The following is a 72,089-nucleotide window of genomic DNA, read 5'->3' on the forward strand; positions in this document are numbered from 1 at the left end:
GCAATAAAGTTACTGTGAAAATCCTCTAGTCACACTCCAGCGCCTGTTCGGGTACACTGTGGGAGAATTTAATATGGCCAATGCACCTAACCAGGACATCTTTCGGACTGTGGGAGGAAACCGGAGCACCCGGAAGAAACTCACGCAGACACGGGGAGAACGAGCAGACTCTGCATAGACAGTGACCCAAGCTGGGAATCGAACCCAGGTCCCTGGTGCTGTGAGGCAGCAGTGCTAACCACTGTGGAAAGTCTGTGTAGACATCGAGTCAAATGCACTCCTTCTGTCCTGTAACATTTCTGATTTGGTGCTATGAGGTTGAACAGATTTTGATGCCAGTAATGCAGCCGATCTGAAAAGTATACTTATTGCATTTCTGAATAAAATATAAATGTTAAAGTAATTATATACAAGCATCAGACAATTTTGAAACCTCATATAATATGATTATGTTGTTAGGTTACATAGGTACAGGGCATTGTTTAAGTTCTTGAGCATGTGTAAATGGGGGATAATTGGGGCACTGGATTGTGGGGAGAGAGCTGTAAGACTGAACAAAATCAATACTCTCTTAGTAAAGCTTTGTTTTGGTTTTGACCTCAACAACTGGCTCAGATCCTATTAATAATGATGGAAAGAGAACAAATGGAACCGATACCAAGAAAATTAGCAACTTTCTTACCTGTACCTCAGTGAGGAACAATGTGTCAGACTTCACCAAGAATGTTGTTACTGAACAAAGAACAAAGAACAATACAGCACAGGAACAGGCCCTTCGGCCCTCCAAGCCCGCGCCGCTCCCCGGTCCAGGATTGAATCCTGAATCCAGGATCCCCGCCCAATTTTCCAGCCTATCTACATACCAATATCCTATCCACCGAGCTGTCCCTCACAGCTACGATGCTTTGTTCATTACAAAATGTAATTTGCCACCTGCAGCTGCTACAGCTGCAGCCTCAGGGCAGTATGAGGATAGCACTGCCAATGGCTGTGAAGGTGCCTGCCTCCGTGAAATTGAGCACAGTGTCTTGTGAATAGGTGACATCTCTCTTCCTCTCGTACCAAGGCTTCCAGTGCAGCATCAGCCAATCCTGGAAGCCTGCTGTCTGCCAGTTGTGGCTTTCTTGTCTTTCTCACATAAAAAATCAGTTTTAGAAAGACTTCCAATACCTATTTCAGCCAAAAGCAGCTTCCTGTTAAAAGATGAAGGCTGGCTTTAAGTGGTGCAGGCTAGTCTGAACTCTTGCTAGCCGTTCATAATTTTGATAACCCTGTTCAAGCATGCAGCAACTGTGTGCCTAGTAGAGTGAAGCTACAGTTATATAAGTGAGCAGGAAGAACATTTGCGTGCCGTTGCATGAGATGCAGCAGTCGCAGGTTAATCAGTGATATGATGCCTGTTTTTGTTATCGAATTACCCAGCAAAAATATCTTGTCCCATTCAAATCTCTGCAAAGTATAATTTAGCCAATGTGTCTCTTGAATTGCCATTGCCATGAGCAATCTCTGCTTTCAACTGATTAAAATGTTGCTTTGCGAATATCATTCGGGGCCACCAAGTGTCAGAACTGAGCTTAATCATGGTCAGCCTACTCATCTGAAGACCATGCTAAATGCTCTTGGGTAGGAAGAAAACTATTATATTGCTTATTTACAACAAATTCTAATGACATAGAATCCTACAGTGCTATTCAGCCCATCGAGTCTGCACCGACCACAATCCCACCCAGGCCCTATCTCCATCACCCCATGCATTTACTCTGACACTAAAGGGGCAATTTAACATGGCCAATCCACCTAACCCACACATCTTTGGAATCTGGGAGGAAACCGGAGCACCCGGAGGAAACCCACGCAGACAAGAGGAGAATGTGCAAACTCCACACAGACAGTGACCCAAGCCAGGATTCAAACCTGGGACTATTTCAACTTATATACCAGTAAACTCTCAAATAGAAAGAAGCAAATATGCAGAACAAGTAGCTGACCAATACTTACAATTTCTATACCAAGAAAATAACTTGCTGTGCGCATTTTCCCATGTTAATAAATGAAAGAATGTGCAATATTTCCACTGGCAAGTACGGTTGATAATCAAAGGACAGATTTAAGGTAACTGATGAAAGAACTAGCAGATGAGTATTCCACCACTGTTGGCAGATTTGAAGTTTAAATATTTTCATCGAAGGCACACCATGTTCACAACCAACTTTGAATTTATAGCCATATAAAACAGAATTATATTTCTTTTCTGTTTTGCAATATGAATTAATTATATTTACAAGTACATCAAGTTCCTTGCTGTTACACAAGCTCCCAAAACTCATAGGGATCATGGGAGTGCAGGAGAGAGCAGGTAGAACCAAGTGAACTTGTACCAAATTATGAGCTGTCAAACAGTTTTGTGGTGGGCATCTAAACGTTTAAACTGAACCTTATTGAATGGTTCTGGAAAATTACAACTTGCACTCAATAATAGATTTTTAAAAAGACAGACATTTTAGGTCAGTGACCTTTAAACATTCGCTCTGTTTCACTCTGCAGATGCTTCCTAGCCTGCTGAGTGTCAGCACTTTTAATTTCAGATTTCCAGCACCCCCAGCATTTTGCTTTTGTATAGTTTAAAAATATTTAGTGGTAATTGCAAGCTTTTTCTGTATTTTATTGAAGGAGATCCCAAGCAGTTTGATGACTCTGCCTACCACCCCTCCCCAATCCATAAACCCTTGTTTTGTGTGCAAGATACTTTCAAACCTTTTGATTTAGTTGAGACAACCAATTAAAAGTTGAATGCAACTGTCACGTTTGCAGTGAGGTTTACCAGGCATTCAATGGCAAGGCGTAATTAGGAAGCAGTGATACAGAATAGTATTTCTCCAATTCACATTCGCAGACAAGAAATCCAGAATGGTATTAAATAACTTATTGATAATCTCTGAAAATACAAAGTGCACCATAATGAATAGATTCCTCAAGTGCATGCAAGTCAGTTCAACTGAAGTGGGTTTTTAAAAAAAAGCTTTAAAGTGAATGCAATGAGGGGAAAAAATGCAACAAAGCCTTTTAATTTATCAAAATGATGTAAAGTAAAATTAATAAAATGAGATAAATATTAACAATTGTACATTCAGTACACAATGCAGGAAACTTTGAAATGCTACATGTTTGATCTTCAGTTCATTTGAATTAGTTGTGAAAAACAATTACACTAATTTTCTGTAGTTACAGTTTACAGATCAATGTAATAAACTCAAGTACTGTTTAAAAAATGGACTCTGGAAAGAAGACATTTTCATTTTGGACAAAAACATGCACACCACAGTATGCAGTATATAATGGTAAAGAGTTTTATTTATAATTTCCACACAGATTATCAACTGCAGTATTATTTTATCAAACTTTATACAATGCTACTTGCCTCTTGTGACCGTATGAGCATGAAAATAGAATATGTGAACTTTTCCCTATATACACATACACACACACGTGCACACATGCACACGTGCACACACACAAACACACACACACATATACACCCACCCCACAACAGGATGAATACAGTAAAACCATAGCCAGAGCAGAAAGTTCTTTACATTTACAATTCAAACACATTGAAACTGACATATCTCACTTTCAATGTTGGCTATGTTTTAAAATACTAGCCTGCCATGGGGCCAAGCTGGTGAAAACCAGGTTTTCAAACCAAAAAATATCCAATTTACTGACAATCACACTATCAAAAATTCCATCTGAACCCTTTTGCTCAACAGGTTAGCATTATTTCCAAGTCATTAGACTATACAGTATGTACAAGTAGGTGACCACAACAGGGACACTGTAGGCTCAGCTTTATTAATGTCCTTGAAATAGTTTATGGCAGTGATGGGAATATGAGTTTAAGATCACCAAAATGTAGAGTGACAAAGTGCTGGGCTTTCCAAGAATGCAAAGTATATAAACACAATTTTAAAAATGCACATTTGAAGTACAGGACAAAGGAACTACTTCGGCATCTACTACTATAGATATGTTTAATTTCAACCATGCCCACGTAAACAAACTGGACAATTACTGTAGTATCATTGACTGTACCTACAATTTCGTTTTAAGTTTTGAATAGTGGTCAACATGTACAGTTGATTTAACCATTTACCCACTCTGGTAGAACAGAACCTTTTAGTAATGGAAAACAATTAAAAACATGATACCTTAATAAATGTAACAAGATAAGCAATGTTTCTTAAACATCCACTGTTGCTAATATTTTCCTGTTTAGGCATCTGTTTTGCTTATGTCTACAACGGCATTTCTTTATATGCAAATACTGTTTCTATTTAGATACAATGAAAATATTTCACAGCAAGGAAACGGTTTACCTTCCTTTCTTATGTTTGAACACTGTTCAGAAATTGATTAATGGGGATATTGGGCAAAAATTATCTTGTTCCCGAATGGCTGCATGCCTTAGCTAGAATTGGAAAACATGGTTAACTGTTTGGAAACAGTTACCTGTTGGAAAGCTGGACTGAAAGACTATTTCCTCGGGTGGATGGAGCTATTACAAGGGGGCATAACTATAGGGTTCGTGGTGGGAGATACTGGACGGATATCAGAGGTAGGTTCTTTACGCAGAGAGTGGTTGGGGTGTGGAATGGACTGCCTGCAGTGATAGTGGAGTCAGACACTTTAGAAACATTTAAGCGGTTATTGGATAGGCACATGGAGCACACCAGGATGATAGGGAGTGGGATAGCTTGATCTTGGTTTCAGATAAAGCTCGGCACAACATCGTGGGCCGAAGGGCCTGTTCTGTGCTGTACTGTTCTATGAGAAGTCAAATTAAACAGTGATATATTGAATTTTTTGTATTTTCAAATTAAGATAAAATTAAACTATTAGAGCTGCTATAATGCTAGTTACTCAGGTTTTACAATGGAAAAATCACTGCAGTGTGGCCATCCGCTAGAATTAACATGCATGTAGTTCAAAGCTGAATAACATAAGCTGAAGTTTTGATTCACGTGACAAATAGACCAAAAGTAAACCTAAGCAGCAAGATAGTGCTATTTGGAATTACTTAAACAATCTTCGGTTTTTATATTTAAGAATACCAGAGATGTTCATTAAAAACATCTCTGCAACTAATTAAGTTTTTTTTTGGGATGTTGAGCAGTTTGACAGTCATATAAACTACTACATTCCCAGAATGCAAGTCAACATGAAGAATGGGATACAGAATCCTTACCACCACATAACTAACCTGCCACAATTGGATAGTCCAAACATCTTGACACCAAAGGTGTTGAAACACCTAATTCTATGGGTGGATCAGTGTTACATTTATCCTCCTTGCATACAAAATTAACATGTTAAGAGGCTTTTCCACCTATGCTTCCAGCATAATTTCAACTTTAATTTCTTTACAAGGTTTTCTGGCTACCCAGACAAGAAATGGTCGGTATTGCTGGTAAGGTTAATATATAACTGGATATATTTATTTGAATAAAGCCCAAACCATCAATATTATCTGTGCTTTACTCTCAGGAGTGCTACTTCCTAAATATTTTGAATACCAAGACTACAGAAGTTACTAAAAATTAAAAAAAACATACATGCCTTAATCAATCACAGCATGCCTTCAGATTGTCAAAATATTACATGATCCTATGCACATATTAACAAATGAATCAACAATTGTAATTAATACCTTCAAAAAGGTGAACACTTCACAAAACAGCAAATTGTGTAGATTGTTTAAAAAAAATCTTTAACAGCTGTAGAAATCCAAGTCTGAACATTTAAGCTTAAAACCAGTTATCTGTTAGCACAAAAACTTCTGTTTTTAGAAAAGTTTGCAATAAACCACTGATTCAACAACAGCCAAGGCAAACAAGCTCCCTGAAAATACTCTTCACTAACGTGCCACCAACTGTGGTGTCAATGTTAACGCACATCCACAAGTACAAGAGACTAAAAAGTAGCTAAACACTTCTGAAGGGAATATGCATTCACCATTACTTCAGATTAATAGTAAAATATGCACTGGAAAAACATCTGAATATTTCCAGTTTTAAATCACGTAGCTGTAAAAAGGTCACACTTTGGTGGCACCAGGTCAGAGCCAAACATTTAATGGCTCCGAAACCAACTCCTAATGGAACCCTCAAGGCTCTTCACCCAGTTGGCCAGGAAACTAATCATACATTAGTTTTACACTCAACAGACATTAATTTATAACTGTGCTATGCTGAACGTAATCTTTTTTTTGTTCCGGAACTGGAAAAACAGCAACTGGAACACTGATCTCTTCAGCCAGGAATGTAATGATCAAATGGCTCTTCAAAAAGCCAGATTCCTGGCTGAAAGGTACTCATGGCTTTCAACAAATCTTCCCTTCCCCATCTCCCATCACTAAGTGGTACTTTAGACAAGTGACCAAAAACCATCTGATTGTACAGAAGAAAATATGGCACAATTTGGAGTGCACAAAAAGTAGCAGCTATTCAGGAATAGATATCCAGACTAGCATTTGTATTCACAATGCCAATTTAGAATTCTTATTGATAAAAAAGATTTGTATTATTGTACAAATGTATTTTTTTGCTGGAAAAGAAAATCCACTTTGATGGACATTTTGAAATTTCATACCCTGTGAACATCATTTCGTTGTACTAGAATATTCAACATAGCTGTCATAAAATTGTTTCAGGCAGATAATATTTATGTAATATTTAAACATTTGATATGTTTCCAGTGACTTGATGCAGATAAAATCAGAGATGAGTTTTTCTTGTCCACCAATGCAGCATTTCATACTTTGATCCTAATATGCATCCTTAGATGCTAATGAAAGGGAAAGTACTATTGGCAGCTTTACGAAGGCATAACGTAAAACATTTTTAGAAGGTACTATCCGCTGTATATTGTTCAAAAGCTGTACCATAGTTTCTTCCATCGTCTATGCCTGCTGTGTGAATTCAGAAATGTGTTGTTAAATGTGCTTGCAAGTAAGTGAAGGCCCGCTGACATGTCTGAAACCTTTGATGATTAAATAATGCAATCTTGACCTATTTTAAAATCATAGTTCGGAGTCTGGAAGAAAAGCTCCGAGAATCATCTGACCCAAGTCCAGGCACTTTCTCCAAAAGAATTGAAATTTAACTATCAGGGATAATTTAATTGTAAAGGATATGAGGTCCTTCCTCTGGAGAACCCCTCTTATGTAGATCTTCTCTTGCACCAAGGATTCCATTTACATCTGAACCATTTGTCTTCTGCTCCTCCATTATTTCGTCGTCCTTGTTCATAAGTCCAGCCAAGTGCCCAAGCGGAAATGCAGTGTCGCAGTTCTGTGTGGAGGACACTTGTGAAATAACTGGCATTTGCACTGCTGAATTGTTATCAAAACCATTGTCTCCGATATCATATTGACCAAGGGCCTCCTCTTGCTCCTGTTTCAGGTAGTCTGGCACGATGAAGTCACTGGAAAACAAGTAATAATAATATTTTATCCCAGATATTAAAGTAAAATTCAATCTTTATCACGAAATTTTACAAGTTTGTACATTCAGGTCAGAATTTATAAAACCACAGATTAAAAACAGCCAATACACAAATCATTATAAAACTATCTGTTGTTAATCCATGAGAACAGAAACGAACACCCTAAATGAATATGTATTAGACTTCTGAAATAAATTTAATAGCACTTTGTGTTTAATGCACAGCACCAACATCAGAATAACTTTACATCTCGATCACAAATTCTATAAAAGACTGAATGAATAGAAACTGGTGTGGCACATTGCTTGGTGCAACCTCTAGCTGAGCATCCCGAGACAATTTCCTGATAATGGTTTAATAAGACAGAAAAGTACAAAATCTGCTTTTAACTATTGATGATCTATGTCTTTGAAAATTCTATTTTACAGTACAGTTGACATTTCAATGACTCAAGTTGGAATCCCAAAATTTGATAAAATGCAACTATGATGTTCGGTCGTGGAGTGCTGTTGTTATTGGACTAATTATCCAGAGAATGAGAGTTAGCAGCTGGAAAGATTGAATTCGGTCAACAAATAAAAGAAACTGATAGCAGTGAAAGTGATAAGGCAACTACTGGATTGTCGTTAAAAGTCCATTTCATTCATTTTAGTGAAGGAAACCTACCACCCATACTGAGGCGAGCTAGTATGTGACTCCAGTCCCAAATCAACAGTGTCCCCTGAAGTGGTTTATCAAGCTACACAGTTATATCAAAATGGCAATCAGTGGTTCAAAAAGGTAGCCCACAGAGCAATCAGAGATGAGAATTAAGTGCAAGAAATGCCCATTTCACACAAATAAATAATTGTTAGAAGTATTGAATACAAATCTAAGTAGTGACAAGTCGGTACAAGGCATCAGCACAGCCATAACCTATGGCATGAAATGATAGTTTCCACAGTCCAGAAAAGCATACTCAGGCTTTGGAAGCAGTGCAAAAAAAAAAAATGCCTGGCTGAGACATCAGAGTGAAGTAGGGAAGTTGAAAAGACTGACGCTAAACAAAAGGAGGTTCAGAAATGTCACCCACGCCACCGTGAAACCCACTGGCGGGGGAGTTCACTGCTGGCAGGTCCGGAGAACCCAACTGCCGTAAACAGCTGGAGAATTCTGGCCAAGGTACCAGGATCTGAGAAACAGGCAGGTTTTCTCTCCAGATCTTATGGTATTTTGTCAAAAAGAAAACAGCCTGTTTCACTTCATCGTTTTGAAGAATGGGGTCCAGACGCGCTGGTGAAGCCCCGCTTCATTGAGATCAGGTCAGCACTTTTGAAGAGTTCCCCGATCAGACCAAGGGGCAAAGCGGCAATGCCCAAGGACCACTTTTTGGCACTGCCCACTGGGCATCGGGCAGTGCTATCGGGGTAGGACTTAATGGGGACGGGTCCTAATGGTGGTGGGGCCTCTGCAAGTTGGGGAGAGGGAGGGAAAGAGATCGGTAAGGGTGGGGCGGTCCTTCTGCCACTAAGCGCTCAGCAGTGACAGAGAGGGAGGCCAGCGGCTGGGGGGGGAATCAAGGTGGGTCCGGACATGTTCGGGGGGTCCAGCGATCAGGCCGTTTGGGGGGGCGGAAAGAGTCAGAGGATAAGGGTTAGCAGATTTAAAAACAGATGAGGAGAAACTACTTCTCTTGGAAAAGTTGTGAATCTGTGGAATTCACCACTCCAGAGTGCGGTGGGTACCAGGACATTGAGCAAATTTGTGGAGATAGACAGATTTTTAATTAGTAATGGGTTGAAGGGTTATGGAGAACAGGCCGGAAAGTGGAGGTGATGCCGGGATGAGATCAGCAATGATCGTATTGAAGCGAAGCAGGCTCAAGAGGCTGAATTGCCTACTAGTTCTACTGTCTCCACACCCACCTCCCTAAATTCTTCTCTTTCTCCCCAGCACACACGCCACCACCAATATTCACTGCTCCTCCAATCACAGACTGTTTCTCTTCCACATTTTCTGCTGATAAGTTCACTATTGAGCCTAACAACAGCAAACACAGGCCTGTGATTGGAGGACTAAGCTCCTTGCAGAATCTTCAAGTTCACTTACCCGTCTTTCCGGCATTTTAAACAGTGGCTCCGCGGGCCAGGATAGAGAGGCATGGTAGGCCGCATCTGGCCCGCGGGTTGGACAAGCCTGTTCTATAGACTTTCTGTGGAGTTTGTATTGGAACTTGCAGTGATTAGAAATCCATTTCATTACAGTGACCTGTGTGAACAGAGCAAGCAAGCAAGCAACAATGTAGCTCCACAACCACATTGAAGAGCCCCTAAAGTTTAAAGGTTATTTATTAGTGTCACAAATAGGCTTACATTAACTGTGCAATGAAGTTACTGTGAAAATCCGAGTAGCCACACAACGGTGCCTGTTCGGGTACACAAAGGGAGAATGTGTGCCCCACTTAAGGCATACAAAGTTTGAACTAGCAAGTGTAAATTAGGATATTTAATTCAATGCCAAATCATGCATAGAACCCAAAATAAGAGGGGGAAGGTTTAAAAGCTACCCTTTAATTCGCCAACAATAATTAAAATCAGAAGGAAGGCTGTTTCACACTTGAATATAATTTTGAATGCCAGAGGGTTTTTTTTACTTTAATCAAGTTTGCTCACACTGGAATGGACAAGTCAAACTTTTTTGGCAAGTTTAGTCGGTATTTATTACCCAGGTTCAGCAATCTCAAGCAATTTCAAGTGTTTAAATATTGAGTCCCTCAGCAAGAGACGGGTGCAGTGAAGTTTCTGAAGGAGCAAGGCAAATCAAACAACTTTGATTTCTGCATTTAACTGTGCATGTGTAGTTACAGGAGGCTGTTGCCCAATTTATTCTTCGATAATAGTGAGTGCTGATAGCCTCACTGTTATTTCTATTACAAAATCTGGGTGATTGTGTTTCAAAATATCACAAATCACCTGACTACAAACATGCACAGATAGTTTAGATTTTACACAGGAAGGCACTGGAAACCAATTGTATGGAAAAACAAAGAAAAATTGTTTCTGTGAAAGAATAGATGATTATGAATTTATTACACCAGCCAGATGAACCAGAGTCTGAAATTTGGGTACTTTCTAGTGTAACGTGCAGTGAATGCAAAACTTTTCACCATTTCAAACCCCTGTATTTTGGGGACAGAACAAACAACTGATGTCTTATGCTGTAACTTAGAGTTCAATGTGGCAAGTTCATTGTGCAGTTACAAAACTTAGCAAAGGGCCCTCTAAATTTTAAACTTATCTCCAACATAATTATGTTGCTGACAGTGATACTCAAAAGATTTGGTTCCTCTCAATAATCAATAAGTAACCCGTGCCACATTGTACACCATATTGTATCTGCGCAGACCATTAAGCTTTCTACAAATTAGCCTGCAATGAATATACATAAATCTATACGACTAACTACCATCATTATTTTAATTCAAACCCAACAATTCTTCTGCAAAATGGATCACATATATTTTTCTGCACATCATTTAATTCAATTCATGTTTCCTAGTTTGGGCTGTGTCTGTGCTTGAGAATACTTCAAGCTGATACTTGAACAGCCTCACCTATGCTCACCTTGCTCAAAGATTCTCAGCAAAGGGGCTGCTATGGAAAAGACACAATAGATTGCTAACAAGCCAGTGAAAAACCCAGTCAACAACATGAATGTTGAGTAGTGTTTCTTCGCGGCTGAGAGTAAATACTATACCAATATATGAATGTGTTTTAGTGCAAGCACTGCAGGTACAAAGAACAAAGAACAGTACAGCACAGGAAACAGGCCCTTCGGCCCTCCAAGCCTGTGCCGCTCCTTGGTCCAACTAGACCAATCGTTTGTATCCCTCCATTCCCAGGCTGCTCATGTGACTATCCAGGTAAGTCTTAAACGATGTCAGCGTGCCTGCCTCCACCACCCTACCTGGCAGCGCATTCCAGGCCCCCACCACCCTCCGTGTAAAAAACGTCCCCCTGGCATCTGAGTTATACTTCGCCCCTCTCAGCTTGAGCCCGTGACCCCTCGTGATCGTCACCTCCGGCCTGGGAAAAAGCTTCCCACTGTTCACCCTATCTATACCCTTCATAATCTTGTACACCTCTATTAGATCTCCCCTCATTCTCCGTCTTTCCAAGGAGAACAACCCCAGTCTACCCAATCTCTCCTCATAGCTAAGACCCTCCATACCAGGCAACATCCTGGTAAATCTTCTCTGCACTCTCTCTAACGCCTCCACGTCCTTCTGGTAGTGCGGCGACCAGAACTGGACGCAGTACTCCAAATGTGGCCTAACCAGCGTTCTATACAGCTGCATCATCAGACTCCAGCTTTTATACTCTATACCCCGTCCTATAAAGGCAAGCATACCATATGCCTTCTTCACCACCTTCTCCACCTGCGTTGCCACCTTCAAGGATTTGTGGACTTGCACACCAAGGTCCCTCTGTGTTTCTATACTCCCGATGACTCTGCCATTTATTGTATAACTCCTCCCTACATTATTTCTTCCAAAATGCATCACTTCGCATTTATCCGGATTAAACTCCATCTGCCACCTCTCCGCCCAATTTTCCAGCCTATCTATATCCTGCTGTATTGCCCGACAATGCTCTTCGCTATCCGCAAGTCCAGCCATCTTCGTGTCATCTGCAAACTCGCTGATTACACCAGTTACACCTTCTTCCAAATCATTTATATATATCACAAATAGCAGAGGCCCCAGTACAGAGCCCTGCGGAACACCACTGGTCACAGACCTCCAGCCGGAAAAAGACCCTTCGACCACTACCCTCTGTCTCCTATGGCCAAGCCAGTTCTCCACCCATCTAGCCACTTCTCCTTGTATCCCATGAGCCTTAACCTTCTTAACCAACCTGACATGTGGGACTTTGTCAAATGCCTTACTGAAATCCATATAGACGACATCCACGGCCCTTCCTTCATCAACCGTTTTTGTCACTTCCTCAAAAAACTCCACCAAATTTGTAAGGCACGACCTCCCTCTTACAAAACCATGCTGTCTGTCACTAATGAGATTGTTCCGTTCTAAATGCACATACATCCTGTCTCTAAGAATCCTCTCCAACAACTTTCCTACCACGGACGTCAAGCTCACCGGCCTATAATTTCCTGGGTTATCCCTGCTACCCTTCTGAAACAACGGGACCACATTCGCTATCCTCCAATCCTCAGGGACCTCACCCGTGTCCAAAGAAGCGACAAAGATTTCCGTCAGAGGCCCAGCAATTGCATCTCTCGTCTCCCTGAGCAGTCGAGGATAGATGCCATCAGGCCCTGGGGCTTTGTCAGTTTTAATGTTCCCTAAAAAACCTAACACTTCCTCTCTTGTAATGGAGATTTTCTCTAACGGGTCAACACCTCCCTCCGAGACACTCCCGGTTAACACGCCCCTCTCCTTCGTGAATACCGATGCAAAGTATTCATTTAGGATCTCCCCTATTCCCTTGGGTTCCAAGCATAATTCCCCTCCTTTGTCCCTGAGAGGTCCGATTTTCTCCATGACAACTCTTTTGTTCCTAAAGTATGAATAGAATGCCTTAGGATTCTCCTTAATCCTGCCTGCCAAGAACATCTCGTGACCTCTTTTTGCCCTTCTAACTCCCCGTTTGAGTTCTTTCCTACTCTCTCTGTATTCCTGCAGAGCTCCATCTGTTTTCAGTTGCCTGGACTTAACGTACGCCTCCCTTTTCATTTTAATCAGATCCTCAATTTCCCTGGTTATCCACGGCTAGTGCAAGCCGGCTAGTGCAAGAAAGAAATCCATTCAGGTTGACAATCATCAGGTTCCACAAATACAGCCATATCAACAGATAAAACAAAGCTTAACATTGCCACTGGAATTGAAAATTACACTCAACAGTTCAGACTGCAGAAGCCTGACTTGAAAGGAACGTAGTTTATTACAGAATGCAAAGTAAAACCACTACCATGGTGCATCTATACTAGTCCCTGTCTGGGACTTCAGCAGGCTCAGTCCTGGGCCTGCCTTATAAAAGGCTCAGGTTACGAGTTCCAGCTGGGCAGGCCACTCACTGCCTGTTACCAGGGGAACTTATACTCAACAAGCCCCACAGGGAGATCAATTAGTGATTCCCCATGGACCTCAAGGGAGTATCACACTGCCTTTAATAAAGCCATTTTTTCATTATATAATCAGTACTGCTAAAAGTTCTTTTTCAAAATGGAAACAATACCATTATAGTTTGACCATGGTTGGCATTCTGTTTTTGGCCGTTGAAAAACTTCCAACAAACTTTTACATCAGCAGCTAATGATAAGTGTGGTGTCAGTGAATACAGAGCACTGGATAAGAAATTGGTTAAAATGCAGTTAAATGGAAAATTTTCAGTCAAGAAAGAGATTATGTGGGGTACTACAATAGGTAATACTGATTTGAATATGCAATAATGACATGACCACGGGTGCAATCTCTACATTTAATAATGACACTCATTTTGTAAGAATTCTTACATGTAACCTTGAAGTTAAAACTTTTATTGCATCATATCTTGCTGCAAACATGAGTGGATAACCATGTAGCAATGGCAACAGGGAATTTGGGATCTCACTGAACAAAGCAACAATGTACCTCCTAGACAAATGAAATTTAACGATCAAGAGAAACAAATTTCAGAAGCTATTTAATAAGGTGTCACAAAGGAGTACTTTACAAAAGATTAGAGCCCACAAGATTGGGGCCAAATATGTTAGTATGGACAGAGGATCTGTTAAGAAAAAGAAAAGAGAGGGTAATAAGAAAGTTTTGAGACACGGATCTAGGTTTCGGCCTCAGCTATTTACAATTTATATCGATGACTTAGATGAGGGGACCAAGTGAAATATGTCAAAGCTTATTGACAATACACTGATAGGTGAGAAAGTAAACTGTGAGAAGAACACAAAGAGGGTTCCAAGGGACATAGATCAGCTAAGTGATTAGACAAGAAGGTTGCAGATGGAGTATAATTAAAGTATGAAATTATCCAGTTTGGTAGGAAGAATGGAAAGACAGATTTTCTTTTTAAAAAAGGAGATACTCATCAATGTTGGTATTTAGATGGGTTTTGGTTACATGAATCACAATGTGCCGATACAGCAAGCAATTAGAAAGGCATGTTAGTCTTTATTGCAAAGGGCTGGAGTATAAGAGTGAGGAAGTCTTGCTGCAATTACAGAGGGCTTTGAGGAGCATCGAGGGAGAGAACTGAAAAGATAAAAACAGGATGGCATAGAAGAGCCCAGAACATCCCTAGGGTGAGGACTCAAAACTGGATCAACCAACAAAAAAATCAAAGAGGGCTGTCACAGGGCAGCACGTTGGCAGGCGATTTGTTGCCGAGTATTAGAAATTTTGATTTTGTTCTTTAAGCAAAGAAGGTGTCACAACACAGAGCAAAGGATCTGTAACTTTATAAGATCAGTAAACTAGAAAACTTAATTCATTTACAGAAATTAAATAATCAATGGAAAAATTATTTTAACTAATTAACTAAGTTAAACAGTTTAGATAGACATGACAGGATAGATGGTGCACCATCGCTGCAGCGTGTGTGTTTCTGGACAGCTTTGTAATCCTGAAAAATCACATTTGCGATAAGGATCTACAGCTTGAGGAAATTTATTTCAGATCTGTTGAGTTGAAATTTGAGCTCCAGACATTCCAGGGCAGGGAATTGTTACATGGAAATTTTGTTCCAAAAAGCAATCACATCCCTTGAGTAAAGTAGGACCTTAGAGGCGATCGGGGCAAGGGAATATTACTATGGATCAGGCAAGTATGAGGATCCCGGATGTGCTGATAGTGGAGCCTTGGCTAGTCTTTGTTCAAAAAGCTCAAGATACATGTTGCCTGCGGGAATGAGAGAACGACTGTATACTGGATGGAGAAAACAATGACACCATGGTTCAGGAGGCCATTCAAATAGGACTAGGAAAAAGAAACATGCAATGATTGGGCATAACATAGTGAGGGGAACATCTACAGTTCACTGCAGCTGAGACAGGTTCCGATGGTTGCATTTCCTGTCAAGGTTTGGGACATCTCCTCACAGGGGAAGAATTTAAGAGTGGGAGGGAGAGGATCCCTACAATACAGGAGGCCATTTGATTCATCGAGTCTGTACTGGCAACAATCTCACCCAGGCCCTATTCCCGTGACCCCACGTATTTCACCTGCTAGTCTCCCTGACACTAAGGGGCAATTTAGCATGGCCAATCCACCTAACCCGCACATCTTTGAAATGTGGGAGGAAACTGGAAGACCCGAGGAAAGAAACCCTTGCAGAGACGGGGAGAACGTGCAAACTCCACACAGACAGTGACCCAAGACCAGAGTTGAATCTGGGTCCACGGTGCTGTGAGGCAACAGTGCTAACTGTGCCACCCAGTTATCGTGATCCATGTAGGAACAAACTACATGGGTAGATCTAAGATTGAGGTTCTGCAGAGGGGGTTTCAGGAACAGAGATTTAAATTAATACTGGATCTCGAAGCTAATAATTTCTGGATCACTACCTCAGCCATATGAAAATTAGCATGGGGTCCAGCAGATTAGAGAATTAAGCATGTTGCTCAGAATATGGGATGAGAAAGGGGGTTTGGATTCATGGAACACTGGCACCAGTACTGAGAAATTAGGGAGCATTTCCATGAGGATGGGCTCCACTTAAAACAGGCTGGGATCAGTGTCATGGTGAATTGTAAAATTTGTGGAGTAAATAGTACTTTAAATTAAAGGGGGGGGGGGTCAGGTGAAGAAAAATTTAGCAATGCAAGAGAAAGTCATGAAAAATCGAGTAGCATAGAGACTTAGGTAACGAAAAGCAGAGTGGAACAGGAAGGCACAGAGAATTTAACAGCCATAATGTATCAATGAATAAGGTATACTAAAGTAGAATACAAGCCCAATTACATCTTTTAAGATTTGACTACATTTTGCTGACAGTTATTCTTATAATCTTCAGGAAAAAAATATTTTTCTTTTCTTAAAAAATTTGATAAAGGCAGATGGTGAAGGAGTGATTTTTTGATGTTAAATGATATGAACCCAAAGATCTGTGACATTGTTCCATACATCATGCCAGTCTAAATTCTTGGGTGGAATTTTTTTTGACATCTTGAAAGTATCAAATGCGGCAAGGAACCTCTCTCTGTACTTTGGTTGACAGAATACATGTATGGAGCTTAACTAGCTAAAAATACATTTTTACAGTTCAGTTTCACCCAACATTCATTTATTTTTCCAAAGCAATATAAGGAGAGTTGATGGCACAGTGTATTTTCACTGGACTAGTAATCCAGAGACCCAGGGTAATGCTCTGGGCACCCAGGGTTCGAATTCCACCACAGCAGATAGTGTAATTTGAATTCAATAAAAAAAATAATCTGGAATTAAAAGTCTTGAAGATCATGAAACCATTGTTGGTTGTCATAAAAACTCAACTGGTTCATTATTGCCCTTTAGGGAAGGAAACCTGCCGTCCTTACCGGATTTGGCCTACATGTGACTCCAGACCCTAGCATTGTGATTTACTGAAATGGCTTGGCAAACCACTCAGTTCAAAGGCAGTTTTGGATGGACATTAAATGCTGGTCTTATCAGCAATACTAACACCCCATGAACAAATTTAAAAGCAGGAACCATGGGTGTGCCTGCATTTGATGTGGAATGAAACAAAATACATCTTTTGGCAGCATGAATACAGTATTTTGCAGGATTAACCTTTATTTCAGTTACACAATGGAGATTTGTATAGGATGCCCATAGTAGTCACGCGATTGAAAACATTAACGGGTATCGTATTTCAGGCCAAACTATAAAATTACTGTAAAATGTAAACTTATACAGAAAGAAAACCAAAACTGACAAAAAGCAGCATGGAAATTAAATTTCACTTTTGCTTTAAACCTTCTTCTGAAATCAAAGTAGAATTATTTCAGAACTCCTCAGATTTCTTTAGCTCAGACATGGCTGATTATGGCAAGGGTGTCTGGAGCCACAGAGCTCTGTCTCACTACTGCACTGAAGATGAAACTAGAAAACTAAAAATATGGCCAAAATCCCTGCTCTATTTATCCAAACGAGGGTCCCTTGGATACAGAACTGTTAAAGACACAATGATAGATGATGCTCGCATTCCTTATTAATAACTGCTGCTAGCTAACATCTGCATTATCCAGGAAATGCATCATCTGATGCAATACGCTCCTGGACAGCTTGATCCTCAACCCTGAGAGATTATGACATTGGCTACATGTCACATTTTTGAAGCCTTGGAAACACAATCACCATTCCCCTTCAAAGTTTCAGGATTTGGTTAGCTACAGTTCCAAAGTTATGGGGACATTCAAAGTTGGCACAGGTTGAAGAGCATTTCTCTTGCAAACGTCTCTGAACACAATTCTACAAGGAGAATGGGAAACAGCAGCTTTAACTTTAATTTTAAAATTCAAATTCCGTTAACTAGCTACAAATTTAATAAAAGAACAAATTCCATTTCAATTGGGCTAACTACACCTTTGAGATGTCCCAAAGCAAGTTAGTTCTTGTGTAGTCACAGCTGAATAGAAACAAGGCAGCCAATTTGCACACAAGACCCACAAACAGCAACATAAATGACCATATAATCCGTTTGAAGGTATGGGCGGGAGGGACAAATGTTGGGACAAAACTGTAGGAGAACTGCCTGGTGGTCTTCGAAGAATACCAAAAGATCGTTGACATCCATCTCATTACCCTACCACATCTGAAAGATAGCACCTCCAAGTGTAACTTTCGCTCAATACTACATAAAAGTGTCAAGCTGGATTATGCGCACCTTGGTGAGGCTTGAACCCATTACCTTCAGATCCTGTGAAATTTATGAAAGATGACACTTGAAAACATATGCAAGAACATTTTATGGCTGTGCAGGGTGGAGTGTGCGCTCAGAGATTGAGTTAAGCTATTCACCTGAATGTCAGAAAAGTTAATTCTTTGTAAATAACTGACATTTGTTTTTGTATTTAATTTTCCAAGGTATGTTTTAACTTTTCATAAATAGAAATCACCCTATTAGGGAACAGAAAAGACCACTGGAAGAATAATGTAATTGCACCAACCAAAGTCATCTTTCTTCATGTTGAACAGAAATCAACATCTGGGATGAAAAGTCATGCAAATCTTTACTTAATGTTAAAAGATGGGTGAAAATATATCTGCTACAAATGCAAATGAGATAGGACACATGACCTAGCAAATAGCTGTTCGAGAGCTTTTACATGATAGAAAGCTAAATCACATCTCTCTGAGATCCTTAATTTTTTTTGAAAGATGGAGAGAGAATCATTAAGCTCGTGTCAGTAGTGATTTTGCCACTAATCATACACAATGCTATTTTGCATTTGAAGAAATTGATTTTTCTTATTCTCCTGCCACAGAGCGAATAGATAAATGGTTTGCTCCACAAAGTAGAATATTGCTTTGCGTGGAATGGCATACATACTTATGTTCCTACTGGATTCAAATAATGCTAGTTGCTATTGTGACTGAATTATCCAAGTGTTTTCAGACATATTTAAAACAGAGCTAAAATAACAGGCTCCATTATAAAATCAATGCTGACAGACATTGTTTTGGCACCTCAATTAAAAAGATCAATTTGCACTTGGTCTTCATATGTGCAGTTTGCAAAAAACCCACAGATGTTTACGTCATTAAATCTATGTTAGAGTTCTCAGTCAGCTTTACTGAAGATTTTGGCTGAAGATACAATTAAAATATTTTTGTGTCTTTATCTTCAGTATTACTGCAAAGTTGCATCATCCCATAATTATATTCCAAGTTAATGAAAACAAAAACACGAAAAAAGATAACCTACATGTAAAGCAATCCAAAAATGCACACAATCTTTAAAATGCTGCAGCTTATATTGAGAATATAAAGACTGACAAATCCCCAGGGCCTGATGGAATCTATCCAAGGCTGCTCAGGGAGACGAGAGGTGAAATCGTTGGGCCTCTGATGCAAATCTTTGTCTTGTCACTGGACACAGGTGAGGTCCCAGAGGATTGGAGGATAGCCAATGTGGTCCCGTTATTTAAGAAGGGTAGGAAGGATAACCCGGGTAATTATAGGCCGGTGAGCTTGACGTCTGTGGTGGGGAAGTTGTTGGAGAAGATTCTTAAAGATAGGATGTATGCGCATTTAGAAAGGAATAAACTCATTAACGATAGTCAACATGGTTTTGTGAGAGGGAGGTCATGCCTCACTAACCTGGTGGTGTTTTTTGAAGAAGTGACCAAAATGGTTGACGAAGGAAGGGCCGTGGATGTTGTCTATATGGACTTTAGTAAAGCGTTTGACAAAGTCCCTCATGGTAGGCTAGTGAAAAAGGTTGGATCCCATGGGATAAAGGGGGAGGTGGCTAGATGGGTGGAGAACTGGCTTGGTCATAGAAGACAGAGGGTGGTAGTGGAAGGGTCTTTTTCCGGCTGGAGGCCTGTGACTAGTGGTGTACCGCAGGGCTCTGTATTGGGACCTCTGCTGTTTGTGATTTATATAAATGATCTGGAAGGAGGAGTAACTGGGGTGATCAGTAAGTTTGCGGACGACACAAAAATGGCAGGACTTGCAGATAGTGAGGAACATTGTTAGAGGCTACAGAAGGATATAGATAGGCTGGAAATTTGGGCAAGGAAATGGCAGATGGCGTTCAATCCTGATAAATGCGAGGTGATGCATTTTGGTGGGAATAATGTAGGGAGGAGCTACACGATAAATGGAAGAACCATAAAGGGTGTAGAGACGCAGAGGGACCTGGGTGTGCAAGTCCACAGATCTTTGAAGGTGACGTCACAGGTGGAGAAGGTGGTGAAGAAGGCATATGGCATGCTTGCCTTTATAGGACGGGGCAGAGAGTATAAAAGTTGGGGTCTGATGTTGCAGATGTATAGAACGTTGGTTCGGCCGCATTTGGAATACTGCGTCCAGTTCTGGTCGCCACACTACCAGAAGGACGTGGAGGCTTTGGAGAGAGTACAGAGGAGGTTTACCAGGATGTTGCCTGGTATGGAGGGGCTTGGTTATGAGGAGAGATTGGGGAAACTGGGGTTGTTCTCCTTGGAAAGACGGAGGATGAGGGGAGACTTAATAGAGGTGTATAAAATTATGGAAGGCATAGATAGGGTGAACGGTGGGAAGCTTTTCCCCGGGTCGGTGGTGACGTTCACGAGGGGTCATAGGTTCAAGGTGAAGGGGGGGAGGTTTAACACAGATATCAGAGGGACATATTTCACACAGAGGGTCGTGGGGGCCTGGAATGTGTTGCTGGGCAAGGTGGTGGAGGCGGACACACTGGGAACGTTTAAGACTTATCTAGACAGCTATATGAACGGAGTGGGAATGGAGGGATACAAAAGAGTGGTCTAGTTTGGACCAGGGAGCGGCGCGGGCTAATTGTTCCTTGTTTCTCGTTTCAAGGCTTCATTCTATGATCATCTTGCTGGTGCCAGTACAGAGCGAGACTGCGGATAGTTGGGAACCTGTCTCGGGGGCAGGGAATTCATATGGTGTTCGTGGAAGTGGAAATGACTAGGGTTGGGAAGCATTTTCCGATCAGGGCCATTGTGATCTCCTGGACTCGTTTCGATCGCCTCAGGGGGTCGGAGAGGAATTTCCCAGATTTTTTTTTCCCCATATTGGCCCTGGGGTTTTTCACTCTGGGTTTTCGCCTCTCCCTGGAGATCACATGGTCTGGAATGGGGGGGTGGGGGTGAGTTAATAGGTTGTAATGAACAAAGCATCGTAGCTGTGAGGGACAGCTCGGTGGATAGGATATTGGTATGTAGATAGGCTGGAAAATTGGGCGGGGATCCTGGATTCAGGATTCAATCCTGGACCGGGGAGCGGCGCGGGCTTGGAGGGCCGAAGGGCCTGTTCCTGTGCTGTATTGTTCTTTGTTCTTTGTTATGTGGTAACACTCTCAGAAATCACTGCAGAAATCCAAAATGAAACTTGTAACTAAGTTTTTCCAAACAAAATGGATCTTGATTCTACTCTCCTGATGCTGGACACAATAACACAGGGGTGAAGTGTGAACAGTGCAGAAAAATGGAACAAGACCACACCAAGAAGCTGTTGTAATTTTTAAACTGAAGTGAACTTGGTGAAGATAGAGTTACTTACTTTGTCCAGTGCAAGATCTACAGTTTTAAGTAGCCCTTATAAACCTGGACTTATAAACAATATGCCCTCTAATTTTTATTGTGTGTCGCTGATTGAAGTGCTGTGGACCTTTCAATGTTTTTGGCACCACCACACACATGTAGTAACTTAAAGGGTTGAATTGTATACAACCTGCACAAGGAACATCTAGGTTGCTGCAAAAAATATGCAGCTTAAAGAAACATTGTTTATGAAGTTTTTTCAAACCTACTGAAACATCTAACAGCAAATTACTTACACTATTACAGGAATGAAAACACGAGCTTTTGCAGTGGTGAGAATAGGTATAAATACAATCATAAAAACTAGAAGTGACACACAGAAATGATAGGATGCAGAACCTGAATCAGCAGGGCTCTAACACTCAGGAAATTTAACACCACCCAGCATAAAGCAGCCCCTATTTGATCAGCACCTCATCCACCAACTTAAACATTAACTGCCTCCACCACTAGTAGTGTATACAATATATAGGCACTGCAGCAACTAACCCGCAACCACTACCACTAGGATGACATAACCAGCTAATTTGGAACTATATCACCATTCCTTCACTGTTTTTGGGTCAAAATCCTGGAACTCGCTCCCTAACAGTGGGTGGAGCTGCACCAGATGGACTGCAGCAATTCAAAGCAGCAATTCACTACCACCTTCTCGAGGACAAGAATGGACAATAAATGCTGGCCTTGCTCGCGATGTGCACATTTCAATAAATTCTAAAGGCAGTTAAATGCAACAAACAATATGTTCAAAAGTTCAAACATATTGGAATCCATTGCATCGTGGGGAAAATGCTGTGCTTTAAAAAAAAAAGGCACATACTTTGTAACATGTCTTCAAACAAATTTTAGATAATACAGCAAAACGATGTGAGCACTCATTCCACTGTACTTGTACACTGTACTCTTTGGTAAATTAGTCCCACTCTCCCGCTCTTAACTTGTAGGCCTGAACTTTCCTTTTTCCTTCAAGTTTTTATCCAATTCCCGTTGAAAGTTTTTATTGACTCTTCTTCCACTATTCTTTCAGAAAGTGTATTCCAGGTCACACCTCAAAAATGTTTCTGTCTGTATGTTGCCTCTGGTTCTTCTGCCAATCACCTTACTGCTGTGCCTCTGGTTACCAACCCTTCTGCCACTAGAAATAGTTTCTTACTTAATCAAAAATGCTCATGATTTTAAACAAGTCAATTCAATCTTCTTTTAACCTTCTCTGTTCCAAGAATAACCCCAGCTTATTCAGTCTCTCCATATAACTGAAGACCTTCGTTCTTGATACTATTCTTATAAATGGCTTCACCACCATCTCTAAAGTCTTGACATCCTCCCTGAAATGTGGTGTGCAGAATTGGCCACAATACTCTAGCTGAGGCATAATCGATTAAGCGCAACTTCCCTGCTTTTATACACTATCTCTAATTAAAATGCCAGGAATGTCATAATGCTTTTTAATAGGCTTCTCAACTTGTCCTGTTGCAGTTAATAATAATTATATCCTTAACCTCCTTCAAAACTATTTTGGTTACTAGACAGATGCTACTCACTGTACCTCAATCTTTAGCTACATTTTCCTGCAACTTTCAACCTTAATGTTTTGCATAAAATGCATTAACCAAAAATAATGAATGAATGAATGCTGTGATGGGTTACGTTAGCAGAATTTTTGAGAAGCCCATCCTGCGGCTCAGTAAAAAAGGTAAGATGTCTTTCAAATTCCTAATGGGTTCAGGGCAACACTGCAAACTGCTAAATGTTGCACTACAATAAAACTTGAATCAAGGTTGTTCATCATGTGAAATATTACATTTAAGTTTAAGTTTATTTATTAGTGTCACAAGTAGGCTTACATTAAAACTGCACTGAAGTTACTGTGAAAATTCCCTAGTCGCCACACTCCGGCGCCTGTTCAGGTACACTGAGGGAACATTTAGCATGGCCAATGTACCTAACTGGTGCAGTGGAGGATAATCTTCTGGAGCTTTTGTTTGGGATGGAACAAAGTAAGAGGTGAAAGATAAATGGCGAGTAGAAAAAAGGATGTTTGAAATTCAAGTTACAGGAAAGCCATTAAGTAGAAAGAAAGAATTTAATTTAAAAGATAACAGAAATGTATTTATATATTGATCAGATTTTATCAACAATAGTACACAAATAATTTTGCAAACTTTCTGAACACTAATTACATTTCTTTTTCAATTTTGACGATCCAATGGGAGGAACAAAGTACATTATTTACCTCAAAATAAACTATGTTGTTTAATGTTTGAATGGTTTCCTAGTGTGCCCATACCTGAATTATGGCAGAGTGGGTGGGGATGGTTTTCATTTTAATACTGGAGCAGTAGTCATCAAAAATGTTAGCGCCAGCAGGATTAGCAGAGTAAATATGTGGGGTTACGGGAATAGGGCCTGGGTGGGTTGTTGTCAGTGTAGGCTCAATGGACTGAATGGCATCCTTCTGCATTGTAGAGATTCTATGATTCTAAATATTAATTAAACTTGTTTTTAATTACTTAGCTTAAGAGAATGGGAGTGCACACCTCTAGTGAAGAGAGCTGGACGACATATGCTAGACAGGTGAAAAGCCTGAATAGATGCCACTTTCCCCGTCTCAGACCTATCTACATTTCTTGACAGGACAAGGTCCTCAACTCAGAGATCCTGGTGTGTGCAAATTCCATCAGCATACACTCATTGCTTAGCCAACGATGATTGTGCTGGCTCAGCAACATTCATTGACACATGACGGCCATAAACCCTGTGATGATATTGTGCCTTTAAGAAATGTATTCATATGTTTCTTTTAAGGGGAATGTTTAAAATTCAACTCGGTTTTACATGGTGCTGAAACCAGGCAGCTCGCATACTGAAAATGCAAGCTAATGACCGATTATAGCTAGGGCCATGTTTGTTTAATCTGAGTTAATGCATTTTTGTTTATTTGGTTTTTCCCCTGGGGCTTCAGAGCAAGGCTTTGATTAGGCTGATTGACAAGAGACGGAGTCATGTGCTAATGGGAGGAACTAAGCTTACAGGGTAAAGCAAGAAGTTTTCTGCCTGGTCCTGAAAGAAGCAAAAGGTGTCTTTCTGTCTCTCTTTCTGGAGGTTGCTGTTTGGGGCTGTCAGAATATAGATGTCTCTCTCTCTCTCGCCAGAGGTGTTCAAAAGGCTCTAGGACTATTAACAAATACAAGCACGTAGGCCTATAATGTTTGCTAACTGACTTTGAAGAGGATTTTAAGTCTGTAAGAGGAATATTGCTCGAATTGGAACTCATAGGGATAGATTAGCAGTTAACTGTATCTTGTCATGTTTAAGTATTGCTCAATTGATAAATGTTAAGCCAATTCATTTGTTATCGTTAAACTGTATTGTTAAATAAAGTTTATTTAGATAAATGTTTCCTTCTGTGTCAATAGAATCACACCTGGAGTGAAACACCTTATCCTCACACTAACGCCAAAGTAGAAAAACCATTGGGGTCTAGTCCGGCTTCATAATATACTCTGGAGTGTCTGCTCTGGTACCCTAACAACGCAAAGATCTTCTGCATGGGTGAATGGACCACTGGGTCACAGCCCTCTGGGCATCCATACCTCCATTACAAGGACATCTGCAAGTGAGATATGAAGATGGCGAACACTGACAATGGGGAGACTGTCATAGCCAGCCATGAGCTCTGGACACTGACTGTTTACAAGGGCACTGGAAGAAGTGTACAAAACAAAAAGTTCAGCTCGCCGAGAAGAGGGCCCAAAGCAGAGGCCAGGGAATTTTGCATCTTCTCAGCCCACTGTATTACTCTGTGACAAATGTGGTGAGACTGGAAGGCTGCCAGGAAAAAATAGTTTATATACTCTTCAACCATTTAATAGATATAAAATTTGGCATAAGAATGAAATGCAACTAAGTGTTTTGTTCAAATTTATCACTAACTCGCTGAAATCTAATTCCTGATCTAAAAGAAGAAAAGTACAGCGCAGGAACAGGCCCTTTGGCCCACCAAGTCTGTGTCGACACAGATGCCTCTCTAATCTAATACTGTCTTGCCTCTACATGGCCATATCCCTCTCTTCCCTGCCTACTCATGTATCTATCCAAATGCCTCTTGAACGTTGTTTTAGAATCTGCTTCCACTACCTCCTCCAGCAGTACATTCCAGGCATTCACCACCCTCCGTGTAGAAAAACTTGCCCCTTACATCTCTCTTAAACTTTACCCCTCTCACAGTCAACCTATGCCCCCGAGTAATTGACCCTTCGACCCTGGGAAAAAGACTCTGACTATCCACTCTATCCAAGCCTGTCATAATCTTGTAAATCTCTATCAGGTCCCCCCTCATCCTCCGATGTTCCAATGAAAACAATCCAAGTTTGTTCAACCTTTCTTCATAGTCCATATCCTCCAAACCAGGCAACATCCTGGTAAATCTCTTCTGCACCCTTTCCAATGCATCAACATCCTTCCAGTAGTGTGGTGACCTGAATTGTACACAATACTCCAAATGCGGCCTAACCAAAGTCTTATACAGGTGCAACATGATTTTCCAATTCCTATACTCAATGCCCCAACCGATGAAGCCAGCATGCCATACACCTTCTTGACCACCTTGTTCACCCAAGTTCCATCTTCAGGGAACTATGGATCTGCACACCTAGATCCCTCTGTATGCTAATATTTCTAAGGGCTCTACCCTTTACTGTACCTCCATGATTATTTTTGTATTCATTGTCAAGAAAACTACAGAAAGCCCTGAGATACAATACACCGAGATCTCCAAGAGCTTTTGACAAAGTTCCACACAAAAAGCTAGTTCGTATTAATCAGCCTGAAAGTAGTAGGGTTTGAAGGCAAATCTTGGGAATGAATAAAAAATTGGTTGACTAGCAGGAAACAAATGGTTATGTCAAAGGACTGGAAAAGGCAGTTTGTGTAGGTGGGGGAGCTGGGGAGAGCCCCTATCATAGGGACAAATAATGCAACCACCACAAATTTAAATCTTGGATTCAGAACTCAATGCAAATTGGTCACATTTGCCATCGATACCAAACTAGAAGGGGCAGTAGCAGGGGACTCCAATTTAATGTGAAGTGTGAAATATGAAGATCTGGCATCAGAAGGAAAAAAATAATCAGCATACATGCGAATAAATGTCAAAATAGCTAAAGATGGAAATTGAAAGAAACCCATAGATTTGTAGAATTAACGTTGAAAATGTCCCATCAACATAGCCCAAGGGCCAGAGAATGTTAAACCATATTGTTAAAACAATAGTAAATTAGGTTGATGCTATGTTATAGTCGAACACCTTAAATACTGTGTCTAGTTCTCACCAAAAATACAAGGAGTGTGTGAAGGGCTGGAGACAATGATTTGAGACATTACATTGATCCTTAGTGTCAAAGATCCGATTTATGTGAAAAGATGGCAGATAATTGGGCTTTGCAGCCTTGAAGGAGATAGCCAAGAAGTATTCTTAGAGCTATACAAGGTAGCAAACTGTACAAGAAAGGCAAATGCAGAAAATTACTCGAAGCTAAACTTGGGGGTACATAAGGAGAGAAAATTCAAACCAGAAAACACATTTATATCAGTCGGTTTTTCATAAAAATGATCAAAATGTGGAATGCATTCCAGATAGAAAAGTGTTGATGAAAACACTAGAATCATTTCAGAAAAAAATAGGCAATTGTAGAAAAGAATTCAGTTCATTCACCTTCTACCATCCTGGTAATTGCATGATACAAAAATAGTATTGCTGACTCAGCATGATTTACAAGAAGTCCAGATATGACACAAGGAAAACACCAGTGGTGGAGTCATTTTTCCCACCAAAGCATGCTACTCTTACCTCATTAAACGTCTCAAAAGGCTATCTTATTTTCCCAAAAGGCTATCTTATTTTCTATAGATTAACCATTCATTGAATTAAGTATCGTTTCTGCTATAGGAAGGATGTCATTAAACTGGAAAGGGTGCAAAAAAATATTTACAAAGATGATACTGGGACTGAAAGGTTTGAATTATAAGGAGAGGCTGGGACATTTTTTCCTTGGAGCGAAGGAGGATGAGGGGTGACCTTATAGAGGTTTATAAAATCATGAGGGACACTGATAAGGCCTATAGCCAAAGTCCCTCCAAGGTAGGAGAATCCAAAACTGGAGGGCATAGGTTTAAGGTGAGAGAGGAAAGATATAAAAGGACCCGAGGGGTAACTTTTGCCAGAGGGTGGTGTGTATAGAACATAGAACAGTACAGCACAGAACAGGCCCTTCGGCCCACGATGTTGTGCCGAGCTTTATCTGAAACCAAGATCAAGCTATCCCACTCCCTATCATCTTGGTGTGCTCCATGGGCCTATCCAGTAACCGCTTAAATGTTCCTAAAGTGTCTGACTCCACTATCACTGCAGGCAGTCCATTCCACACCCCAACCACTCTCTGCGTAAAGAACCTACCTCTGATATCCTTCCTGTATCTCCCACCACGAACCCTATAGTTATGCCCCCTTGTAATAGCTCCATCCACCCGAGGAAATAGTCTTTGAACGTTCACTCTATCTATCCCCCTCATCATTTTATAAACCTCTATTAAGTCTCCCCTCAGCCTCCTCCGCTCCAGAGAGAACAGCCCTAGCTCCCTCAACCTTTCCTCATAAGACCTACCCTCCAAACCAGGCAGCATCCTGGTAAATCTCCTCTGCACTCTTTCCAGTGCTTCCACATCCTTCTTATAGTGAGGTGACCAGAACTATATGGAATGAGATGCCAGAGGTGGTGGTAGAGGCAGGTACAATTACAACATTTAAAAGACATTTGGACAGGTACATGGATGGGAAAGATTAAGGGGGATATGGGCCAAACGCAGGCAAATGGTACTAGTCCAGTTTAGGAAACCTGGTCGGCATGGACGAGTTGGGCCGAAGGGCCTGTTTCCGTGCTGTATATCTCTATGACTTGCTTTGAATTTATCCCTCTTCCATTGAAGTCTATGTTCTTTGTATCTAATATTCTGGATAAGAACTTGCATGGTTTTCTGTTATCCATACCGTTTGGAAACCTAACAGCAGTTAGAGCACTTTTCTTTTTCTATTCTAGTCAGAAAAAGCCCATTTTAGATAATCATCCTTTATAAACCAATCCTGCGATTATCCTGGTTGTACTCTTCTGTATTTTTTCAATAGTTGGATATCTTTTTTGCATTGTGCTGACCAGGACTGAGGGCAGTTATGCTCATTTCTAAAATTGTAGAATTACCTCAGCATTTTGGCCCAATATTTATCTTTTAATAGACCCCAACATCTGATTTGCTTTAATCACTGCAGGGGATTACTGTGATAGCTTCAGCTTGTCTCCAATCTTTCATTTTCCATGAATTTAAGTCATAATTAATCCCTTTGTTATATATTGAATTTCGTCTGCTCACATCTGCCTAATTTCCATGGATACGCAAATCATCCAGCAGCTTGTACTATTCAGCTTTAATGTCTACAACCTTTATTAGTTTTGTATTAGTGCAAATTAGGCCACTATGCTGGTGATTCCTGCTCCAGATTATTTCTGAAGGTAGCAAATATCCCCCACGAGCGACACAATTTAAGGTTGCTGACAACTGGTACTCAATTACTCTGTAGATTCTACTAGTCAACTGATACATACTTTTAAAAAATCCCTGATGATTAACATTTCACTTTCAGTACCTTTCTATACCAAAGGTTTCATTGTTCACAATGCCGTCTCCTCTACTTTGGGAGGACCAAACACAATTTGGATAATTGCTTTGTGGAACACCTTCATTCAGTCCATAAGCATGACCCCATGCTTGCAGTTTGTTGATTTAATTTGCCATTTTGCTCTAGTGCTCATATTCCTGTTGTCAGCATGTTGCAGTATTCTAGAGGAGCCCAACTCAAGCTTGAGGAACAGGAACTCATCATCTGATTAGGCACGTTACACCCTCTGGAATCAACAGTGAGTTCAACAATTTGAGACCATGAACTCTGTCCCCCATTTTGCTTCTTTTTTATGCCATGTGCAGGTCTGAATCTTCTTTTATCTTTTGGACAGAGCTGTTCATTATTCTGCCATTCACACTCAGTCTGGACAAACGTTTTGTTTCTTTACAACTATTGCCACTCATTTACTCTTGCCTTTTGTTTATCATCTTCCTTCTACCTTTCAATTGCATAAAACCCATCCTTCGGTTCTGAAGAGTCACATTCAACTTTAAACATTAACTCTCTTTCTGTCTCCACAGGTGTTGCCACACCTGCTGATTATTTCCAGTTTTCTACTTTTATTTCAGATTTCTAACATGTACACAATTTTGTTTTTATTTTACTGTATCAAAGGCTTAACTGAAATCTAAATATGTAACATGCACTAGCATACTCCAACCCAATTCCTTTGGCGCACCATCAAAGAAAAACAGGCACACCATCAAAGAAAAACAAAGAAAATTAGCCATGTGTGTGTTCTGGCTGGGCTGCAATGCCTCTCATGATTGAACAGGCTATCCACATGGTCCAGGTTGCACACATGGTTAGAACTATAAACTGAGCAGCATTTATTTGAGTCCAAAAAGTTTCACACGTTCAAGGAAACCCATGAAATTGATAATCTTCTAAATCAGTGCAAAACATTGAGATTCACTAATAAATTTCTCAAGGCATCTATACTTCCTGAACTCCATGCAAAGTTGCACATGAAGAATGGCTTCGTGGGCAAGGTGCCAGAAGCCTGCTGATAGCCACAGAAAATGTATTCCAGCAAAAATCAATGGCTTATGGAGAGAAGGGCAGAGAAAAGGGACTATGAAAAAGACATACACCCAACACAATAGTTCAGTGGCATAGTGATTTGAAAGATCTATGAACAGCTGCAGGTATTTTAACAATACAGCCACTTCTATAACCTAAAAACAGTAACGGGTTATCCAGCATTGATAATAGTTACAGTAAATGTTTGCATATTATATGCCAGAGTAAAGAATTACAGTATATGATGACAGACAAGTCAACCATCAAAGCCTCCAAAAAACAGGAGGCGAAGGTCAACTTATACACCGAGCATAAAATATGAACTATTGAGTACAGGTGATCACCATTTTGAAATGTGAAAAACAACATAAGGCAATTTATAGTAAATAGATGAAACATTGTTTATTGAATAAACCAATTGCACAATTTAAACACAATGAAAGTATTTCAAAACCCTTCAAATTTGTTGACTTTGGCATCTGACACAAAAAGCTCATTGAATTCATTGAGTAATTTTGGTTATGGCATTCCAATAAAGATCCTACTTCTGGATCAGATGTGGTGCTTTTGGTTTCAGAATCATCTCTCCATAACAAACCATCTCGCTCTATTGAATTGAACATTCCACAATTTGAGTGATTTATGGTAGCTTGTGCACTAATAGCATCCCACGATTTGATAACAAAACATCAAGCAGGGCAGTGCGCATATTTCCACTCAAAGATTTTTTCCACTCTCAACCATTTGGCACAAACAAGATCCTTGAATGGTTTACTGAGGCACACTTTGAACTACAGACATAAGACCCCCTGGTATATCAGCAATTCGGGTATCATTTCTTCACAGCTGTCCCTTGATCTCATTGGTTATATAGGACCTAAACACGTCCCACACTAATAAGCTGCATTCTTTACACAGGTCACCAGGATATGTGTTCCATGCAGTATCGTGCATAACTTCACTCCATTTTCATCCATCCAACTGTTGTCATGAATGTGCACAAACTTTCCTGCATGAACCTTCGGCACAGTTTTACATTTGAAAATGACAACAGACTTTAACTTTGTTCTGTATGGCAGGCAGGCCAGTGCCATTTGATCTTCTCATGTCTTGTGATTTTCACTAAAACTGCTTTGGAACCTTTTCACTCCATAATTTGGGTGCTGGTCATATCGAAAATCATAGGAATTTCATCCATGATGCCAATGTGGCAACTTGTGTTTTGCTTTTTGATGAATCCCTTGAAACTGGTAATTTTGGAATCAAGGTCTTTCGACCATCTGAGTGATTTTGATCTTCTGCCTACACACTACAATTTGTTATTCCAGTAAGCCAGTTGCTCTGAAACCTTTCTTGGACTAGAAGTTTGAATTCATCCATTGAAGAAGTGCATACACACACACACTGCATTTCTGGTGACAATGTAATCATTCTGACAATTTTGTGGACCCATTCCAACGCATGTGCCTCAAGATCAGGCCAGTAGTCAGATTCTGTTCTCATGGCTCATTTGGTCTTGGGCAGATTCCTTCTTTCATTCTTGTACCAGTTTCTCACCAACACCAAATTCCCTTGTTGCAGCATATTTATTTGAAGAGTTAGCAAATGTTATGACTTTTAGCTTAAAACCAACTTCATATTTCATCTGTTTTATTGGAAGACTCATTCACCACACAGGGTCTGCTCATCTGCACAACAAGGCTATATTGCCTACTTGATCCCTTGCGCCAAGTTACGGTCCGTCATCTCAGTTCTAGGACATCTCTGCAGGAGTCCCTCAAGGTAGTGTACTAGGCCCAATCATCTTCAGCTGCTTCATCAATTACTTTCCCTCTGTCATAAGGTCAGAAGTGGGAATGTTCACTGATGATTGCACAATGTTCAGCACCATTCGTGACAACTCAGATATCGAAGCAGTCCAGGTTCAAATGCAACAAGATCTGGACAATATGCAGTCTTGGGCTCGCACCATACAAATGCCAGGCAATGACCATTACCAGTAAGAGAGACATTCTAACCACCGCCCCTTGACATTCAATGGTGTTACCCTCACTGAATCCCCTACTATCAACATCCTTGGGGTGACCAGAAACTCAACTGGACTCACCACATAATCACAGTGACAACAAAAGCAGGTCAGTGGCTAGGAATATGTGGTGAGTAACTTATCTCCTGACTCCCCAAGGCCTGCCACCATCTACAAGGCACAAGTCAGGAGTGTGATGGAATGGGTGCAGCTCCAACATCACTCAAGAAGCTTGACACAATCCAGGATAAAGCAGCCCACTTGATTGCCACCACATCCACAAATAACCACTCCCTCTACCACCGACAGTCAGTAGCAGAAGTGCATACTAACAAGATGCACTGCAGCAATTCATCAAAAGATCCTGGACAGCACCTTTCAAACCTACAACCATTTCCATCTAGAAGGACAAGGGCAGCAGATACATGGGAACACCACCACCTGCAAGCTCCCTTCCCAAGCCACTCAGCATCGTGACTTGGAAATATATCAAGTTTCCTTTGCAGTCGCTGGGTCAAAATCCTGGAATTCCCTCCCTAACACATTGTGGGTCAACCCACAGCATGTGGACTGCAGCGATTTAAGAAGACATCTCACCAGCACCTTCTCAAAGGCAACTAGGGATAGGCTATAAATGTTGGCCAGCCAGCAATGCCAATGTCTCATGAATGAATTAAAAAAAAGTAAAACATGCATTTGTGAAGCAAAAAATTGAGTCTGACTACTAATGCAAGTATAAAATGTTGTGACTGAAATGGTTGGGGTTAATCTATATGCCAAGCATATGCAAAAATACCATTTTAATGGGTGGAAAAATGGGTTGCCTTAAATGCCACGATTTATTATACAGAAACTAATCCAAGTCAGTGCTAATGTTCCAAACACACCTCTTCCCAACCCTCTTCACTGAGTTCTCTCAGCATGTTGTTAAGATACCTTTCTCCTGAATTCCCTATTGTGGTTCCTTGTTCTTTTCATGTCTATCTTGTTAAATCATTACGTTATCTTAAAGACCAATGATTAACAAATATTACTACTGTTAATCGACTACAGACCATTTTTGCACTAACAGCCACATTGTTCCTTTCTAAACACAAGTTTTCAACTGTGTTATATCTTACCTGCCCTGGAAGTAGGATGCTAGCTCAGATGCTTCATGGTTGAGGCTTCTCAGGTGTACTATTAAGTTTCCAGAATTAGTAAACATGGCGCCACATGTTTTGCACTCATAGATCCTTGGCTTTCGAATAATGTGCCTCGAAACACGCATATGGTGCTTATATTCCCCAAACGAAGTAAAAGTTGCACTGCATATCTGGCATCGGAAACATCGTTTGCCTTCATGCTTGAGACGATGCATCTTTAAGGAGTATGCTCTTGTGAACTTTTTTCCACATCTGTCACACTGGAAGGGTTTTATACCTAAAAACAAGCAATGTTTTCAGTCACTAATATTTAACTTAATAGTTTAAGAAAGCTACCTTAATTCTCTCAATTTCTAAACTGAAGTGTTGTCAGCAAATTTAACAGACAGCTCAACCTATTCTAAGAATCAGAAAAAGTATAACTATTGATTGAAGTCCATGCCTGGTAAATGGTAGAATTTTTACAGACTTGCAGTGTTACAATCTGTATGTTGGACATTTAAAAAAAAAACATATTTTGCCCCAATAGTCAATAAAACTTTACTTGAACCAAACAAGTAATATATTACGAGTGAACAGGAATTACTTTTCTATGCTCTCCTGAAACCATACAAATATACACTCTGCAATTTACACATAAGCTACAAATATCAGAAAAAGAAATTGCTTTTGTAATCTAAATTGGTTTTTAACAAAACAATTTGCACACCTTATTGCACTGCCAACTCCCTTCTCAAAAATTAAATCACATTTCTGACAAATTAGGAAGAAAAATAATAAACAGCTTATTTGTTGTGTTCATAATGCAATTTACTAATGTGCTAAGGACAACATGCAGTTATTCTGTAATGGTTAGAAAGCACAGTATGCATGACTACGTCACAACTAAATAAGTAAATGTGCACCAGGGTCATTTTCATGTAAAGTTCATTAATTACGTAGATTAAGTCTGCTTCTTTCATTTAATTTTGTTCTCTGTAACCCAATGTATAGTTCCAGAGAAAGGAACAAAATCACAATCAATATTTCACCACTGATTTATGACATTTCAAAACAGATTCCACTATGTAACACATTACTAATAACTGCCAATACAATTAAGATATTTAGAACCACCAGCATTTCCAGCAAGAATTCAGCAACCAATTAGTATCCTTTTCTGCTGATTCAAATTATGAGTAGAGGGGGGGAAAAGGTTAAATTCAGTAATAAACTATTGCACAAAAGTACAGTAAATATATAATTTCACTAAGCTACCAAAATTGTTCTCTATTATTCTGCTGGAATGGCAGATAAATCTAAGGCAAAGGGAAAACAATTGTGCTATTTCCCCTGAATAAAGTGAATAATGCCATGCCATGACTCCATGAATATATGTAGAAGTGGCGATAAGTGCACACCACCTCAACCTGCTCTTAAACATAAGCTACAGAGAATAAAATAATATCTGCTTTTTCTTTCTTATTTCTTTCCAACTGAAATAAAGTTGGAAATAGGTAGCTGGAATTGAGATTTTAATTTGCCCCAAAATTTGCACAATTAAAAAGATATTTAATAAATCTTACAGGAAAATCAAATGCGTAGAAGTCAAGTGTTGGACTTTGTCTCTGTATTTAACAAGTTAAAAGTCAAGGTAGTACAACTGCCATGGTCATAAAGGTGTTATATAGCAAATACCTTTTTGGTGTCAGGATTACATGGCTTATTCTAATTTTGTCATGATCTAGCATTTTTTGATTAGGAAATCATTTTTATCATTAGGCGCTTAAAACTTCGGTTATTTTCATATTTTAAAAATAGGATGAAAGATGTCAAGAGTTCTATAACCTTGCGTACTGAAAATGTTTGAACTTTTAACTTCCTAGTTTTACAAGTGTCAGTATTAGCCTTGCCTTTTATTGTTACTATGCATTAATTATTTCCCTGCCCCATGCAATAAACCAAGTACAGCAGGTTGCCAGTCATTGGCATTATTGATCTGCCCATTAAGAACTATCAAAATAGTCTCAGATGATTCATCCACATTGTTTTCTCACTGTGGGAATATTACGTAGCCTCTGGCAGTCAACTCTCCCTGGTGCCACAGTTCAACTTCGAACTTGGTAATGTCAGTTGGTTGTCAATGCCCATCACGTTCTGAGACAACAGAATTTAATTATTTAATTCATGGGCTTTGCAAACTGGTGCACTAAAATTCAAATGCTCAGAATACTGGAGTTAGATGTACTTGGTGAAACAATGCTTTTCCTACTGATTGTAAAGATAAATTTTTGCCTGGTATAATATTAAGCATTAAATATTGGAAGGTAGTATTGGAAGGTAGTTACTCACAAAACTTTAAACAACATGATATATTCTCCATCTAATAAACTCAAATTGTATCCCTCTGTATTTTTAATTTTACAATTAAACCTGTCCCCAGTTAATTGGGTTGCAGTTTTTTTACTAACTGGTTAAATAATGATTTCCAGAGTGAGCTATTTTGTCATTAAAAATGGGAAATATAGCAAAATAAATCTGAATCAACTAATAAAATAAATTATTCCCACCCATCATTATCCTATAGTATGGGAATCAATAATTTTTCTTAAAGTGCAAGTATTTTGTGCTGGAAAGTATCATAGTTAACATTCAAAGCATAACTAATTATATCAATCATGAAAAAAACCTGACGGTTGTGTTTCACAAATGAGGAACGCCACATGTTGTTCTGACTATCTTGTTTCATCTTGGCCTATGTGCCAGAACAGACCTTCCATTCTTCAAACTCTGGCTGCCTTTGCACCACACGCTGTATGCTCCACCCTCCGCAATAGAACTTTCATCCGTGGTGACTTTATACTCCGGAACTCCCATCACTCTTTGCTACTTCTCTCCCTACCTTTAAAAAAAAAAGCTTTCTCTCCAACCTGCATTCAGCATTTCTCAATTCTTTTGCCGTCTTTGGGCCCAATCACAATTGGTCAAAAATAGTAAATTCTAACAATTAAACTACAAATAAAATTAAATGTCTGTCAAGACCAGAATATTTTTTAGTACAATACTTCGAAGAAAAGTAGCTCAACACTTTAGGAATAATTTTTTAAAAGGGCATAATTAATTTTTTTTTTTTAAACGAACTCTGATATTTGAAACCCTTTAATTGAGAATGATTATTGTTGTTGTGAATTTTGAAATAAAATTTAAGAGATGCACAAACGCAATGAAGAACGTTACAATGGACATTGATAGCAATCAGTCTTAGTACTCAGTTTTCTTTAAACAGAACAATTCCATATCTTCAAAAATGAGTATCAGACATGAAATAGTCTAAAATTCATTTTATAATGAATGTGGATGCGGTGGCAATGGATGTGGTGGCAATCAGGCTCATTAATGCAGCTTCAGTATTATCTTCTAGTGAGCTCTGGGGTCATCAGCAGTGGATATCATTTTTCTTTATTCTTTCATGGGATGTGAGTGTCACGGACAGAACTAGCATTTGTTGCCAATCCCTTCTTGCCCCTGAACTGAGTATTTCAGAGAGTGGTTAAGAGTCAACCACATTAGTATGGGTCTGGAGTCACATGTAGACTAGACCAGGTATTCAAATCAGATTACCTCCCCTAAAGGACGTAAGTGAACCAGGTGGATCTTTACTGCAATCAGTGATAGTTTCATGGTCACCATTGCTGAGACTAGAGAAAGATTACAATGACTGATATAGGACATGTGATGCCATTTTCTTTCACAGAAGAACAAAATTGCATAACTTGCATTAAAAAAATTCAATATTATGTAGCCTGGAGAAAAATAACGTAATTTCTATAGTGCCTGATCATATTTCTAAGAAGGGTCCTAAAAAGCTTTACAAAAATTACACTGCTTTAAAAGACAAGTACAGTTGTCAGATATAACAGCTATTTGTATGCAGCACACAAATCAATGAGATGAGTGGCCAACCAAATTGTTTGCTTTTGGTTGTGTTGGCCAGATCAAGTACCAAAGGATCTTGGTCTAAGGCACCACTCAAGGACAGTCTCAGTACTTCACTGAAGTATTGATGTTGATTTTGTATTCGAGTATGGAAAAAGGGTTGTCACATTTTTAAAATTCTTTCATGCGGTGCGAGCATCAGTGGCAAGGCCAGAATTTTGTTGCCCATCCATAAAATTAATTGACACAGAGCTAATGTGCTATCGAGAGTCAAATTGACATAATGTGAGGCATCCCTAATCTTCATTCAACACCCATCCAAAAGGTGGTGTCTGATAACCATGGTGTGCCAATCTTCCTTCAAAATACCTAACTGCATTGATACTCCCACCTAGTAAAAATGATCAATCTCAGTCTTGAAAATTTCAATTGATCTGACACTCACATGGAGAATTTTAGATTTCCGCTATCCTATGTATAGATTAAGACCCATGTATGCCCTTTTGTTAGATGCCTCACCAGAGGAAATAACTTTTCTGTCTCCGTGAAATCCCTCTGAAGAACTAATTGTCTTGATTAGTGTCACATAGCTGTTTGTTGCTGCATTATGATATTGTCAAATTCCGACACAAATAAAATAATGAAAATTTATACATCTCTCCTTACCTGAGTGAATAAGCATGTGCTGTTTGAGATTCTGGATGCGGGTGAACCTAGCACCACATGTAGGGCATTGGAAAGGTTTATCAGGACCATTTGGACTGGGTCTCTCTGTGCCGCTTGTGGAAGGGTTGATGTATAGTTGGTAAGAGTACTGCCCACTTTCCAATCTACAAAATAAAACAACTTCAATTTAAAAGTAGAACTATCCAAATGAGAGCTGCAAATTCCCTTTGATCTTATTGGAAGTACAAAACATCCATCTCGAATTCCCAACTGGTACCTGCAGTGGAACAAAACAACTACTTTGATCATGTATAGGGCAGCTCGTGAGTCTTGTAAAAACTTTGAAATAAGTGTTACTAAGCACACTAATTGGTTACAAAATTTTGACACTTAGATTGCAGCAGATCTAGTTCCCATCTTCTGAAAAAGCCCACACATTTCTGGCATAATATCAGAAAGGGACTATGAAGTGAACTGGTGATAATCTCTCCCTCAATGTCAACAAAATGAAAAAGAGAGAATCATCGACTTCAGGAAGTGTAGAGGACATGCCCCTATCTACATCAACGGAGATGAAGTGGAAATGATCGAGAGCTTCATGTTTCTAGGTGTCCAGATTATCAACATCCTGGTCCCTCCATGCCAACTCTATAGTTAAGAAAGCCCACCAACTTTCTCAGGAGGCTAAGGAAATTTGGCATGTCTGCTACGACTCTCACCAACTTTTACAGATGCACCATAGAAAGCATTCTTTCTGGTTATATCACAGATTGTTATGGTTCCTGCTCTGTCCAAGACCACAAGAAACTAGAAAGGATTATGAAGGAAGCCCAGTCCATCAATCAAACCAACCTGCCACTCACTTTTACACTTCCTGCTGCCTCGGAAAAGCAACCAGCATAATTAAGGACTTCACACACACCAGACATACTGTCTTCCACCTTCTTCCATCGGGAAAAAGATGTAAAAGTCTGACACGCACCAACCAATTCAAAAAAAGCTTCTTCCTTGCTGCCATCAGACTATTGAATGGACCTACCTTATATTAAGTTGATCTTTCTCTAAACCAGTGGTTCCCAAACTTTTTTCACTGGGCCACACTGTCAGAATAAAAATTTGCTCGCGCCACACCAAATTTTTTATTGATAAGAAATACATTCAAAAACAAAAAAAAAACTCCTAGCAGTGCTTGATTCATAACATAGAACACAACTACTTTATAATATGATCATGGGACATCCAGAAAGTATAAAACAATGCTTGTTTAAACCATGTTTAAATGTTTCTTTGATTGTCCTTGAATCTTCCCGCCACACTTGCCATCCTCGCTCGCCGCACCAGTGTGGCGCGCCGCACCCTTTGGGAACCACTGCTCTAAACCCTGCCTATGACTGTAATACTACATTCTCACTCTCTCCTTTCCTTCTCCATGTACTATATGCTTTGTCTGTATAGCAAGAAATATTACTGTATACTAATAGTCATTTTTTAATTATACTAATAATTTCACTGTATATTAATAGATGTGACAATAATAAATCAAATATCTTGAATAATGCTGTGGAAGTTCAGCTAATAAGAAATGTTTATGAAGAAAGAGATTAAATAAATCAGATTTGCAGCTAAGTTGTCACCATTTTTGAGGGCTGAAGTTATGATCTTGTACAATTCACAAGAGAGTTGATTTTTGAATGGGCATTTGATATCTGTACAATGGAAGTAACTGTGAACAGCCATACCTCTGTCATGATATGTACTGCTGGTAGTTATAAAACTTTGCCCATTGTGTAAATTGTAAAATTGTTTTTTTGTTTAGACAGAGCTTTTTGCAAGTACCAACTTCATTTTTCAGCTTAGAAATCTCTAATTGCTATTACATTACTCTGTAGTCACCATACATATAGATACTACTTACCTATCATCATCATCTGGGTGATTGTTGGCATTGGAAGTGCCTTGGAGTGTTGGGAGCCCTTCTGTAACTCCTTCATCGACTGAACCTGTTTAAAGAGAAAGGGAAATTACACTGAGCCTTTAACAAGACAGCAAATTACAATCTAGGGCTCAACTGCTGTGCATGCATTCTGCAATGAAATAAACATTTTTAAACATACTGCACTTTGGATTGGTATTTCACACTGTGCCACTTTAATAATCTCCACATAGCAATTTACATCAAACAAACACATTTTAGACTTAGCTAACTAAAATAAAAGCAAAAAGATATGAATGTACAAAATATATAGACCTGCAATCGTATTAGCATTAATATTGGATCTCCAATCTGCCTTCAAGGAAGAGGATGACGATGATGCAAGGGGTGGATGAAAAAGAAAGGCAAGCCAAAATGATTGAAAACATTGGCAGATATGCAGATGTAACACATATCTGCCACAAATAAAGAGATGGTAGAAAAAATACAATTCAAGGGTAAAGTGATTAATATCTCACTTAAGGACTTTTTTTGTAAAATCATAAAAATGATTTAGTGAAGTATTGCTTGCTTACATTCTTTAAATTGTAAAATAACTTAAGAATTTTTACAGAAAATACTTAAACTTCCAACTAGCAGCATTCCTGTTCCCTCGACAATCATTGCTTAAAATGTCGGCAGAATGACTGAACAGCAAGTGTAGATCCATAATAAACACCTGCAGCATGACCCAATTTCTCAAGGCAACTCATAGCATTGTGACAAAAACAAAGCGTTCACTTGTCATGCTAGCTGACTTGAAGGAAGCCAAGATCAGCTAAACTGGAAATGTAGCAGAGAAATTTTTAAAAATTAAAATCTTATTCTACAATCAAAGAATAATATTAAAGATGTAAAATATTTGTGTTCTTTACTACATAAATACAACTAAGCATCATTAATTGACGATTAAACCAGCCACTACTTTCTGGAATACAAATCAACATCACAGTTACATCAACCATGGCAAAAATACAGCATCCAATATTATAAGAAGTTTGATTTGGAGATTTTGTGTTACTTCATCATAGTGCTTTGTTAAACCTATTATTAACTCGAGCTATGACTGTAACACTACATTCTCCACTCTCTCCTTTCCTTCTCTATGTACAGTATGCTTTGTCTGTATAGTGCGCAAGAAACAAGACTCACTGTATACTAATACATGTGACAATAAATCAAATCAAAATATTTATATACCAATCGATAAAAGTTGTCATACGTACCAATAGAGGAAGACTGGGGGCTGATTAATAAATCTTCCTGAGCTTGTTCACTTCCTGGTACAGTTTGATGGTCACTAAGTGAGCTCTGAGAAGCACTAACGGGCTGTGATGCAACTTCGTGACCTTCGTCATCACTTAACCTTTCAACTTTGATCCGTACATCATCTTCAATGATAGGGGGTGATGTTGCTTTTGTGCTCTCACAAGCAGTAAATTCAGGTAATCTTCCTGTTCCCTCTGTGTTTAGGGTCTGTTCCAAGATCCTAGCGCTTTCTGCTTGCTTATTTTTTTCAGTTTGGGTCCGCCGATCGCCACCCAATGGGTATGTCCACTGAAATGACACAGAAGAGTCCACACACTGCTGGGTCCTGCTGTTCTCTGAAAAGGTCACCGAGGGGTTCACAATTTGTGAACAATTGGGTTGAGCAGCAGATTCAGTGGGACTCTCTGGCGAAATCATTATGAAATTCTTTCGCTTTCGGCGAGACTCCCTGGGCTTACTTTTTTCAACAGAACTACATTCTGATGATACTGGTGATAGGCTGTCATCTTGGGACTGAATAATACATGCTCCACTATTCTCCTGAGCAAGGGGAGGAACTGGTCCCGGCGGATTATTACTTGTATTCCACAGGATACTTGATTTCATGAACTCTGAACAGGTGTTTGCTACATGGAACATCTGCATATAGCTTGCAGCAGCCAAGACATCAATAATGTTCTCAGTATTAATGGCAAGTGTAGCAGTGTATGCATACTCCAGCAATGGCGAAAACCCACTAACAGTGACATGATTCAAATCCAAAATACACTCATCTGCATCTGATTGATTTACAAGTTTTGCCCTGAAGAATTCACTGCAAGCAGCAAGGACCACCTTATGGGCTCTGAAGACTTTGTCCTGGACCCGAATTGTCACATCACAGAAATGTCCTTCATTACGGAGTTTGTTTAACTTTCCCAGAAGCTCTTGACCATGGACTGGAGAATTGTGTGTAAAGGTTTTTAGACCCATTATTTGTTCTCCTTGCTGTGTTTGATACTCTTGTATCCCAAGTACCTGAGGGAGAGACATTTATCTTTTATTTTGAGCTTACAGCTTCAGTAAAGTATTAATTCACACTCTGCCTTATAATTGCAAATATCAGTTTACTGCCTTACAGTATAGTAACTCCCATATGCTGGCAACTTGCCACTCAAGTGGATAGAGCCGTGAGAAGGCCTATAGTGTGTTGGCGTTTATTAACAGGGGGTTTGAGTTTAAGAGCTGTGGGGTTATGCTGCAACTGTACAGGACCTTGGTGAGACCACATTTGGAATATTGTGTGCAGTTCTGGTCACCTCACTATAAAAAGGATGTGGAAGCATTGGAGAGAGTGCAGAGGAGATTTACCAGGATGCTGCCTGGTTTGGAGGGTAGGTTTTATGAGGAAAGGTTGAGGGAACTAGGGCTTTTCTCTTTAGAGCGGAGGGGGATGAGGGGTGACTTAATAGAGGTTTATAAGATGATGAGGGGGATAGATAGAGTGGACATTCAGAGACTATTTCCTCAGGTGGATGTAGCTGTTACTAGGGGGCATAACTATAAGGTTCATGGTGGGAGATATAGGCGGGATGTCCGAGGTAGGTTCTTTACTCAGAGAGTGGTTGGGGTGTGGAATGGACTGCCTGCTGAGATAGTGGAGTCGGACACTTTAGGAACTTTCAAGCGGTTATTGGATAGGCACATGGAGCACACCAGAATGATAGGAAGTGGGATAGCTTGATCTTGGTTTCGGACAAAGCTCAGCACAACATCGAGGGCCGAAGGGCCTGTACTGTGCTGTACTGTTCTATATCTAAATAAGCTAATGCTGGAAAACATGTCAATTGTGCATTTCTACCAACCAGCAAATTCATTAGTGCATCATACATTTATTTTTCAAGCACCTAATTCAGCACAGTTGGCCCGATAATGACAAATTAATCGAATTAAACTTGGATATAAAGGATTGGTCTACATAGAAAACGAATGGTCCAAAATTGGGAGTTTGATAGTCTGCTATTTTACTTTGCCACCTCATACTTTTCATTTTCACTATCAATATTTTCCAACAAAATTTAGCTCAGAATTTCAAGATGGCAGACTCTAATTTAATGGTCCTTGAAACTTGTAGTAGGCAGTTTGCACCATCTGCTGTATACGTTCTAATTTCAATATTTACAACATACAATAAACCTTCACATTCAGCACCAGTTGTTGTAACCTGTGCCATTTGGTAAGCATAATCTTAGAGCATGAATGATTCCTGTTATACAGAAATAACATGACAGAAGATTTCACAGAGAAACTGATTAGCTATACCAGAAAAGCAACTTTAGAAACATTTCCTGAACTATCATTTTATGATGCATTTGATTTATACACATTTGTGGAACATGTACTGTGTGGTTAGAAAAGTGAGGAGTTTCATATCCGAGAACCCTGCTATAAGTCAGCTAATTTCAGCACAGTTGAATTTTAGTTAACAATGTGTCAAATTTCAAATATAGTGAAAGTTCAAAGCTCTAATATACAACCACACATATGAAGTTACCAGCTTGAGATGGTTTTAACAATTTTTCAATCCATGTCAAAGCAACAACAGCTCAGATTGATATGATGGTTGCAACAAGATACAAAAGTTGTATATATTTTTTTAAATTCACATTCACTATGTACAATCATAAAGTTCTTCAGTGTATATCATGGTCATAATGCCATTGATTACTGTACTATGAAGCATGGTTCAATTATACCTGACAAAGAAGCAGTGCTCCGAAAGCTCATGATTCCAAATGGAAGGATATCAGAGGTAGGTTCTTTACGCAGAGAGTGGTTGGGGTGTGGAATGGACTGCCTGCAGTGATAGTGGAGTCAGACACTTTAGGAACATTTAAGCGGTTATTGGATAGGCACATGGAGCACACCAGGATGATAGGGAGTGGGATAGCTTGATCTTGGTTTCAGATAAAGCTCGGCACAACATCGTGGGCCGAAGGGCCTGTTCTGTGCTGTACTGTTCTATGTTCTATGTAAACCTGTTGGACTTTAACCTGGTGCTGAAAGACTTCTTACTGTGCCCACCCCAGTCCAACACTGGCATCTCCACATCACAATTATAATTTATCACTAACATTTCATCAATTTGACTTGTTTTATATGGTTTAACTGTTTATGGAGTCAAGAGTGGGGGGCTAGAAATTTGCACAAGAGGAGAAGGACAGGAGTGGGATGATTTAAAGCATTTGCATCTCCAAACTTCAAAACAAAGTTGAGTCTTCACTGAATACTAAACACACACATTTCACTTTTGATTTGCATTTGAGATGCTTGGTTAGAGTTTACTTGTCTGTGAAATTAAGAGTCCAAGGACTAGAAATGTGCACAATTGTATTCCAGAAGAGTTTACTTGTTTGTGGAGTTAAAAGTGGCAGGGCTAGAAATTGGCACAACTGAATTCTGGTAGGGTTAATCATTGTGGAATTAAGAGTGGGCTAGAAATTTACACAACTGTATTCAGGTAGGGTTTACTTGTTTGTGGAGTTAAGAGTAGCAAGGCTAGAAATTGGCACAACTGTATTATGGTAGGGTTTACTTGTTTGTGGAGTTAAGAGTGGAAGGGCTAGAAATGTGCAATTATATTCAGGTGGACTGTCCTTGTTTGTGGAATTAAGAGAGAGCTAGAAATTGGCACAATTGTAATGGGGGGGGGGGGGGGAAGAAATGTGGAAAAAGAAATGTTGAGGCAGAAGGCGGCTGAAAATGCTGCAGTTTGGCTGGTGTGACTTGAGCAGTGAATTGTAGAGGAAAGTGAAAGACAGACACGTTGGGACTGATATTTGAGACATAAACACGTTACTTTGCATTAGGGAAAGTGGATGAATCATGACTGCAAGGGGCAGCATGTGTGTGTGTGAGTGAGAGAGGGGCTGAGCTGAGGCCCTGACTCTGAGTGGGGCCCGCGCTGCTCGGCCTGCGAGACCGAGGCAGTGTGTGTGTGTGTGTGTTAGCCCAGCGGGTTATTGTTACCGCGGTGTTGGACTGAAGGCGGGGGGGGGGGGGGGCGACAGACATACCTGTTGGTGCTGATTCCCCGGCCCACAGACAGACCGCAGCACCAGGGGCTGGAGAAGCCGAGGGGAAGCACCCCTCACTCCCCGGGCTGCAGAACAGAGAGAGAGAGACCCGGGCCTAGAGGCCGCGATGTGGGGTTCGGAACGATTGAGGCCAATCTCGGGGTCTGAGGGGAGTCCGAGGCCTGAGAAGAGCAAGGGGAAAGGGAGGGGTGTGTGGAAGCCCACTAATTTCTCTCGCTCTCCGCGCCGCCTGAGGCCCCGGGGCCGCTTACCGTGTGACTCGGTGTCGCAGCTCCGCGTCTCCCCGAGCCGCCGCCGCCCGCTAGCTCGCTCGAGCCGGGGTTTGTTTTGTTCCCAGCCTGCCCCGCGCTCACCCTCGCCAACTGTCAGTCAGGCTGTGGGGGCGGGGTCACCCAGCACCAGCTGTCAATCAGGCTGTGGGGGCAGGGTCACCCAGCACCAACTGTCAATAAAGCTGTGGAGGCGGGGTCGCCCAGCACCAGCTGTCAATCAGGCTGTGGGGGCGGGGACATCCAGCATGAACTGTCAATCAGACTGTGGGGGCGGGGTCACCCAGCACCAACTGTCAATCAGGCTGTGGGGCGGGGACAGCGAGCATTAACTGTCAATCAGCTGTGGGGGCGGGGTCACCCAGCACCAACTGTCAATCAGCTCGGGGGCGGGTTTATTCAGCATCAACTGTCAATCAGCCTGGGGGCGGGGTTATCCAGCACCATCTGTCCAGCACCAACTGTCAATCAGCTTGGGGGCGGGGTTATCCAACACCAACTGTCAATCAGCCTGGGGGCGGGGTTATCCAACACCAACTGTCAATCAGATTGTGGGGGCGGGGTCACCCAGCATCAACTGTCAATCATGCTGTGGAGGCGTGGTCACTGAGCACCAACTGCCAATCATGCTGTGGAGGTGGGGTCATCCAGCACCAACTGTTTATCAGCTGTGGGGGCGGGGTCACCCTGCATTAACTGTCAATCAGGCTGTGGAGGCGGGTCACCCAGCACCAACTGTCAATCAGCCTGGGAGGTGGGGTCATCCCAGAACAATTGTCAATCAGCCTGGGGGCGGGGTTATGCAGCAACGACTATCAATCATGCCAGCCCAGGATAACATGGCGGCACGGTGGCACAATGGTCAGTACTGCTGCCTCACAACGCCAAGGACCCGGGTTCAATTCCAGCCTCGGGTAACGTTCTCCCCGTGTCTGTGTGGGTTTCCTCCAGGTGCTCCGGTTTTCTCCCACAGTCCAAAGAGGGTTATGGTGGATTTGCCATAGTAAGTGTACAGGGATTGGTGGGCCTGGGGGCCTGAAGTTGCTCTTTCAGAGAGTCAGTGCAGACTTGATGGGCTGAATGGCCTCCTTCTGCACGGTACCGATTCTATGGTTGAACAACTGTCAATCAGACCTGGCTAGGGTCTGATGTTTTCCAACACTACCAGTCAACCATAAGTGGTTGGGGCAAGGATTTGTCTATCAGAGTAGAGTAGAGTGCACATGGGTAGAGCCTGGTCGAGCAGTTAACATCTTTTTACATTTATAATCATAGAATCATAGAAACCTTACAGTACAGAAAGAGGCCATTCGGCCCATCGAGTCTGCACCGACCACAATCCCACCCAGGCCCTACCCCCATATCCCTACAGATTTAACCACTAATCCCTCTAACCTACGCGTCTCAGGACACGAAGGGCAATTTTGTTTTAGCATGGCCAATCAACCTAACCCGCACATCTTTGGACTGTGGGAGGAAACCGGAGCACCCGGAGGAAACCCACGCAGACACGCGGCGGATGTGCAAACTCCACACAGACAGTGACCCAAGCCGGGAATCGAACCCAGGTCCCTGGAACTGTGAAGCAGCAGTGCTACTGTGCTACCATGCCGCCCTAATGCAAATACTATACGTGTATGAGTATTTTCCCCTTCTTAACGCAATTAATTCAAGATTGAAAAGAAAGACTTGGATTGGTGTATTTATTTGCAGCCAATGAAATATCGCTACTGTTGTAATATTGGAAAAAGCAACCAATTTGCACACAGGAAGCTCTCACAAATAATAATGTGATAATGACCAAATAAATTGTTTTCCTGGTGATGCTGACTGAGGGAAAATATTATTAGGGATAATGCCCCTGCTGTTCTTCATAATATTGTAAGAGTTTTAACAACACCAGGTTAAAGTCTAACAGGTTTATTTGGTGGCAAATACCATTAGCTTTCGGAGCGCTGCTCCTTCATCAGATGGAGTGGAAATCTGCTCTCAAACAGGGCACAGAGACACAAAATCAAGTTACAGAATACTGGTTAGAATGCGAATCCCTACAACCAACCAGATCTTAAAGATACAGACAATGTGAGTGGAGGGAGCATTAAGTACAGGTTAAAGAGAGTGTATTCATAATATTGCCATTGGATCTTTTGCACGCACACTAGCAGTGAGATGGAATCTCAGTCAACATCTCATTCGGTAGACCACACTTCTGCCACTGCAGTGCTCCCTTAATACTGCACTTGAGTGTCAGCCTTGAACCTTGTGTCTCAGAGGTGAAAGTTCTACTAACTGAGCCAAACATATGCGTGTGTGTGTATACTTTCCTCTCTAGCTAGATAAATAAACTTTGTTTCAATTTGAAGTCATTTTGAATGTTGTATGCATCTTATGAAAGGTTTCTGACCTGAAGTTTAACTCAGTTTTTGTCTCTGCAATGATGCTGACAGATCTGTTGAATGTTGCCTGCATTTTCTGTTTTCTTTTAATTATGCTGTCTTGTTCATCCCATTTTTCTCCATTTCTGTTGTGGTCTCACCTCACATTTCAATTGACTCCACCATCTTATGCCTAATTGGCCATTTTACCTCAGTACATGACATGTTACAAGCTTCAAAAGAAGATTATATTTTTAAATAACGCAAGTAGTTTTGCTGTAATATACATTGAATATTGCATTTAGCTGGCACTTGTCATCTATGTTACCCTTGCTTTGAGTCTCGTGCTTTTTACTAATGTTGTATGTCAACAAGTTGACATTATAAATGTTTATGTAAGTGACACAGCAGTTTGCACTGCTGCCTCACAGCTCCAGGGACCTGGGTTCGATTCCCGGCTTGGATCACTGTCTGTGCAGAGTTTGCATATCCCCCCCATGTAGATTATAGAATCCCTACAGTGCAGAAGGAGGCCATTCGGCCCATCGAGTCTGCACCGACCACAATCCCACCCAGGCCCTACCCCCACATATTTTACCCGCTAATCCCTCTAACCTAAGCATCTCAGGACTCTAAGGGGCAATTTTTTAACCTGGCCAATCAACCTAACCCGCACATCTTTGGCCTGTGGGGGGAAACCGGAGCACCCGGAGGAAACCCACGCAGACACGAGGAGAATGTGCAAACTCCACACAGACAGTGACCCGAGCCGGGAATCGAACCCAGGACCCTGGAGCTGTGAAGCAGCAGTGCTAACCACTGTGCTACCGTGGGTTTCCTCCCACAGTCCAAAGATGTGCGGGCTATGTGCATTGGCCATGCTAAATTGCTCTTTAGTGTCCCGTAATACGTAGGTTAGACGGATTAGCGGGGTAAATATGTGGGGTGACGCGGATAGGGCCTGGGTGGGATTGTGGTTAGTGCAGACTCGATGGGCTGAATGGCCTCCTTCTGCACTGTAGAGTTTCTATGATTCTATGAAAATTCCAGTGATAAAAATTGAAAGATGAGACAGTAAACCACAGCTCCATACGTCCCTTCAAATGGATGTAAAATATGGCATGGCACTATTCGAACTATAGCTGGGAAGTTCTTCTGATATCCTGGCCAATATTATTCAGCGAACATCACAAATAAAAGATTATCTCATCAATAATCTCACTGCTGCATAGATTAGCTGCTGCATGTCTCTACATTACAAAAGTGACTACAATTAATTGGTTATAAAAAAGGTTTGGGATCTCATAAGATGCAAGTTCTTTTCTTTGTAACAATGCCCTGCAATGATCACCTGTCACATAACAAATGCCATGATGTGGAGATGCCGGCGTTGGACTGGGGTAAACACAGTAAGAGTTTTAACAACACCAGGTTAAAGTCCAACAGGTTTATTTGGTAGCAAATGCCATTAGCTTCCGGAGCGCTGCTCCTTCATCAGATGGAGTGGATATCTGCTCTCAAACAGGACAAACTACAGAGACACAAAATCAAGTTACAGAATATTGATTAAAATGCGAATCTCGACAGCCAACCAGGTCTTAAAGATACAGACAATGTAAGTGGAGGGAGCATTAAGAACAGGTTAAAGAGATGTGTATTGTCTCCAGACAGGACAGCCAGTGAGATTCTGCAAGTCCAGGAGGCAAGCTGTGGGGGTTACTGATAGTGTGACATAAATCCAAGATCCCGGTTTAGGCCATCCTCATGTGTGCAGAACTTGGCTATCAGTTTCCGCTCAGCGACTCTGCGCTGTCGTGTGTCGTGAAGGCCGCCTTGGAGAACGCTTACCCGAAGATCAAAAGCTGAATGCCCGTGACCGCTGAAGTGCTCCCCCACAGGAAGAGAACAGTCTTGCCTGGTGATTGTCGAGCGGTGTTCATTCATCCATTGTCGTAGCGTCTGCATGGTTTCCCCAATGTACCATGCCTCGGGACATCCTTTCCTGCAGCGTATCAGATAGACAAAGTTGGCCGAGCTGCAAGAGTAGGTACCATGTACCTGGTAGACGGTGTTCTCACGTGAGATGATGGCATCCGTGTCGATGATCCGGCATGTCTTGCAGAGGTTGCTGTGGCAGGGTTGTGTGGTGTCGTGGTCACTGTTCTCCTGAAGGCTGGGTAGTTTGCTGCGGACAAAGGTCTGTTTGAGGTTGTGCGGTGACATAACAAATGTGCCATCCAGCTATCGAAGCTCTGCTAGCCAGAGCCAGAAATTTTTTAAAGTCTATTTATTAGTGTCATAAGTAGGCTTACATTAACATTGCAATGAAGTTAATGTGAAAATCCTCTAGTTGCCACACTCCGGCACCTGTTTGGGTACAGTGAGGGAGAATTTAACATGGTCGATGCACCTAACCAGCATGTCTTTCGGTCTGTAGGAGGAAACCGGAGCACCCAGAGGAAACGTAAACAGACACAAGGAGAATGTGCAAACTCCACACAGATAGTGAACCCAAGCCGGGAATCAAACCCAGGTCCCTGGCACTGTGAGGCAGCAGTGCTAACCACTGTGCCATCGTGTCACCAAGAATACCAATGTCAGGGAAACAACAACTTTATATTGTTTGGGAAGAGGGTGCTGATTCGTTTGCAAGTAGACTCTGATTGGTAAAAGCAAAATACTGCGATTGCCAGAATCTGAAACAAGAACAGAAAATGCTGGAAAATCTCAGCAAGTCTGACAGCATCCGTGGGGGGAGAATAGAGCCAATGTTTGGAGTCTAGAGGTCCATTTGTCAGAGATGATTGGTAGTTGCAATGGAGACTGCACCATTTGATGGTGGTTACCTGTTAACTGGCAAGCATTGTTTGAAATTTAAACCAAGTAGCTTGACTCTAATTGGTCAAGGCATTGTTACCCAGTGAATGGCTATCACTTATTTTGTTTAGCTGAAACAGGTGCAATATGTGTACCTGTTGTTTCTGTCTGCAAAGAACACAAATGTGCCACACTGGAAGCCGGACTGACAATCTTAAATTGCTTATCAGCGTATTTCTCAGCATACGGAAGATTATTTGGCAAATGTTGTCCAATCATGGAATCACATCTAATCACTGTGCTTAGTGCTTTGCAAGTATAGAACAAAGAACAAAGAACAATACAGCACAGGAACAGGCCCTTCGGCCCTCCAAGCCCATGCCGCTCCCTGGTCCAAATAGACCATTCTTTTGTATCCCTCCATTACCACTCCATTCATGTGGCTATGTAGATAAGTCTTAAACGTTCCCAGTGTGTCCGCCTCCACCACCTTACCTGGCAGCGCATTCCAGGCCCCCACCACCCTCTGTGTAAAATACGTCCTTCTGATATCCGTGTTAAACCTCCCCCCCCTCACCTTGGACCTATGCCCCTCGTGAACGTCACCACCGATCTGCGAAAAAGCTTCCCACCGTTCACCCTATCTATGCCTTTCATAATTTTATACACCTCTATTAGGTCACCCCTCACCCCTAGACTGGTTGGGTATGTCTACACTTTGCCCTTTATAAACAGTGGAAAGGGCATGCTGTTTGATATGATCTGTCAGTCTTTGGGACATATGGCCTACATACATATATTAATACAGGGCCCTGTTCTTTGAAGCATTTCTGATTATTTTACTTTCAAAACTATTATTGTGTTGCAATGCACATAAAATGCCATCCTGAGCAGAATTATAGGAGAAAGGTAATATCATTAGGACATTCTCCAGATAGGAACTTCAATACACCCGGATTTGGAACATTTATTATGAGAAACCTTGACTATGAACTTATGATCTGGTAGATATGTGCCTAAAAATGATAAAGTATAGGAACAGGCTACACACTATCATAAACAAGTGAATTTCTTACACTTCATTAAAAATAAACATGATTTTTTTGTAGGTCCTGCTTTATAATTCAACATAGTTTCAAATTCTACATTACAATATCTGTAAACTCATTGTCATACATTACTAGACACCATCGACACTATAGTTAAGAAAGCCCACCAACACCTCTACTTTCTCAGAAGACTAAGGAAATTTGGCATGTCAGCTATGACTCGCCCCAACCTTTACAGATGCACCATAGAAAGCATTCTTTCTTGTTGTATCACAGCTTGGTATGGCTCCTGCTCTGCCCAAGACCGCAAGAAACTACAAAAGGTTGTACATGTAGCCCAATCCATCATGCAAACCAGCTTCCTATCCATTGACTCTGTCTACACTTCCCACTGCCTCGGCAAAGCAGCCAGCATAATTACGGACCACATGCACCCCGGACAGTCTCTCTTCCACCTTCTTCCGTCGGGAAAAAGATACAAAAGTCTGAGGTCACATACCAACCGACTCAAGAACAGCTTCTTCCTTGCTGCCATCAGACTTCTTAATGGACCTACCTTACATTAAGTTGATCTTTCTCTATACCCTAGCTATGACTGTGACACTACATTCTGCACTCTCTTGTTTCCTTCTCTATGAACTGTATGCTTTGTCTGTATAGCATGCAAGAAACAATACTTTTCACTGTATGCTAATACATGTGACAACAATAAATCAAATAAAAAATCATGTTTAAACCCTAACAAAAAAACTCACAGGCAAATTGGCCATTTCAATTCTAAAAACATTGACCTTAAAAATTATAAGTTTAAACATTTTGTCAGTGGCGATAGATACCATTAACAAATTCAATTCAATGCAATTTAGACAGGACCCTCTGTTAATTCATAACTGATTGTACAGCATAGTATGGAAGCATGAATGTTAAATAGATTAAAGCACATGGAATTCGTATTGCGATTGTTCTTGCGCTCTGTAGATGATAAAGAGTCTTTGTGATTAATAAAAAACTATTTTCTACTTGTGAACAACAACAATTTATCCATTAGAATCACTGGACATTGTATATTTATTAAAATAATATGTAATATGTTGGGTTATTTTACGATTATAATGAAATAAATCATTTTACCTAGCCTTTAAGGAAATTTCCTTCAAATTTAATATTCCTACTTAAGAGACAAAGTACAATATTATGCAAAGACATTACTAATTCACATATATATTGGAGCGAACAATTCTGTATAATATCATTTGCACTATACATGTTTTGACTTTAGTATTGCCAGGGTAATATGATACTGAAAAAGAGTCAGTTGTTTGTGTTTTAAAGTTAATAACTCATTGCTGTATAAAGAATTTCCGCCTCATCCCTGAGAGGACATGTAAGAAATCTTTGAGCGTGAAATAAACTCCCCTTACTCCTCCTCCATCTCAACTCCTAGATGGGCAGAGTAAAGAAATCATGGTGTGGCGCAATACAACTAAAATAACTAACCAAGTGGGCCAAACCTTCTTCCCCTTTTTCTATTCTTGATAATGGACTTGAGTCAAAGACTGGTTATACTTGATGCAATTTTATCTTCTAGGAACATCACACATGCTAGCCAAAAGTCCCTGACACAGAAGATTAGATCATTCCCTTTGTGACAAGGTATCATCGCTTTACAGCCACAATTAGGTAACAATCCTGATCTCAGGCCAAAAGGGAAAACAACACCTCTGATAACAGCCCTGAAAGAAAATTCGTACAAGTGAATTAAGCATTCTTTGGTGAATAGTGTCAACAGAAACTTCCAGTGTAGCGGGTCAAAATGTTTTGGAAATTTGTTTGCTAGTGTCACAAGTAGGCTTACATTAACAGTGCAATGAAGTTACTGTGAAAATCCCCTAGTTGCCACACTCCAGCGCCTGTTTGGGTACACTGAGGGAGAATTTAGCATGGCCAATGCACCTAACCAGTACGTCTTTCAGACTGCGGGAGGAAACCGGAGCATCTGGAGGAAACCCACGCAGAATCAGGGAAAAACTGTGCAAACTCCGCACAGTGACCCGAGCCGGGAATCGAAACCGGTCCCTGGCGCTGTGAGCGCTAATCATTGTGCCACCGTGCCACCGTGCCACCCCCATGTTGCTTCAGTCCCGTCAGAAAGGACATTACCTGGTCAACATCTGTTGATTTTCTATTGTCAGATTTGTTAACACTCTACTTTAGGAAATGTTTATTGCGCCTATGTAGGGGAATAGTTTCTGTGGTACTAATGAATCCACCGGTATCATCAGTCCTCTCTCTTTCCATTCTGTCAGCTGTACAGTGTATTTAGACTTATTTTTAGTGTTTAGTGTGACGTGGGCGTTGCTGACAAGGCCAGCATTTGTTACCCATCCCTAATCACACTTGAATTGACTGTCTTGCTGGACCATTTCAGAGGACAGTTAAGAGTCAACCACATTGCTGTGTCTCTGGAGTCACATGTAGGCCAGACTGGGTAAGGACGACAGATTTCCTTCCCTAAAGGATATTAGTGAACCAGATGGGTTTTTACAACAATCAATGATAGTGTCATGGTGAGCATTACTGAGACAAGGTTTCAATTCCAGATTTTATTAATTGAATTTAAATTCCACCTGCTGCCATGATGGGATTTGAACTTATGTCCTGAGACATAAGTTTATTAATTAATATTTTCTGATGGAGACCATTATCTAGATAAAATCAGTGGAATTTACAGAAAATATAAGCTAGAGTACATGGATGAAGATGAGCCACACACACAGAGTTATTTTAAACAGAAATGCCAATTGACTGCTTTATTCACTACAGATCTCACAAAGAACAAACAAAGAACAAAGAACAGTACAGCACAGGAAACAGGCCCTTCGGCCCTCCAAGCCTGTGCCGCTCTTTGGTCCAACTAGACCAATCGTTTGTATCCCTCCACTCCCAGGCTGCTCATGTGACTATCCAGGTAAGTCTTAAACGATGTCAGCGTGTCTGCCTCCACCACCCTACTTGGCAGCGCATTCCAGGCCCCCACCACCCTCTGTGTAAAAAACATCCCTCTAATATCTGAGCCCGTGACCTCGCGTGACCGTCACTTCTGATCTGGGAAAAAGCTTCTCACCGTTCACCCTATCTATCCCCTTCATAATCTTGTACACCTCTATTAGATCTCCCCTCATTCTCCGTCTTTCCAGGGAGAACAACCCCAGTTTACACAATCTCTCCTCATAGCTAAGACCCTCCATACCAGGCAACATCCTGGTAAACCTTCTCTGCACTCTCTCTAACGCCTCCACGTCCTTCTGGTAGTGCGACGACCAGAACTGGACGCAGTACTCCAAATGTGGCCTAACCAGCGTTCTATACAGCTGCATCATCAGACTCCAGCTTTTATACTCTATACCCCGTCCTATAAAGGCAAGCATACCTTAGTCTTCTTCACCACCTTCTCCACCTGTGTTGCCACCTTCAAGGATTTGTGGACTTGTACACCTCGGTCCCTCTGTGTTTCTATACTCTTGATGGCTCTGCCATTTATTGTATAACTCCTCCCTACATTATTTCTTCCAAAATGCATCACTTCGCATTTATCTGGATTAAATTCCATCTGCCACCTCTCCGCCCAATTTTCCAGCGTATCTGTATCCTGCTGTATTGCCCGACAATGCTCATCGCTATCCGCAAGTCCAGCCATCTTCTTGTCATCCGCAAACTTGCTGATAACACCAGTTACACCTTCTTCCAAATCATTGATATATATCACAAATAGCAGAGGTCCCAATACAGAGCCCTGCGGAACACCACTGGTCACAGACCTCCAGCTGGAAAAAGACCCTTCGACCGCTACCCTCTGTCTCCTATGGCCAAGCCAGTTCTCCACCCATCTAGCCACTTCTCCTTGTATCCCATGAGCCTTAACCTTCTTAACCAACCTGCCATGTGGGACTTTGTCAAATGCCTTACTGAAATCCATATAGACGACATCCACGGCCCTTGGACTTCACCTTGGACTTCACCTTCTTAATAATCAAGTTTATACAACAGGACCTGGGTTGCATTTATACTTTACAGTATTTTCTTTGATTGGAGCAGTTGTATTTTTATTTTCTAATTACATCATTGTGTACTACTAGACCTTTCCATTTTTGATTTTCAGTTTGATTTCCTGGTTGTTTTGCTGTTAGGGTAAAAATAGCCACAAACTCCATACATTATCACAGTGACTGTGATAATGATAGTAAAACAATCATTATATGAATCATAAAACATATCTAGGCACCAGATATATAACTAAAAATACTTTCATACTCTGACCCCCGTATCATTGAAATACCAGTAAATACCAATGGCTGAGGAAGAGGCACTGGGGCTCAGCTGTGTCGAGAAGGCTATTCCACTGCCTATTGTTGGCACACTGTCTCCTGTGAGGTCATATGGAGCATTGGATGGTTGAGTAGGAGGCAGCTGCTGCTGGTGTTGCTGATGCTGCTGCTTTTTTCCTATGGGGAGGCAATGGCCTAGTGGTATTATCGCAAGACTATTTAATCCAGAAACTCAGCTGATGTTCTGGAGATGTGGGTTTGAATTCTGCCACGGCAGATGGTGGAATTTGAATTCAAGAAAAAAAAAACTGGAATTAAGAATCTACTGATGACCATGAAACCATTGTTGACTGTCGGAAAAACCCATCTGGTTCACTAATGTTCTTGAGGGAAGAAAATCTGCCATCCTTACCTGGTCTGGCCTATATGTGCCTCCAGAGCCACAGCAATGTGGTTGACTCTCAACTGCCTTCTGACATGGCCTAGCAAGCCACTCAGTGCAAGGGCAATTAGGGATGAGCAATAAATGCTGACCCAGCCAATGACGCCCATGTCCTATGAATAAATAAATCCTTCTGCTATTCCATCTGAGCTTTGACATGGAGCTGAATAAGTGGCTCCCATACTGCTAAGAAGGCCGAAAGTTGGGAAATCCAGATCAAAGATTTAAAAATAAACCGAGGTCGCAGAAATAACCTCCAAAGGATTGGCTCATGAATGTTTTTTAGGGAAGGAAATCTGCCATCCTTACCGGGTCTGACATATATGTTTAAAGTTTATTAGTGTCACAAGTAGGCTTACATTAACACTGCAATGAAGTTACTGTGAAAATCCCCTAGTCGCCACACTCTAATACCTGTTTAGCTACACTGAGGGAGAATTTCAGCATGGCCAATGCAGCTAACCAGTCCAACTTTCAGACTGCGGGAGGACACCAGAGCATCCGGAAGAAATCCACGCAGACATGGAGAGAACATGGGGACTCTGCACCGACAGTCACCCAAGAACAGAATTGAACACGGGTCCCTGGCACTGTGAGGCAGCAGTGCTAACCACTGTGCCACCATGCCACCCATATGACTCCAGAGCCACAGCAATGTGGTTGACTCTCAACTGTGCGCTGAACAATGGCAACTAGGGATGGGCAATAAATGCTGGCCATCCAATGGCACCCATGTCCCACGAATGAACAAAAGACAAAAAATGGAAATCATCTTCTAAGCAGAGAAAGCACATTTTCAGGACAAGTCCTGTATCAGAAAGCCTTTCACTTAGATAAAGAATCAATAGTTAAAGACTTCCCAACCTGTCATCGCTATCAATTCCTTTTGTCATTTCCCCGTGTTCAACTTGATGAGTTCCATAAAGCCTGGGAAACCTATCCGGTGCCAGTTAAAGGCAGAATCCAGAGTTAAAAACGCACTTAATTACCTTTTACCAAATGGTTATAGCAGACCCACCTGTCCCAAGTTCTAATCTGGAAAGTTATTTGATGAACAAGGTGTAGCACCTTTGATGATCTTAGGACTGTTCAAACCACTGCCAAACCACATCCACTTAAGTACTCTTGAAATGCAGTAATTGGTGTAATGCACAGAAACAGGGCAATCAATTTCTATGCAGCAATGTCCCACAAACAGCAAGATAAGTGGCAAGATCATTTGTTTATGGTAGTTTCGGTTGAGCAATAAGTATTAACCAGGACACAGGAAAAACTCCCTATGCCTTTTTGAAAATGCCATAAGTTCACCATATTCGCCTGAGATATAAGGCTGAGTCTAAGTCAAATTCACTCAGTCATGCATTTAAGCATTACCCCAAATTCTGTGCTCAAACCTCAAGAGCGAGGCAGGACGCTATGGTCTTCTTGTTGCAAGGAAAGATTGCTACAACCAAGTCAAGGCTGAGACCATCGTTAGAGAGATTAGGGAGGGAACCTGAAGAAACATTTACAGATAGTAGAGCAACCAAGGATAATGTGGGAAATGATAAACCGATAAAGAGAAACTCCTTCTGTAAATTCTATAGGAACCTTCATGTATAAAAAGGAAGAAAGGTGGAAGTGAGAGAAAGCGAGATAATGGAGGTGGAGCATTTTTGGATTTTTGTTCAGATATTTCTCTTGAAGAAATTTCAGTTTGAAGGACTGAAACGTAGCTCCCTATTAACAAAAGTGTAACATGACACACACAAAATGTGAATTGCAGTTAGCCCAACGAGCAAATGATTCCCTGGGTTTTAGAAAGCAGTAAAATAAACACTGTAACCAATCATGACTTAAATTGTAAACTGCTTACAAAATAAAAATAAGCATTTGTTGATGAAAGCATCAGATAGTTGGGTTGTTATAGTAGATATTTTCTGGGATTCAGCATCCCCATAAGCAGACCTCTTGTCACTTGTGAATTGAAAGGAACCATTTTTCTTTACCCAATATCGAGGTAGGTGATTGCGAGAACACTTATTCTGTACTTTAGCTATTAGAATGTGTCAGATGATTCAACATGATTGTCATCTCTTTGAAAGGCATCACACAAATCACACATTCAAGATCTGTTCTCTGAAAGCATGGGTACAGAATGACTCAATTACTTATTTCGAAACTAAATAATTCACTAGACTTACACTCGGGCATGGAACCAACAGATTTACAGATTCAAACCTCACACCTTCTGTGCTTATTTGTTTGGTGACGTTTGTTTTTTTTTCTCTCTCTTTTTGGTGAATGAACAGGATAAAACAGTGTGGCCAGTTTTGTGGTAGAATAAAGGTCAGACAGGTTCACCCTACTTGCCCAATAACCTCAGAGGGAGACCTGGTCAAATTTGATGGTCAAACATTATCTAACAGGCCAGTGCTAATCCTGTTATCCCGCATCTTGCCAATTGGAGTGGGAAGGAAATCCAGCAGCAATTCCTTAAATGGGAGGGTGGGACTGTTGGGATTAAAAGGAGCAATTCCTTCAATGGTAGGGAAATTTTATCAGCGCACATGACAGCAAAAATGCGAATGTGTGGAAGCCTTTAAGATTTAAAATGCTGAAGAACAAAATGAATGCTAGTTCCCAATTCCAGGTGGCGTAGTGGTATTGTCACTGGACTAGTAATCTAGAAACCCCCAGTAATGCTCTGGAGATTAGGGTTCAAATCCCACCAAAGCTGATGGTAAAATGTGAATTCAATAAAAATCGGGAATTAAAAGTCTAATGGTGACCTCAAAGCCATTGCCAATTTTTGAGGAAAACCCATCTGATTCACTAATCTCCTTTTAGGGAAGGAAAACTGCCATCCTTACCTAGTCGTGTGACTCCAGACCCACAGCAATGTGATTGACTCTTAAAGCGAAATTAGGGATGGGCAATAAAGTCTGGCCCAGCCAGTGCTGCCCATGTCCCATGATTGAAAAAAAGAAGGCAAATAGTCACTGGCCAACTTGACCACTGATGGTCTATGGGAGGATTGTGGAAACAATAGTGACAGCGCTGACTGACATGAGAAATTGACATTAGAACATCAGTTAACCATAGAATCATAGAAACCCTACAGCACAGAAAGAGGCCATTCGGCCCATCGAGTCTGCACCGCCAACAATCCCACCCAGGCCCTACTGCCATATCCCTACATATTTACCCACTAATCCCTCTAACCTACGCATCTCAGGACACTAAGGGCAATTTTAGCATGGCCAATCAACCTAACCCGCACATCTTTGGACTGTGGGAGGAAACCGGAGCACCCGGAGGAAAACCACGCAGACACGAGGAGAATGTGCAAACTCCACACAGACAGTGGCCCAAGCCGGGAATCGAACCCAGGTCCCTGGAGCTGTGAAGCAGCAGTGCTAGCCACTGTGCTACCGTGCCGCCCAGTTAACCGCTGACTATTTTAATTAGGCCCTCTGTATGTTGCCAATGGGACCCCTAAAACGTGGACCTCCCGCAGTGAATTGTTTTACTCAATATTATTTCATTATTAGACTGTTTACAGGCATAATGAGAGTAATGACATAGTAAAAATATCAGTCGCGGTGAATCATAACATTTCCTACTCCAGTAAGTAAAGCAATAAAAGTTTCAGTTTCTTTAAACATAAATTCATTTCATGTGCTGTGGAATTTAAAGGCTCGGGTCTATTCTGTTGACAGCCATATCCAGATCTTCCCACGAGAAAACCCAATCCCAAATCCTTTGGAATTACACAGAAACAAAAAGGTGAGGATAATTACACATTCTACTCTCTCCATTCTACCGTCGCCACTGCCAATTAGCAAACCTCCGGTGAACCCATGGAAATTTCATTCACACATCACCGTTCTGAGATTCACTGGTGTGACAAGACAGGGGCACAGTGCACAGCTTCAACTATCTGTTCAGTGGTGATGGACACCTCTCTTCCAATCCATGAAACGGGGTGGCACGGTGGCATAGTGAAGGGCGGCGTGGTGGCATATTGGTTAGCACTACTGCCTCACAGTGCCAGGGACCTGGGTTCGATTCCAGCCTTGGATGACTGTCTGTGCAGTGTTTGCGCATTCACCACTTGTCTGCGTGGATTTCCTCCGGGTGCTCCGGTTTCCTCCCACACTCCAAAGATGTGCAGGTTAGGTGGATTGGCCATGCTAAATGGAGGTCGGTCACCAGTGGAGTGCCCCAGGGATCTGTCCTGGGACCCTTGCTGTTTGTCATTTTCATAAAATCACCAAGGAGAGGGGCCATGTTTTTGAGGAAGAGAAGGTGTTACAGGCTAATAGGCTGGAGGAAATAGATGTTCGGAGGGAGGATGTACTGGCAGTTTTGAATAAACTGAAGGTCGATAAGTCCCCTGGGCCTGATGAGATATATCCTAGGATTCTTTGGGAGGCAAGGGATGAGATTGCAGAGCCTTGCTTTGATCTTTGTGTCTTCACTGTCCTTGGGGATGGTGCCAGAGGACTGGAGAGTGGCGAATGTTGTTCCTCTGTTTAAGAAAGGGAATAGAAATGACCCTGGTAATTATAGACTGGTTAGTCTTACTTCGGTGGTTGGTAAATTGATGGAAAAGGTCCTTAGGGATGGGATTTACGACCATTTAGAAAGATGCGGATTAATCCGGGATAGTCAGCACGGATTCGTGAAGGGCACGTCGTGCCTCACAAATTTGACTGAATTTTTTGAGGAGGTAACTAAGTGTGTTGATGAAGGTAGGGCAGCTGATGTCATATACATGGATTTTAGTAAGGCGTTTGATAAGGTCCCCCATGGTCGGCTTATGATGAAAGTAAGGAGGTGTGGAATAGAGGGAAAGTTGGCCGATTGGATAGGTAACTGGCTATCTGATCGAAGACAGAGGGTGGTGGTGGATGGAAAATTTTCAGGCTGGAGGCAGGTTGCTAGCGGAGTGCCACAGGGATCAGTGCTTGGTCCTCTGCTCTTTGTGATTTTTATTTATGACTTAGAGGAGGGGGCTGAAGGGTAGATCAGTAAATTTGCTGATGACACCAAGATTGGTGGAGTAGTGGGTGAGGTGAAGGGCTGTTGTAGGCTGCAAAGAGACATAGATAGGATGCAAAGCTGGGCTGAAAAATGGCAAATGGAGTTTAACCCTGATAAATGAGAGGTGATTCATTTTGGTAGGACTAATTTAAATGTGGATTACAGGGTCAAAGGTCGGGTTCTGAAGACTGTGGAGGAACAGAGAGATCTTGGGGTCCATATCCACAGATCTCTAAAGGTTGCCACGCAAGTGGATAGAGCTGTGAAGAAGGCCTATAGTGTGTTCGCTTTTATTAACAGGGGGTTGGAGTTTAAGAGCCGTGGGGTTATGCTGCAACTGTACAGGACCTTGGTGAGACCACATTTGGAATATTGTGTGCAGTTCTGGTCACCTCACTATAAGAAGGATGTGGAAGTGCTGGAAAGAGTGCAGAGGAGATTTACCAGGATGCTGCCTGGTTTGGAGGGTAGGTCTTATGAGGAAAGGTTGAGGGAGCTAGGGCTGTTCTCTCTGGAGCGGAGGAGGCTGAGGGGAGACTTAATAGAGGTTTATAAAATGATGAAGGGGATAGATAGAGTGAACGTTCAAAGACTATTTCCTCGGGTGGATGGAGCTATTACAAGGGGGCATAACTATAGGGTTCATGGTGGGAGATATAGGAAGGATATCAGAGGTAGGTTCTTTATGCAGAGAGTGGTTGGGGTGTGGAATGGACTGCCTGCAGTGATAGTGGAGTCAGACACTTTAGGAACATTTAAGTGGTTATTGGATAGGCACATGGAGCACACCAGGATGATAGGGAGTGGGATAGCTTGATCTTGGTTTCAGATAAAGCTCGGCACAACATTGTGGGCTGAAGGGCCTGTTCTGTGCTGTACTGTTCTACGTTCTATGTTCTATAAATGACCTGGATGAGGAAGTGGAGGGATGGGTTGGTAAGTTTGCCGACGACACGAAGGTTGGTGGTGTTGTGGATAGTTTGGAGGGATGTCAGAAGCTGCAGCGTGACATAGATAGGATGCAAGACTGGGCGGAGAAGTGGCAGATGGACTTCAACCCGGATAAATGTGTAGTGGTCCATTTTGGCAGGTCAAATGGGATGAAGGAGTATAATATCAAGGGAAAGACTCTTAGCAGTGTAGAGGATCAGAAGGACCTTGGGGTCTGGGTCCATAGGACTCTTAAATCGGCCTCGCAGGTAGAGGAGGTGGTTAAGAAGGCGTATGGTGTGCCGGCCTTCATCAATCGAGGGATTGAGTTCAGGAGTCGGGAGATAATGATGCAGCTTTATAAGACCCTCGTCAGACCCCACTTAGAGTACTGTGCTCAGTTCTGGTCGCCTCATTACAGGAAGGATGTAGAAATTATTGAAAGGATGCAGAGAAGATTTACAAGGATGTTGCCTGGATTGGGTGGCATGCCTTATGAGGATAGGTTGAGAGAGCTCGGTCTTTTCTCCTTGGAGAGACGAAGGATGCGAGGTGACCTGATAGAGGTGTACAAGATGTTGAGAGGTATAGATCGGGTGGATTCTCAGAGGCTTTTTTCCAGGGCTGAAATGGCTGCTACGAGAGGACACAGGTTTAAGGTGCTGGGGAGTAGGTGCAGAAGAGATGTCAGGGGTAAGTTTTTCACTCAGAGGGTGGTGGGTGAGTGGAATCGGCTGCCGTCAATGGTGGTGGAGGCAAACTTGATAGGGTCTTTTAAGAGACTTCTGGATGAGTACATGGGACTTAATAGGATTGAGGGTTATAGGTAAGCCTATATTTAGCCCTAGGTAGGTAGGGACATGACCGGCGCAACTTGTGGGCTGAATGGCCTGTTTGTGCTGTAGTTTTTCTATGTTCTATGTTCTAAATTGCCGTTTAGTGTCCAAAGATAGGTTAGGGGGATCACTGGGGTGCATACATGGGGTTTCAGTGATAGGGGTCACAGGTTCGATTCCCGGCTTGGGTCACTGTCTGTGTGGAGTTTGCACGTTCTTCCTGTATCTGTGTGGGTTTCCTTCGGGTGCCCCAGTTTCTTCCCAAACTCCAAAGATGTGAAGGTTCGGTGGATTGGCTATGCTAAATTGCCCCTTAGTGTCCAAAAATAGGTTAGGAGGATTGCTGGGGTGCATACATGGGGTTTCAGTGATGAGGACACAAGTTCGATTCCCAGCTTGGGTCACTGTCTGTGTGGAGTCCGTACATTCTCCCCGTGTCTGTGTGGGTTTCCTCCGGGTGCTCTGGTTTCCTCCCACACTCCAAAGATGTGCAGGTTAGGGTGATTGGACAAGCTCTGTCAGAGAGTCGGTGCAGACTCAATGTGATAAATGGTCTTCTGCTGCACTGTAGGGACACTATGAAATCTTGCAAGAGTACAAAACTACCCTCTTGCAACCACATACATAAATCCTCTGGAACAACTGCTGAAGTTTAGACAACTAACAAAATCATTTATCCCTTCAGCCGATATTACTCGTACCATTTTTTTTTTTACATACTGTGCATCTCAAGAACTAATTTTTTTACATTACAGTGAGGTTCTTTGCATACCATCCTAAAACCTCCCCTAAATCTTCGGAGATTGAAAAAAAAATGACACAGCTCACAAAATTATAGGCTGTGTGGAATTCAGGTTCTACAAAGATGCAATGGAATCCTTCCTGCGAAGTGATGGCACAAATCTCTCTACGCATGTGCCACCATGCATTTGTGCTGTCCTGAAAAAACACTATCTCCATTGTTCCATGTTGGAATCAGCTTGGGGCCGGAATTCTCCAAGCCCACCCGCAGCTGGGATTCTCCAGTCTCGTTGCAGTGAAGGGAGCTTTGGCTGAACGCCAAATCCTCCACTCTCTCCGGCAGTGGCAGCGGGACGTGTGAGACTGGAGAATTCCAGCCTAGTTTTACTAAGTTGACCATGAATCAAATCATGGATGATGCTGTGCCTCTTTCTTCTTTCACTTGAATGATTTTTTTTGCAAAATATCCAGTCATTGTCATCTCTTATTTCTGATGCTTCTGCTTTTTTTTCCCACCTCGTGCCTTCAAAATTCCCTTGAACATTTCTAGTACCTGAATAAAGATATTTTACATGCTGAAGTTGCTTCTCCATCACTCTTCCTTGATCTGGTGCTGACGTTGCTTTTCATCTGATCCCTTGAGTTAGTGGTGTTCTATTTTCTCCTCAACTTTTTATTCAGCCTCCTTCTTGCTTCTTCCTGCCTTATAATCTAACCACTTCTAATTGGGCAACCCAATCTGTTCTTCATTCTGACCACTGCCGTTTAACTATAATTACTCTTAATTGAAGAGTTTTGCTTGTTTTTGGTCTGTTAATAACATTCTAGTCATATCTGACATGAAGACACCCTTGGATAAAATTGGTATTGCCTTATATTGTCACTGGTAAACTATTAACTATTTGCAACTACAACCATAAAACAATTTTAGAAGCATATAAATAGCTACCATCTTCCTTCATATTTCTCAAATTCATTCAATCCCATTCCATCTCTGTAATAGATCGGAGTTTCATTACATTTTGGATCAAATGGAAGTATTCAGAGTTTTATAGCTACTTTTGGAGTCTGGATCATCATTTTAATTTTCTCTTTTTGCAAAAGATCAACAGCACCAGGAAATCCAAAGATGAAATACTTGTTATATGAGCCAGGGAGGTATTAAACGTCAAATGTGAATCCACAGTGGCAGCTGATACTCTCCAGGATATCCCCCAGTATCTATGGGTGAACCACCATCGATGAGGCAGCTGCAACAAGCAATCAAATGCATGAAAAACAATAAAGCCTGCAGTCCCAGTGATATTCCAGCGAAAGAATTCAAAGGGCTTTTACTCACGTCAAGATCCACTCATTCTACAAAATGGGGAGGCAAAGTAACTCCCCCTTCCTGGCCCCATCATCACCCCCCAATTCAGGAATGCGACAATTCTGATTATCTTCAAGAAGGGAGATGAATCATGCTGTGGAAACTATCAATGTGCTTTCTCGTCTGTTTTAGCTAGTGTTATAATTCAGGTCAGAAATTCCAAAATGTTTTATGAAGTCCGCCTGGATCATAAGTTTTGCACTTCGATTTTGGTTAGGGTAAAAACGATATATTTCACTTCAGGTCTGATTCAAATGACCTACCAGGGAGCTTTTATCAAAGAAAGTTCATTTAAGAATATAGTTAACATGTATAGAAAGAAAATTAGCAATAACTTTTATCAATTACAAACAAAACAACCACGATAATTTTTAATCCTTAACAAATATATCTAAAATGTTCCAATCAAACAAAGCTTCCCATAGACGAAACCTTTTCCACAGGTCTAACACAGTAAGGACTAATGCTCACGTGATACTGGAACTGAGTCCTTTGGCTGGAGGGTTTAAACCCTGACTTCTCACCCTTGTAACTTCTCGCAGCCCTCTGGATACACCCAGAACAATTTGAAGTCAGAACAGCTTCCCAGAACACCAGGAAAACACTCTGGCCAAGCCACCGACAGCAGAATCTCTGCTCCAGGAAGGCAAGAAGCAAGGTAAATGGTAGGACAAGGTAAATGGTAGGACACTGAAGAGTGCAGTAGAACAGAGGAATCAGGGAACACAGATACATAATTCCCTAAAAGTGGCGTCACAGGTAGATAGGGTCGTAAAGAGTGCTTTTGGTACATTGGCCTTTATAAATCAAAGTATTGAGTATAAGAGTTGGAATGTTGTGGTGAGGTTGTGTAAGACATTGGTGAGGCCGAATTTAGAGTATTGTGTGCAGTTTTGCTCACCTAATTACAGGAAGGATATTAATAAGGTTGAAAGAGTGCAGAGAAGGTTTACAAGGATGTTGCCGGGACTTGAAAAACTGAGTTACAGAGAAAGGTTGAATAGGTTAGGACTTTATTCCCTGGAGTGTAGAAGAATGAGGGGAGATTTGATAGAGGTGTATAAAATTATGATGGGTATAGATAGAGTGAATGCAAGCAGACTTTTTCCACTGAGGCTAGGGGAGAAAGAAACTAGAGGACATGGGTTAAGGGTGAAGGGGGAAAAGTTTAAAGGGAATATTAGGGGGGGCTCCTTCACACAAAGAGTGGTGGGAGTGCGGAATGAGCTGCCTGATGAAGTGGTGAATGCGGGCTCACTTTTAACATTTAAGAAAAACTTGGACAGGTACATGGATGAGAGGGGTGTGGAGGGATATGGTCCAGGTGCAGGTCAGTGGGACTAGGCAGAAAAATGGTTCGGCACAGCCAAGAAGGGCCAAAAGGCCTGATTCTATGCTGTAATGTTCTATGGTTCTATGGTTTTAAGAAGCCTTGCTTTCAGCTAACCAGCAGAATTTCCAAAATCAGGGTAAGAGAAAAAACACTTCTTTTCAGCTTGATGTCCCTTTTAAAACTAAAACTGCAGTCAGCCAAACAGAAAAATGAAACCTTAAATTCACTCGGAAGAAAAAAAACTGTACAAAAACACATGGCCTGCCAACCAGTTTTCCTCTGAACAATGCAAGGTCATAAAAAATCCCAGAGTAAAAATAAACAATCCCATTTAAGCCATTGAAATAGCAATAAAAAGGACTTCCACAGACAGCTCAGCAACAACGAGAGCTGAAACTGTGAGAGCTGCAGAGAACATGATTTTTAAAAAAAATCTCAAGGAGATTTCCTGAATTATCTATTTCCCGAGAGTGAGAAAATTCTCCCAGAGACAATGTGGAATTAGACCTTTCAGAAAAACCTCTGATGTGGCCTTTGCTGTCAGGCAAATGCAAGCAAAATTTTGAGAACAACGTCACAGCCTCTTTTTAATCGACATGTCCAAAGCATTGAGATTCTGTGGATTGTGTTCCAAAGATTTGGACATCCAAGAAACTTCCTCACAATCCTGCAGGTGGTTCATGATGATATGACTGCAACTGTCTTGAGTGGGAAATTTGAAACAAGCACCTGCAAAATCTGAACCAGGGTCAAGCGAGGCTGTGTGATAGCCTCCAAATGACTTACAATCTACCTGACAGTGGCTATTCACCTCACCATAGATCAACTGCCCTCTGGTGTCAGTATTAAATACCGCCGAGGTGGAAAACTCTTTAACCTTAGCTGCTTCTGTGACAAAACTACACTGACTACCATGGATGTACATGTTCTATAGTTTGCGGATGACTGCAATATTGTTGCCCATTCTACACCAGATTTTCATGCCACTCTCCATCTCTTCAGTTCCACATACAAGATGTTGAATGTTGCCAAACTAAAATTCATATATCAACCGACAACTGGTTCACCTCCCACATCTGTTGAAGGAGAGGCGCTGGAATATGTTCCCATACATTGGCAGCCACCTCTCTCAAAAGGCCACTATTGACCAGGAGAGATCTAACACTGGAGCAGCTATGCCAGCTCAGCCCTCTGCAAGCTATTGCAACAAATGATTGACAACAAAGACCTCCGCAAGTCACCAAATGTCGTAGTGTACATGTCAGTTGCCATCACTGCACTTCATAACATGCTGGGTAATCCTCAGCCACATCCTCCAGATTCAATGAGAGGACCATTGAACAAACTCTAGTGTCCTTCTTGAAGCCAGCGCCAGAAGCATTCAGGCAAAACTCCTGCAAAATCAATTTTGATGGGCTGGGCACGGTGATTTGAATGGCCGGAAAAAATATCCTCACTATCAGGTCCTATTTTCTAAACTCTCAAATGGCCAACATTCCGGGGGAGGAGAAAGAAAATGCTTCAAAGACAGTCTGAAGCTCTCCTTGATGCATGGCAGCATTGACGTTAATGAGTGGGAGGAACTTGCTACCAATTGTTCAAAATGGCGACAACTTATCCATTATGTTGCATCCCGCTTCGAGTCACAACATCTTGATGATGAGGCAGAGTGGTGACAGAGAAGGAAAGGAAAGGAAACAAATCCTGAAATTCTGGATTCCACTGCCTTGTGGTAAATCCTTCCCCATCTGTCCAAAGATCTGTGGGTTGAGAATCAGCTCCTTAGGCACATGAAGATCCTTGGCAGAAAATCGCAACCTGGAGCAAACATATTCAAACCAAGAGACAACCAACGCCAATGATGATGAAATGTCAATGTTTAACTGAGGCTATGGGGCGATTTGAGCTCATGCTTGCCGTTCATGGGAATGACGGAGGGGGCTCAAGATTTGGGAAAACCTCGAACTCATGGATCTTGAGGCGAGATTGCAACTTTTGATTTTCACCGCCCCTCGCCGGTGAGATGCTCCCATATAGTTAAAGACATCCCCACCAGATATTGACCTCCTGCCATAGCCAGCTCAGTTTACAACAGGCTCAGTCAGACGTGAACCCATTGTGGGTCCCCCTGGGGGGGCATAAAGGTGAGTATGGCCCCTGGGGGAGGGGGACATAGCCAGGCAGTGCCCTGACAATGCCCCTTAGTACTACCCTTTGGCATAGGGTATGTTTCAACTGAAACATTTCTAAATCATATATCGGTTATTAACAAGGCATGGTGGTACAGTGGGTTAGCACGGCTACCTCTCAGTGTCAGGGTTCGATTCCTGGCTTGGGTCACTGTCTGTGTGGAGTTTGCACGTTCTCCCCATGTCTGCGGGGTTTCCTCTGGGTGCCCTGGTTTCCTCCCACAATCCAAAAGGCAAGCTGGTTAGGTGCATTGGCCATGCTAAATTTTCCCACAGTGTACCCGAACAGGCGCCGGAATGTGGCGATTAGGGGGTTTTCACAGTAAATTTGTTGTGGTGTAAACGTAAGCCTACTTGTGACACTAATAAATAAACTTAAAAAAATATAAGATACATTAGCTGCAGGTATAAATTTCAGAGAAGGGTTCAAAATTTACAAAAATTATTTTCTTAATTTCACTTTTGGATGTGAATACAGTGCCTATAAAACCTTTCATTCCTTGTAATACTAGCATGAAATTTAGAACCAAAACAGATGTGAGGTAAATAAAAAATAGTACCATACATACCAGCCTGTTTTGCAATCATTTTGTTGATAACATAGTTTTTTTTACTGAAATTAATTCAATTACTGACCTTTTACATTTTCATAAATCCTGTCCTTATCCTTGGTTGGTTACTGTAACATTATCTCGGTGTGGCATTCATCTAGTGTCACATGCTCTGTTTTACATTACATTTTCTAACTTCTTCAAACTTTTGGATCCTTCCTTTCCCTGAGTCATAATTATTACCCTCATCCCACATTTTGGTTCCCTTAACTGCACAGTGCAACACAGAATTCCCTCACAAAGAGGATTGGCATGTATCCTGTTTCGGTTCTCTGCCAGTGGAGTTCTGTAACCAGCTGTTGAGAACAGTGAACATGCAGCATGGATTGATTCACTCTGAAATGTCTCTTAAATTGTATGACAGATGTCTTCCATTGAGCATTGTCAGAATAGTGTGGAGTTTCCAAAGGATTAAGTAAACCTGAAATGATTGTGTCAAATGTACTTCCAGAATGTCTAAAATGAATTACAAGGTTACGGTTATTGGAAGACAGATTAGAGAGCAGATTAGACTGTTTATTTCTGGGGCAGCACGGTGGCACAGTGGTTAGCACTGCTGCTTCACAGTGCCAGGGACCCGGGTTCAATTCCAGCCTTGGGTGACTGTCTGTGTGGGATTTGCATGTTCTCCCTGTGTCTAAGTGGGTTTCTTTCGGGTGCTTTGGTTCCCTCCCACACTCCAAAGATGTGTGGGTTAGGTTGATTGGCCATGCAAAATTGCCCCTTGGTGTCAGGGGGATTAGCAGGGTGAATGTGTGGGATTATGGGGATAGGGTCTGGGTGGGATTGTTATGGTGCAGACTCAATGGGCTGAATGGCCTTATTCTGTACTGTAGGGACTCTATCATTCTATTGTGTTTAGCTAGATACCAATTAAAGGAAAAAGTCTGACAATGAGCATGTGTAGGTAAGTGCTGCAGTAAATGAAGTGGGAACTTCAGGTTTTTAATCTCCGTATAGGTGTCACAGACCTTGGGTTATTATAGTGTTCAGTAAAAGTCTATTGGAAGACACAGGGTTGGTGAAGGGGTGAATTTGACTACTGTCCCAAATGGGCCTGGAGCATCTGATCAAAGTCAGTGTCAGGAGGCCTGAACCATTTTTGGATTCAGGTTCCATTTGGCTGTTGCCTGTGCGATGCTACAGCTTCTCATATTCCCACATAAATTCCCCACTTATCCATTGACAAACAAAGCATGTTGGATTCTATAATAACTCTAGGAGTCAGCTGTAAAGGAACAATGCTTTATTCCACAAAATAAAGTAAAGCAAAACCACAAACCTGTGGTGACTGCAAACAGGTCCCAACTAGGACAATGGAATAATGGACACACTCAGGGTCTTGCTTTATAAAGGGCTCGATATATGAGTTCCACCTGATAAGGTAATAACCAATCACCAGGGAGCTTGTATTTTATGAGTGCTACAAGGATGTCAATCAGGGATTCCCCATACAAGTATTGGGGTTTATCACAGATCCTTTCTGAAGTGGCTGCCAACAGTGCCTAGTACAAATGCTATTTGTCCATTTACCAGCTTGTCTGAAAATTGCATCAAGTGAGCCTTGGGTGTCCATGGGGCCTCCATTCTGACGAGACCCGCCTCCAATTGAAAAACACCCTGACGTTTGCTGTAGTTAAGCTGACTGGAGGCTATGATTTTGGATGTCAGCATTGGCTCGGTTAACTGCTGCTCTCACCTCAGATGACTGCAGGCTCAAGTTCCACTTCAGAGACTTAAGAACATGGGCCAGAATTGTACTGCCCCACCTGCCTCGGAATCAGAACAGGCGAGGGGCGGACAATGGAAGTGTCCATTGACTTCGGGCGGGATTTTACGGTTCTGAGACAAGCGAAGCTGTAAAATCCCGCCTATGATCTATGTTGACGTTGCAATGCAGTATTGAGGGAGTGCTGCATTGTCAGATGTGCCATCTTTCAGATTATTGTGGCCAGGTCAGAAGGGGTGAAATTGCTCCCTCTCTATTTAGGTCACAACAAGGGTTTTAGTTTCTTTTTCACCTGGATACGTATTTTCCAAATCAGAGCATATTTAACTATTTAAGCATTATGGAGGAAATCAAGTAAAGTTTTCTTGAGTCAAACAAATTTATCAGCCACCGAACCTGGGCAAAGTAATAAAAACATTCACCCCTCATGCAGTTATTTAGGACACACAGAAAAAAGGGGAGTTAAGATTCCA

The 72,089-nt window shown here is 41.5% G+C and overlaps 1 protein-coding gene across 2 annotated transcripts; it reads right to left on the reverse strand.

Moving 5' to 3' along the window:
• Positions 1–4,016: 4,016 nt before the first annotated feature.
• Positions 4,017–45,938, reverse strand: LOC144479869 (zinc finger and BTB domain-containing protein 44-like). 2 transcript variants are annotated; one of them, XM_078198887.1, is made up of 6 exons: positions 45,825–45,938; positions 41,455–42,514; positions 40,172–40,256; positions 38,257–38,420; positions 33,652–33,952; positions 4,017–7,482 (listed from the first exon to the last, which is right to left on the reverse strand). In XM_078198887.1, exons 2-6 carry the CDS (start codon positions 42,467–42,469, stop codon positions 7,176–7,178), a joined length of 1,872 nt encoding a protein of 623 aa, XP_078055013.1. In that variant the 5' UTR covers positions 42,470–42,514; positions 45,825–45,938; the 3' UTR covers positions 4,017–7,175. The 2 variants fall into 2 exon arrangements, with proteins under 2 accessions (XP_078055013.1, XP_078055014.1); XM_078198888.1 differs by lacking the exon at positions 45,825–45,938 and adding an exon at positions 45,553–45,638.
• Positions 45,939–72,089: the final 26,151 nt, after the last annotated feature.

The sequence above is a fragment of the Mustelus asterias genome, chromosome 27 (genome assembly GCF_964213995.1).
Source record: "Mustelus asterias chromosome 27, sMusAst1.hap1.1, whole genome shotgun sequence".
Classification (NCBI taxonomy): domain Eukaryota; kingdom Metazoa; phylum Chordata; class Chondrichthyes; order Carcharhiniformes; family Triakidae; genus Mustelus; species Mustelus asterias.

Excerpts from the sequence above, each read along its gene's own strand:
- LOC144479869 (XM_078198887.1), bottom strand. The coding sequence starts at position 42,469 with ATGGGTCTAAAAACCTTTACACACAATTCTCCAGTCCATGGTCAAGAG. Across the intron at positions 33,953-38,256 it reads GCACATGCTTATTCACTCAG|GTATAAAACCCTTCCAGTGT; the intron begins GTAAGGAGAGAT and ends GCTTGTTTTTAG. Across the intron at positions 7,483-33,651 it reads GCATCCTACTTCCAGGGCAG|TGACTTCATCGTGCCAGACT; the intron begins GTAAGATATAAC and ends CTTGTTTTCCAG.